This window comes from Bacillus rossius, chromosome 1 (genome assembly GCF_032445375.1).
Source record: "Bacillus rossius redtenbacheri isolate Brsri chromosome 1, Brsri_v3, whole genome shotgun sequence".
Lineage (NCBI taxonomy): Eukaryota > Metazoa > Arthropoda > Insecta > Phasmatodea > Bacillidae > Bacillus > Bacillus rossius.
Window position 1 is genome coordinate 178,605,042 of NC_086330.1, and position 72,089 is coordinate 178,677,130.

The 72,089-nt window shown below is 38.4% G+C and overlaps 2 protein-coding genes across 2 annotated transcripts; one reads left to right on the forward strand and one right to left on the reverse strand.

Moving 5' to 3' along the window:
• Positions 1-17,784: 17,784 nt before the first annotated feature.
• On the reverse strand, positions 17,785-20,990 carry LOC134527128 (tigger transposable element-derived protein 6-like). The gene is made up of 2 exons (XM_063359517.1): positions 20,777-20,990; positions 17,785-20,041 (listed from the first exon to the last, which is right to left on the reverse strand). Exon 2 carries the CDS (start codon positions 19,764-19,766, stop codon positions 18,228-18,230), a length of 1,539 nt encoding a protein of 512 aa, XP_063215587.1. The 5' UTR covers positions 19,767-20,041; positions 20,777-20,990; the 3' UTR covers positions 17,785-18,227.
• A 7,450-nt stretch (positions 20,991-28,440) lies between these two features.
• Positions 28,441-34,735, forward strand: LOC134527129 (keratin, type I cytoskeletal 9-like). The gene is made up of 2 exons (XM_063359518.1): positions 28,441-28,680; positions 32,897-34,735. The coding sequence occupies exons 1-2, from the start codon at positions 28,602-28,604 to the stop codon at positions 34,279-34,281; spliced, it is 1,464 nt and encodes a 487-aa protein (XP_063215588.1). The 5' UTR covers positions 28,441-28,601; the 3' UTR covers positions 34,282-34,735.
• Positions 34,736-72,089: the final 37,354 nt, after the last annotated feature.

Genomic DNA, 72,089 nt, shown 5'->3' on the forward strand with positions numbered 1-72,089 from the left:
ACGATCTCGGGAGGGCCGAGAGAGGCCACCGCGGCCCCCGCAATCCTGAGGGCACGACGGAGAAAACTCGACCACCGGTGGACACGCACTACTACCTGCGACCGCCCAGAGCCCCAACTGCCTGGACATGATGTGAAAACTAGGCCACCACACCACACCACCACACGACCACAACACTGCACACCACCACCTACCTCATCACGCCTTCAAGTGGCCCCACCAGCCGCAGCCACCAGGCCCAGAGCGCCGGCCCCACCAGCCGCAGCCACCCCAGGCGCCAGGATGGGGAGTCAACGACATGCTAGGGGTGCAAACCGCCGCAGAGCCTGATCGCGTGCAAGGCCGGGCTTCTTCGGTGGGGGGCGTTTGACGTCGTACCGACCGAAGGCCATTAGCCCGGCCTCAGCCCGCAGTACTGGCTCCTGCTGGCGGAATGTACCCCTCGCCAAGTCTTCACCCAAATGAGACGAGCGGCGTAACCTTGGTGCATGGAGGGAGTGTCCCCCCCCCCCCCTCCGCACGCCAACCCCTGAGGCAGTTCTGATCAGCTCGCGGCCCGGACCAGACGTGCGCGTACCGTGGGGAGCCTTCAAGTTTTGTCTCTGATCCCTCACGACTGGTAACTATAGTCATCACCGAATACCTTTTACAACGCAACTCCCCACGCGACTCCGGGTCGGTTTTTTTTGTTTCTATGGTGCAGGGATTAACCCGGCCGTCGCTACTTTTCAAGTCAAGCCACCGAGTCTAGGGGACACGCTGGGGCCGATCGACCCACTCACGGTTAGACGACAGAGCTAGCCTGGCGCCCTCCCGGAAAACACCCCAATTTTCACGTACAGCTCCTTAGACTCGCCGCGGGAATCGCACCCGAAACCCCGGCTGATGGCAACTGTTACGTAAAATTAACAGCATCATACCTGGCCAATAGAACATTTAGAGTTACTGCGGATGGCACTAAATCTACACTCAAACACATACATGCCGGCATACCACAAGGCAGCATTTAAGGGCCAGTATTATTTAATGTGTATGTAAGTGACATACCCAACCCAGAACACTGTCTCGTGAAAATAGGCTGCTATGCAGACGACACGGTTCTGTATAGCAGATCACATAATCTACGCCTAGCTACGACTAGACTGCAAACCGCGCTAGATACAATGCAACAGTGGTGCACAAAATGGCGCACTAAACTTAACACCACCAAGTCTGAGGTTGTAATATTTACACGCAAAAACCTACCGCAACCAAATAATAGGCCACAGATTACCTTATTTGGCGAAAATATACCGCACAAGGACGCAGCTAAATACTTAGGAGTCATTATGGACCGCAAACTACTATGGCGAAACCATATAGACACCAAGCGCGGCCAAGCATATGGGAGAATGAGCGCACTCTACCCAGTAATGAGTAGGTGCCTGGGGGGCACTATGTACAATGGCTTGGCCCTGTATACTGCCCTCATCAGACCTATAATTACTTATGCAGTCCCCGTGTGGGCCACAGCAGCCAAAACACATTTACTAAAACTGCAGCGAATACAAAACAGATGCATTCGTATCGCCACAGACGCCCCCAGATACAGCCCAGTAGAGGCACTCCATAGGGAAACGGACATGGAGACATTACATGATTTCTACATTCGAACTACACAAACATTTTACGATAAATGTGCGACAAACCAAAACCCACTTGTTTCATCCCTCGGACAATATGACCCGGATGAAATAATTAAGTTTAAGCGACCGAAAATGGTACTCGCGCACCGACCACCGTAATGACCTGTCATTGGCCGGACCCTGTGGCCATTCACAGCGCGCCTAAGCGGTCACCCGGCCACGCTCGACGCAGCTAAACCGAAAAAGCCCGACCCCGACCAAACGGTTGCGGACTGGCGAGAAAATTCTGCCCTATACTTTAACATAGCGAGGGCAGGTGTGTTTTTAAAATGCACAGTTCTCCTAGTGCACTTCACACAAGTATGCTGGCAGCTCTTACACACATCTACAGTTAATTCTACACGCACACAAAACCATATAAAAATAAGCGTAGAATTTGGGGCTAAAGGGCTCGCGATGAAGGAATTGGATAGTTTCGCGAACCGACCGACTGCCCTTACTGGCGACAGGCAACAAGTGCTGTGTCCTTTTCCTGAGTGATTCCTGACGCGCCAACTCACGGATACACAATTTAAATTAATTATTCGTAGCTTTGAAGCGTAGATGCTGTGATAATGGGTGAAGCAATGACGGACGAACTAATTTCTCTAAGTGCCGACAGCCATTGACAGGCGACAGGCGACCTGAAGCTATAGTTTCTCCGGAGTAAGGCCCTTGTCTCAGCTCGCGGATAGTTAACGTAATTGAACACATTTAATGCCCACACATGCACTACAACACATGTCATTTAGATTTATAATACAAAATAGTCTTAAGTTTCAGCTGGCTGGCAGCTGGGGGGAAACGACTAAGTCGCCCCCCCAAAAAAAACAGTGCCGCTAAACACCACAAGCGGACACAACCGTCCAAGCGCCCAACCCCCGCATGGTAGACTCTTTCTACTCTGACCAACTCTTCTTCCTGAACCATCCTTCTGTTCCTGTAACCAACCTGCTCGTAATTAAGGCATGAAATTTTGTATCCCGCATGAAAGTGCCCAGGGTTTTCCCTCTGTCTATGGAGGTTTTACCTGGGCCCAACTTATCTAGTTATAGTCTAGTATTAAGAAGGGGAGTTAGTCATGGCGCCAATCGCAGCCATGGCTGGCCAATGCCCGAACAAGCACACGATGCATGCTCCCTTGTCTGCATGGCTTAAACCCAGCATGGATAGGCGTAAAGGCTTCGGCCTGGGACGCACCTAGAGTCTTCCCTAACCCAGACCCTCCCAAACAACATACACTTAGTTTTAGTTAGGTTAGGAAAAAATAAAAAAATATATCAGAGTAGTAGCATCATCTTCGGAAAACCCAGCATGACTCATGTGCAGGTCATGTCAAGGCTGTGAGGGGTGGGGGTAGAAATGTAATAATGTAACATGACTAACCACTCGCGAGTCGGGGGTCCGAGTGCAACCACTAATGACCTAGGTGATTAGAGAGATAAGGTCGCGAGGCACTGCCTGCATCGTGACTCATCACTCAAGAATGTCTGAGAGCATGACAACAGCAGGATCGTTAAAGTCACATCAAGAGTCACTAGGGCTGCAACCATAACTGTCTCGCGAGCCAGCTAAAACAGGCTCGCTAATTCCCGACATTGTGGCACCAAGAGGTGCTCAGGGAACATACATCTATGCTGCATGAAACTAATTAACATGGTAAAAGTTATTTGAGAAAATGAATAAAATAAATCGGTTAAATTAAATATATTTATTTAAGTCAGAACACATTACAGACCCAATATAACACTTTACAAACAAAAAAATTATTCTCTATTAATTATGTCCAACATACTTTTTAATTTTTTTGCATTTCATTGCGTACAATCAGATGAACATCCGTAGTATGCAGGGTGGTTGGTTCGAAACCGAAAAAAGTACTTTTAGTTTTGAATTTGTTTTTAGCAGGCTTGCGTTGTTTCTTTTCTATCTGGTATATCTTTCACCTGATGGAAATTTGTTCTTTCGAGGTTCAAATACCCACTTCAGTCGTAGTTATGGAGTTTGTTGCAGGATTGTAGAACTGAATTGTAGCACATTCAGGAGAATGAAGAGGTAGTCTTTCTTTATTCCTGGCGAACTAAACTACTTGATCAATAGAACTCGGTAGCACTGTTTCCCCCCTGATATAATAAACAGGTGACTGTCCATTAACTGGGCAGCTATCAATATTTTGACAATGTTCGAATGAAGTTAGGTCATCGCAACACAAAGAATGAAATAGTCCGTCACAAGTTTCCGTATAGCTTTTACAAATCACCGCGACTCCAATAAGAGTAGCTTACCCTGGATAAAGCTTGTTTCACACTAACGTACGGATTAGCCAGATGAAACGTCTGCATGCTGAGGCTTCCAAACTCAAACTGACCAGCTTTTTACATATACTAATCGATTTTTACATATAACCGGTTAAAACCTGTCTGTATGACTCATCGCTTGAAAAAATAGTCAAGCAGTCGGCGAATACATTCACAGAAACCATTATAGTGGTGATGGCAGTTACAATCACAATTAATAGTGGTAGAACTTGTTTCTGTGTTAGGTTCTCTAGATTTACATTCAATATTTAAAGTATTAATATTGACAGCAGGGCATATTGAAGAATCACAAGTTTCAGTTTCAAATATTTTTATTACTGATTTATCTCCATGCAAATAGCCTATATGGCAACCATCATTAATTACATTGTTCAGACAACATGACATATCCATCCAAACTATAAGTAATGGTTTTACAGCCATTAAATAAAATAACATAATATTTGTCCACACTGTAGCGAAACATTTAAAAATTCACAACATCGTGGACCCAACAGTCATTCAGCACACAGACATTATCTACTCACACAGTTAAACTTATACATGGCAATACTTGACATGGTAAATGTTATAGTTTTTAAAGTAAATAGTTAGAAAATTTTAAATCATACTTTTTTGGATTCAGAACATACACATACATGTGTGAAACTAAGTACAGGACTCGAGCCAAAACATTAGTTGCTCATGAAACATTTTGAGTAAATAACTTAATACCTACAAACCCACATTAAATCCCATTAATCATATTGATAAATTATCAAACCAACCAACACCACCATCAAATTAATCCGCACATTAGTATATTGCTGCCACCCCACCACCCTTTGAATTAAATCTAACATAGAAATCACTCCAACACCACCAATCTAAAAATTACAAGTCGAAAAATATGCATGAATTCAAGAATTGAGGTTATCTCATCCATATTAGTATAGGCTCCTTCACAAAAAGAAACAATTAAATGTACCTATCACCCTAGCCGCCAAATCATTTAGACCATCTCATGACACATAATTATCTCTTATGCCGCCATTATTCTGAAAATCACAATAATCTTTTGTTTTAACACCAGCCGCATAGTCATTATCCTCATCATATTATCAGCTATCATCAAGATCAAGATAATCATCCAGATTACTGTCATATTTCGTAATCTTAGGCATTGAAGCTTTTTCTTTGTTTTATTATTTATTTCTAATGAAGCAAACTTTATATAAAGTACATAATTAAATGTTACCCTTCATATAACTACAAATGTAGTCAGTTCGGCAACAAATACAACCAATTTTCTCCATTTGGCTACAAATGTAACCCTGTAGCCTATGTATTCCGATACTCAACCCTCTTCCTTTAAATAGTATGATGGCTGTATTCATGCTGTTTATAAAGTTATGTTATTATGTAGCATGCAGGATGTATATTTATTGTTCGCAAGGGAAGTAAGGATTCGATAGTTCTCAAGGGGAAAGAAAATCAAATTTGTGTTATCCTCGTAACATGTTACCATTTCTTATATGTAACCGAATAGTGGATTATTACCCCAGAATTCAATGAAAAATGCTCTGTGAAAATGTAATTTATTTCTAAATAATGTCACAGAGAAGATGTTATGTAGGAACTCCAATCTTTGAAATAAAACAGATCCAGATTGGCAGAAAAGATGATAAGAAATGTATTTTAAAGCTTTGATAACTAAGAAAAAGAAACTACAAAATGCACTTGATCTTTCCAAGACACTCATGTACGACTTTCATTATAACACAGTGAAACCACTATACGGAGAATACATCAATCTAGCCTACATGGATACTGATAGTTTTGTATACGAGATACACACCAATGATTTCTACTGAGACCTTAAAGCCGACTCCACATTAATGGCGAAGCTCGATGCCAGCTTCTACCCGCCTGACCACCCCTGCTTCTCCCCTGTTAACAAAAAGGTGGTTGGAAAGTTTATGGACGAGTGTGGGGGGTGAAGAATGCGTGAGTTGGTCTGTCTGCGGTCCAAACGCTACGCCTACAGGTGCGGTGGTGATGTCTAGAAGAAGGCTAAGAGCATACAGCGATCTGTAGTCAAAAATAAAATAACATTCAGTGACTACTCGGATGCCCTGCAGGACCACCGAACAAGGAGGGTCGTGGTTAGGGCCATTTGCTCCAGGCAGCATGTGCTCTATAGTGAGAGCACGAATAAGCTAGCCATTACACGGGAGGACGATAAGCGCCGAATCTGCGAGGATGGAATACATACGGTCCCCCATGGATAAATCGGGATTATTAGTGGAGAATAATATTTTCTAAATAGTTTGGTTGTTGTTTCCATTAATTTTTTATGTATAGTTTATGTATTGTGTTGTATATTTTTTCCAATTTTTGTTGTACATTTTTCATTTTGTTGAAATGTTTCAGTTTTTTTTATAGTTTTCCATTTTTTGTTGTATAGTTTCTGTTTTTGATGTATAGTTTCTGGTTTTGATGTATAGTTTCTGTTTTTTTCTATAGTTTACGTTTTGTTGTACATAGTTTCATTTTTTACACGCTTTATATTAGCTTCACCTGTATGTTTGTTTGTATGTTTGTAACCGACTCCTTTGGGTGCGATTTTGATCCACTTTAAACGGCCAGATTTATTGAAACTTTGTAGATTTATCGAGGACCGATGACAATACACTAAGTTGATAAGATTATTCCATTAATCAATTTGCAAAATAAGATTTTTGTCAATTTATATGATTAGTAAAATGAAACAAATACATATATGTAAATAAAACCATTTCGCTCATGTGCGAACTCTTTTCTTTAAGTTTGTCTTTGGCGCGATATAAACAAAGCCTACTAAATATTGTGACATTTAATTAAATGAAAAGCGAGAGTGGGTTATGATTTTTGTGAACAATATACTTTCTTGAAGAGAATATTATCTATATTTGTAAAAATATTTTAAAAAAGTGAAATAAGGGCTTTAAATGTTGTTTCTTTCGTTAATTAGAGAAACACAATTACGTCTTTGTTTCATTTAACCAATTAACCAAGAGTGAAACATTATTATAAAACAACATTTTATGAAAATATTTCACGAAACATGGAAAAATTGAGGTTTGTTTTTGCTGTGAAACCAACAGCAGATGGGAAATCAAACACTATATGCATAACCTCAATAACTACACCTGATAGGCAGATTTTTGAAATTCCACTGGAACACCAACCTGCAAATCTACACCAAGCAGTTACAAATACGCCAAGCTATGCCAAGGTCAGTAACTCATTAAATAAAAGACATCAAACAAGGCAAATATGGATAAGTTTGACAGATGATATATCAAAAACATATTTGGATAGAGAGAAAAACTTACAGTTTAAGGATTTTTACCTGGAAGAAATTGAGGGGGAAAAAACACTTTTATAAATAAACCAAACTAAAAAGTATAAAATAAATAATAGTTTAAAAAACTAAAAACACGCTTTATATAGAAAACCAAACTAAAAAATAGAAAATATTTTTAATAAATTTAAATTAAGAATAGTGTAAATTTTTTTTATAAATATAAATTAATAATAGTGTAAATAAGAAAATAATGTGCTTTTTAAGATATTATCGAAATGATAAACCTTCTGCTCATATATGTCAGTAAAATATTTATAACTATTGACACCATGCACCCCACGCTTTTTTAAATTAAAATACATTATTTTCTTATTAGTAGTATAGGAAAGTATGTCCGGAAACTGGGTTCTGGGTGTGTTGCCGAGTGCCGAGCCACATCTCTGATGTCACGTCCATCTCTGACGTCACGGCGGCCATCTTGGATGAGCGTAACGGGACACCGCGTAACGGGACATAATGTAACGGGACAAGTATATCACGGCGGTCATTTTGGATCCGCCATTTTGGATGACGTCATTTTGTGTTCTCGAACATTCCGACGTTGTGTTCCGCCATATTGGATGATGACGTCACCATTGCAATTTCTGTTACGGTCGCCATCTTTAAAATCTTTATTTATTATACGATTTTAACGAAATTTTTTTTAAAAATTATAAAAAAATTCAAATAATAAAATTTAATAAAGTTTTAATAAAAAACTAACATTTACGACACGGAGCTCGGAGTCCGCGGTTCGAACCCGGTGAGGGCAAAAAAATAAAAATAACGACCGATCCTTCCCCCGCGGTGGCTGCTGTCATACTGACTCCCACCACTTTTTTTCAAAGCATATATATCGTCACCTAGTATGACATCATGTCCGCCATCTTGTCTTCGATGCTGGAAGCCATCATCATTGTATCGTCGGCGAGAGTGCGCTGATGACATGTTAGTTTAATTCTTATCCGTTAGAGTGCAGTAATCAATTATTGCTGTGACACCCGCCATCTTGAAATTTGGACACCATCTTGAAAATCCGTAATTATTTAACTAGAAATTCGGGAAAAGTTCCAAAATTCATTAAATAAATCACTCATTATTTACATATTGATTTATTCCGCTCCTGTCCTAGGTTCGATACCCGATCGATGCAATAATGTGTAATTTTATGTAAAAAATAATAATTTCAATAAACCATGTTCAACATTCGTAAAGAGACTCTAAATCCTCTACGACCATCATCCTATCAGACATCAAGACCACCATATTGGAAATGCGTAATTTTAATGCTAGAGATTCGGGAAAAAGTTCAAAATTCATTAAATAAATTTGTAATCTATGTACTGATTGATTAGATCGACTTAGGTCCTTGGTTAGATCCCTGGCCGATACAAAACAACTTTAATATTTTAAAAAAGTACCACTAAAGTGGCAGGTTTGAGATAATAAAAACCCCGCAAGTTCTTTTAAAAAATACTTTTATTACATAAATTCTACACAACTACAAGTACAAAAAAATACACAGACTAATTACCAAAGTTTCGTAAATCTCTTGATTCAAACAGTCTTCTTACCATACGGACTAAGTCCTTTACATGACTTTTAATGTCTATTCAGTTTATCAGGTCGACATATTGGTACAACACAATTTTCACACAAAGACGAATTATCAACTTAATTAAAAGGACAGTGATACATTTCGTGTTGTTGTGCATTTTGAATATTTGCTAATGTTTTGTTACAAAATATACAGCATGATTCCGATGAATGTACAGCAGTCTATCACAATTCCTGAGGTGCCGTTTTAATCTTCCATAGAGTATAAACCTGCTTAAACAAATGTTGCACTTATATTCAATGCGTTCAGAGTTATTACTACTATTGTGAATTTCATAATCCCGTAATTTCAAGTTTTTGATCTTCTCACAGTACGTGCAGTCGGGTGATGGAACACCGCTGGATGCTCCTTCCTTCATCAATGCCACTGGAACTGTTGACAACCATTGTAACACTGCTGACATGTTAACTTCTGAAGCCTTTGAGGTCTGCTCTGCGGAATATGTTGCACGCGTCGAATTCTCCTGCTGTGCTGAGAGAGCAGGTGTAGCTGTAGACGTCGTTGTCATCGTGCTTTGCACTGATGATGGTAGACCTTCGATCCAGGTTGGTGTAGATAGTGGTAATGATGCCATCGAGTTCTCAAGAATAGCTAGATAAAGGTCTATTATGTTATACAAGTCTAACTATCCGATCCGTTCATCACCGCAGCCAGAGACGGACTGAAGTCCATATCACCAGGGTCTCACTTATATAGACTCATCAGCCGGTACAACACAAGAGTCAAAACAATAACCATGTTCATTATACTCGCACTTAACTTTCTCGGAGCATTTTTTATAATGAAGATGTAAGCTATCAAGATGTGAAATTAGTTTTTTGCACTTATTGCACTGAAATTGTATTCTTTTAACATTATTAGAACATCTTCTTTCATGTCTGCGAGCATTTGAGGTGATAGTAAATGATGCGTCACAATATTTGCACTGACCCAATGTACGCTCTTCATTAGTGGACGTATCCATTGCTGATGATGAAACTTCGGATGATGGTGGTATCACATCTGTTGAAATCTCCTCCAATGTTAACGTCGTCGTCGTTGCCAACGGGATCTGCACCTTCTCCGTCGTAGCTGTCGTAAAGGTTCCCGTAGACGATGGTAAAACCTCCGAGTTCGACGTTAAAGTCGGTAAAGATGCCATCGAGTTCACAAGAACAGGTAATTACGCGATTTATGCACCAGATTAAACAAACTAGGTGATCCTTACACCGCCGACGTCAGTAACAAACTGAGCGTCCTGCTTTCTAGGACTCGCTTATATACATGCAAGGTATGGAATAATACGCTAGTCAAATCAAGAACCATCTACAATAATACTAGAGTCAAAACAACATTAAAAATAGAAGGACCATCAACGAAAAGGCAGCACATTTGGAAGCACCGACAACGAAAAGGCAGCACATTTGGAAGCACCGATAACGAAAAGGCAGCACATTTGGAAGCACCGACAACGAAAAGGCAGTACATTTGGAAGCACCGACAACGAAAAGGCAGTACATTTGGAAGCATCGACAACGAAAAGGCAGCACATTTGGAAGCACCGACAACGAAAAGGCAGCACATTTGGAAGCACAGACAACGAAAAGGCAGCACATTTGGAAGCACCGACTGCGAAAAGGCAGCACATTTGGAAGCACTGACAACGAAAAGGCAGCACATTTAGAAGCACCATCATCGAAAAGGCAGCACATTTGGAAGCTCCATCAACAAAAAAAAAAAGGCAAAAAGGAAGCACAAGTTACGAGATCTAAGTCTTAGTTAGAAATCAGAATACAAGAAATAAAAACATTAAATTCTTATAATTTAAATAATTTATTTTATTTCTTTACATTACACAAATGCAAGTAAAACAAGCAATTATTGTATGTAGCCAGCTTTCCTCAGTTCCTTGTATGAAGGATATTTCTTTGATGCACGAATAGTTTCCTGCACAAAGCGAACCATGTAGAAGTCTAAGCCGGTCAACCAATATTCTTGGATCTTTCCATGATGTGTAATCATTCTCTTCTACCACCATCTTCCTTTCACGTTTATAATAAATATTATGATCTCTGGTGTCTTTCGTTTTACCACCAACCTCAGGGTATCTTTCATTTTTGAGACGGTGATCATCACAAGCTTGATCAGATTTATTTAATAAATCACGTCGTTTCCATCTTTTCGGTCTCAGGACACCGCCACATTCTTCGATCTTGTCAGCTTTAGGTGCTTCATAATAGTCTATGTCTTTGTCAACAGCCACAGAGTCACTGTAACAATCACCGTAGAAGGAATCGTCTTCACCCAATTTACCGTAATAATTCGATGTTGATGATGTTGAAGTGTCTTCATCGTCTTCATGCTTCCTTTTTAGGAGTCCATCATTTTTACAAAGTAGGAAAGATCTACTTGAATTCGACTGGAATATATTCTCACTTTTCACGTTAAGGATTCTTCCATTGTCTTCATTCTTCCGTAAATCATCAACCTCGTTCAATTTAAGTTCTTTGTCGAGATCGGAAGAGCCAAGAAAATTATTGTCGTAATGCAGATCACTCTTCCTTAGTCTAGTAGATTCATCGTTGTCCTCTAGCTTGTACGCAGGCTTGGCGTTACAAGTTCTGCCATGTCTTTTTAGGCTCTCTCCGCGTAAACGACTTGCTACATCGAACACAACTTATCATATTGCGCAGTGGATTTTTAACACAGTCATTCTTCTCGTGTTGTCTTTTATTCTTTCTCAAGATAAACTCTTTGCTGCAAAACTTACACCTATGTTCTTTCGATACAGCGCCAGATCCCAAATCGGAATTCATATTAGTTACTGAGACTAATGCCAGATACCAATTGAGTGTTTTAAATTAGATCCATTACTTAAATAGATTTTTTTTTTCATATTTCATCAGCGAGAATTAATATATCTCATGCAAAAGTACTTTATGCACGTAGTTCTGCTTTTCAACAACAGATGTCGCCACATGTTGCTTGCAGGTAAATAATATTTAGTTCTTTTATGCGGGATGCAGGATGCTCACTAACGATCGCAAAAGAAGGATGGCTTCGCTAGACTCCAAGGAGAAGGAAGTCCGTCCTTCCTGTTAGTGCGTCTTAGATTTCTCAGAGATTATTATTATTTGACTGAGAAATGATAATTTTTTTAATTTACACCTGATAAAAATATTACAAGTGTTGTTTAAGTAGCAGAAATTCACTAATTAAATATAACCTTAAATAAATTAACATGACTCATTAAACAAAAAAAATCCTTCATGAAGAGATCAATTGCTCATATGTAACCAGAAGCACTTGCAGAAAACCATCAAAATCTTGTCAAGTATAATAAGGAGCACACAGAGAAAACCATCAAAATATTGACAAGAATTTTCAGGAGCACACGGAGAAAACCACCATAATATTGCCAAGAATAATCAGGAGCACACGGAGAAAACCACCATAATATTGACAAGAATAATCGGAAGCACACGGAGAAAACCGCCACAAGTTTTCTTTGTTATCATAAAATTACAGAAAAAAAAAATTAATAAAAAAATTAATAACAAAAAACACAACAAATTCAAAAACTGATTCTGGCTTGGACTAGAACTCTATCTTTGCTCAACAATGAGAAACAGTGAGAATATAATAATCAACACTGGCCAAGATGCATCACAGACATGCAATCACCCTTAAACATTGGAAGAAATGAAAGCAGGTAACATTTCAGCCCCGAAAAATACCATCCCCTTTGTATCAATCGAGGCGATCCATGCATGCTAGCATCTGAAAAAGTTCATAAGAATTCATTCTGGATTTGTCGGCATCTAGAACAATGCCAATGCTCGACATCGACAGGCCACAGGGCCTCTACATACGCACTCGCGATGAAGACCCTTCTCAACCTCAAAATGGCGTCTAACGCACCTGCCGAATTCGGTCGCCATTTTGAATTTAGACTACCACTGACCCCCCTGAAGGGTGGTGAAATAATATTTTGGCCTAGAATTTTTGCAGGGTTAAATGCTAACCCGTCTGGGCTACAATGTATCTCTGGTTTACTGAAGCCGTTCCAACAGACATCCGGTGCTGGCAACCCCTGGTGTCTAGCTTTCAGCGCTCGGAAGCACGGAGGTCTCTGAGACCCCCTACCTCCAAGTGGTAAACAACTGCACAATCCAAGGCAAAACAAAATTGGTCACTAAGATACTGATCGTTAAACAACACTCCGGGTACTGCAGTTCGACCAACTGTGTAAGCTCTTCTACCGTTTCTACTGGCGTAGCGTAGATAAGCCCTTTTACGTAACCCCACAGAAAGAAATCTAACGGGGTTAGGTTCGGTGACCTTGGAGGCCATGCGACAGGGCCCGCTCGTCCAATCCATCGGTTTGGAAATGTTTGGTTTAAATACTCTCGCACTTGCAGGGAAAAATGAGGTGGTGCCCCGTCATGTTGGTACCACATCACACGTCGGACATGCAATGGAACCTCTTCAAGAAGACCTGGTAGTTCGTTCTGAAGGAAGTGGAGGTATCCGGCACCGGTAAGTCGTGGCGGAAGAAAAAAAGGCCCGATGAGTACGCCGTCAACAATATCGGCCCACACATTAACTGAAAAACGTTGCATGCGGATTGACATCATTCCAAACATGACTGTTGTGCGAATTGAGAATAGCGTCTTGAGTGAACTTGGCTTCATCGCTGAATAAAACCGCTAACTCGGGGTTCCTCACTACTCTTAGAATGTACCAACGAGAAAAGGTCATGCGAAGAGGATAGTCCGCCGGACCCATGTTTTGCACGTTTTGAAGGTGGTACGGGTACAAGAGTTGCTCATGAAGAACTCGCCAAACAGCCATTTTTTCAGCGTCCATATCGGAACCTTCTGCCCTTGTGCTTGAATCCGGACTCTCCTCAAATCTCTGAAGTACATCTTCTTCAAAACTGGGAGTACGAACCTTGCGTGGAGCACCAGTATTTGGTCTTGTGACGGCACATGTACCAGTATCACGCATTCGCTGAGTAAGTCTTGCAAACATGGTGTGAGCTGGAATCCTACGACCCGGATATCGTTCTTCGTACAGACGACGGGTGGCTCGTCCATTTTGTCTAGCTTCCCCGTAAACAAGCAGCATGTCCGTGTACTCACTGAACGTGTACTCCATTGAGCTCCACTAAAACGTCACCCTTTTCAGAACCACAGCGAAAGAAATGACACCACGAGATTGCTTGTACGACAGAACAGTCAACGACAGACCACCAGTGATATCAAAACACACTGCGACACTGCGATGTCACGCTGCGCAGGGCTATGGCACAGCACTAACAGAAGAAACGAGGTGAGGCTGCCACCAACGGAAGTAAAAAGGGGCGGGGGTCAGCATTCGACATTGTATAGTCCTTTCGAGCGCTGCCCGGCGTCGTAAACACGTAATTCACCACAGCATCGTCTGTCTCGCACAAAGCCCAACGGGTTGCCTACGCTGACTCTTTCTGGGGCTACAGGGGCTTAACTACGCGTTTCCGGCAACATGTTTATTGGCAAAAATGGTTGCAAATAATAAGAGCTTTCTACCCTCAAGTGTTGTAACATGAATTTTGATACACCATGTATTGACACTTTTAAACGAAATATGTTAATATTCACTGGCTTAATAGTGATTATTTTCACAGATTCAAATTGTTGAAACTGCTTCATCCATCTTTGTGAATTAGTGAATATTCACTAATTCCGATTTAGAGTGTATGCTGTCAAAATATTATTGGCGCTAAATTAGAACTGTCAAAAATTAGGTTTTTTATTTAAACTGATACAGAGGTAATACATATCCATTTGAATGTCTGTGTTCTGCCCGTCACATCTATATCCATGCTGACAAATTGAAACTGAGATAGACACATGTGGATATTTAGGTATGTTGACTTATACTATTAGATCACGATAAGAAAAAAAACGGATATAGAACAAATGTTACACTAATGTTACAGAATGATAGTAGTGAAATGAAGGCCTATATTTACTTAGCTACCTATTGAAAGTGAAGGAGGGTAAAAATGTCACAGTGAAAGTATGGAACATTCTCAAGAGGAAAGGCAAACAAAAAAGGAAGCAAGTTAATAATATTTTCTGTGCCCCTGCGATATTCATTACCAGAAGTTAATTTTGACTGTGCATACTCAGTCAAGTAAGGTATATAAAGTTTAATTTGTATATGTAATTTAGTAAATCAGGAACATTTTTTAAATTTTATTAAAATAGTTTCAGATATCCTAAGTCTTTTTCCAACTAACCAAGATAAAAAAGTATTGATTCATGATGAATAAATAAATCGTATTTTTGTACATTTCTGATTTTTCTGCAATTACGTATGCAGCAGAAACTAGAAAATTTATGTTTCAAGTAGGCCTATCATGATTACATGGCTTATTTTAAGCTCGTATTATTATTAGTATTATTGCATCTTTATATATGAAGCTGATGACTAATAACCGGAGCCTTTACTTACTTCTAATAATATTTCTGCTATAGTTCTCTAACCAATTTAATATAATCACTATTAACTCATGCGTTTATTTACTTTATATTCACTTTATGTTGGATGGCAATTTAGTGGAATACTAGACAAACATTACATAATTATTTAGGAGTGTTTTACTCTACAAACAACTTCCACATTCTCGTGTGCGGAATGGTTTGAGGTATCTCAAACATCAAAGTACAGGATACAACGGCAGGAAACACAAGTTGCTGCTGCGAGCAGGGAAGAATCAGCTTACAGTTATATCTCTCGGGGCAATGTACAATGTCAGAACTACCCCTCCAGCGCTGCCAGGCCCTGAAGACCATGCCATCTAGTCCTCGCCTCGAGCTTGACGTGTCTCTCCCGCCAGGCAGCATGAGTCAGACACAAAGAACACCAAAATATACAATTTTCGTGAACGAATATTTTGAAATTCAAAGCGGTGACCCTACAATTTTATACTATCATTTTGATCATAACAATGTCGTCTTTAGTTGTATTGTTTCACATTTCACAAATTTTAGATAAGTAACCGGGAATTCAGGCATCAAACTGCTTGTTTCGAGCAATTAATTTTAGTAAATTACATCACGAAATTAGAAAATGTAAAAATATGCTTCCAGAAAGACTTCAATTTACTTGTCGGATAAACAATTTAAGAGCTGTTGCTCTAATAGTTTTATTGGAAAGTGCATAAAACTATGTACATGTTTTTGAAACCTCAAATGCAGGCAGATAGGAACCTTAAACATTTGTGGCTATAGTAATAAATCATATTGGAACTCCACTTTACGGAAACTTGTTTAGATGCGAAATTGTAAATTTGAATTGTTATTTATCATAAGCAAATTCTAATGAAGATACGAGGGAAAGTCTTTAAGTAAGTTACAAATTGATATGGTTTATCTTATAGTAATAACAAGTGATTTCCAAGAATGTTAACAAAGGGCGGCATCGTCCAGCATTTTGATATTAATTTAATATTGACTAGGTAGCATCCGCACACGTGTTTCATTCAGTTTCAAAATGGCGATGTTGCTCGATGATTGTACGATGGAACAGCAGCGAGTCCTAAAAGACTTAGAAAGCAACCAAAATAATTCTATTCAGCTGGAACGTGAGGAACTGATAAAACGGTTGGATGTGTGCCTATATATTGAAATTTAAAAAAACTTTTTAAAGTGAAATTTTTTTTAAATTATATATATATTTTTTTGATTTCGTAACTTTTCTTCGTATTTTTATACAAAATCAAAACCATAACACGACAACACGGTCACAGAGATTAACTGTAATGGCTAATAATTCTTCTAAATCATTATACTGATATGACAACACACTGATGTGGCTACGATTAAGAATGATGCTTAAGTGTCGTCCGTACCACTTCCTCACCCTCCTCCAATTCTCCACTCTCCTCTGTATTCAAACCCTCTATTCTCTTCCACGTTCTTTCCCAACCTGGTTGCGCAGCCTCTCTCTTGTCGGCTCGGACAGAGCGCGCCCTCAAGGCAGTGCCAGAGAAACCCCGCGAGCCTTCACGACACCACAGTTCCTCGAAAGGTGTTTCCCGAATAAGCGTTTCTTCGCAGACGTTTGGCGCGGGCGAACAGCCTTTCTCCCGGCAGAGCTGTGGGCGTCTGACTCACCGCCGGCAAGGTCGAGGTTAACGTTACGCTGCAGGAAGTCCAGCTGACGGCGGGGGATTCTGGAGGCCGCGACGGGGTCTCGGACGCAGGCATTGGCGCGCTTAAACCCTGGCTGATATATCTACTTGGTTAACCATTTTACGAAATCAACATATTATTAGCTGTTCTGACTATGTCACCAAACGGCAAGCAGAGCTCCGGGTGTTGACCGCTCAAATTTTTATTAAATTTCTCTGATTACGAATATCATTATATAGAAAGCGTTATATAATTTGTACTTTTTTGGAAAATATAAAAAAGGCTTAAACAGGTTTTTCCACGGTTTCACGGACGATTGTAGGTATGAATATTTCTACTCGCAGCATTGTAAATGGTATAGCGAAGCGTAAGCAGCCTTTGTCTCCAATATTCCACCATAAAAGTATCGGGTCACCGCTTAAAGTCTCGTAGAGGCGCGCTACCAACACGAAGACTGCACGGTGCCTAGCACGTAGAGGCTGTGAGGCGTGCGGTACGCGAGCCAGTGTCGCCCTTACCGGCCGCGCGCCTTTAGAGCCCGTGCGTACAGCCCGGCGGTTCCATTACGGTTATTTCGTTTTCACGTCATCACTTTCACGAAAGCTGTCCCGAAATTTACGTTTCATCACAACTTCTTTCGCCAAGTAAGGTCACTGATGGTAATATGGCCATGTTAAGCTTTGTTTAATTTTATTTTATCTAGTTTTCGGGAAATCCCCATAAGTGTTTGATGGACATAATATCTACAGTTTTTCTTGTCAAAAACCATTAACAAAACATTTTTTAATACATGTCATTATAAAATAACTGAAAAATAATAAATACATGTATTTGGGCCATATTAAAAGCATGTGATGTTAATATGGCCAATGATTTATAGGAAGCTAAAAATAAGGTTTATTAGCACAAATCATAAATGAATTGTATTTCTGATGAATATTAAATAATATTTACTTATACATACATAAGAATAAACAGCAAATATATTTTTTAAAACATATAAAATACAGTTTTATTATTTTTTGATAATGAAAGTCAGATTGTAGATAAAATATTAAATTAACAAGGAACATATTGGTCTCTTTCAAAATATTCACACTATAATAAACATTTCGGGCAAATAAAAAACTCTTTGTGATCTTTGGTGAGGCCAACACATTCTTCATGGACATATATTTCACAAACTCCGCACAGTCTCATATCCTTCACTTCATCATTGCAACAAATTGCACAGTACCAACTCTCAGACTTCTTTGAAGCAGTCATCTGGCGAACAGACTTTGTATTATATTTTTTGCTGTTTCCACTGTTCTTGCTGCTATCTAACTTTACATCCTTGTTATCTTCAAATAAAGATTTATTCAGTACAACACCCCTGTTGTTTATAGCAGGTTTCATAACCCGTGTGGTTTTCCGTTTTTTCTTTGGTGTAGGTAGCATTTCTCCAATGGAACCACGCCTGGACAGATTTGCAGTACTTTCGGGAATATGCAAACTATCAGAGTAATCTGAAGAACTTAAAGGTTGTGCCAAGTCTCCTGTGATATCTGAATCAGATGATGAACTGGTGCTGTGTCTAGAACCAAGCTGGCTAACATTTGTCTGTAGACCAGACGGACCTGCCAATGAATGGTCGTCATTGGCATTATGTTGTTCCTGCAACGCATAAGCGGTTACAGTTTCGTCTGCCATTTTTGTGTTAGGTGGCGGAAGCTCAGTAGCTATGCTGGGTGCAAAGGCCTCTTCTGGAATCACGAACGGATTGAAGGGGAAAATGCCAGTAGCCTTAAATCCACTTTTCATGTTTGCTTGTGTCATTAACTTTTCCCATGTTGGTGTAAAAACATCAGCAAAGTTCAATTTGGAAATGTCTTGCTGTTCTTTGTGCATATTAAAATAAAGGAGTGTGTGCTGATCCCAAAAAATCTCAAAACTTTGGAAACAACCTTTGTCTAAAGGCTGTAACTCATGAGTCGTGTTTGACGGAAGACAGTACAAAATAATTTCATTCTGTTCTGCAACTTCACATATGCTGTAGTCTAAATGTGACTTAGCCCCATCAAAAATCAGAAGACAAGGCCCACTTGGCTTGAACCTAGAGAAGTGATTCAGGAAGGACACAAAAGATTCGGTTGTCATGCTACCTTTTCGAGTCATTATTGTTGTTGAACCTGTAGGTAAATTTTTTTCCCAAGCTGGATTTTTTCTTAATCCAGGGAATAGGATCATTGGGGGAATGACATTTCCAGTAGCATTTCCACAGGCTACAACAGTAACACTCTCGCCACGTTCCTTTGCAACAATATGGACGCGCTTTGACCCCTTTTTCGCCAAAACCTCTGGATCTTTGTGCAGTTGTAACCTACAACCCTTCTCATCCATGTTGAATATTTTTTCAGGGAAGTTTAAAAACTTGTTCTCAGCAAGGACATTCTGCAATTTTTCAAAATGGTCTCCAACTATGAATTTGTTAAGCTTTTGAGCTCGGGCAGGATTTAGCCTTTGAGCTTTTCGTTTGCTAATTTCAGGATTTCTGGCCAAAAAGCCATTCAACCAGTAGCGACCTGCAGTTTCTTTAGTGAACCGGTGAGTTATCCCATTTTCACGGCAGTATTTAAAAACATTTAACTTGAGCATCTTTGATGTGAGTGGATAACCAACATCTGCTAGACGAATTATTCTCCTGCTAAGTTCCCTCTCTTCCTCAGTTTTGAGTGTTGCCTTACAACCCAATTTTTATTTAACATCTTGGTTATTGGAAAGATAACGGCGAAGGGTTCGCCTAGGCACGACATACCTTTTACTTGCTGCATTAACAGATAGGTTGCCAAGTCTTACAGCATCTACTGCCTTGCTGAGTCCATCTTGTGTCCAACTACCCCGCTTCTTTTGTGGATTGAAGGGATTCATTTCTGAAACAAAAAACAAATAATTAACATTAGTTACAATTTAATTATAAGTTATTATTTTTGGCGCTATAATTAATGTATCGTGATATTTTTTATGTAATTTAATTAATTTTTATATAGAATTATTGAAAATATAATATCCAGTGTGCTCTTTCAATAAATATTTTCCTGCAAAACAAGTTTCATGATATTTTCACTTCATTACATTTTTACATATTATTCTTAAAAATATATTTTCCATTGTGCACTTTAATAAATATTTTCCGGCAAAAATGCACCAGACAAAAACAATTTAAATATACCCAGTGATGGCATCTGAGGAGTTTTTTTTAAGTTGTCATTTTAGGTAGGTATCCTGTGTGAGGTACACATTTTTCTGTAATTTTTATTACTTGTCTCTGTAAAGGTATATATTAATTACAGTAATAAATAAACTCGTAATAAATAATAAAATCACATACACTAATAACAATTTACCTACGAGGGGACATACAGTATGTATAAACCATTTCATTCACAAAAGGTTGCTAATATGGCCAACTGCAGCTAATATGGCCACATGGTTGGCCATATCAACAACCTGGGTGACATTTCAAAAAGTCGATTATAGTTTTTAAATGGTTGAAGGTAATAAATCTTTTTAAAATACATTTAAATAAGCATAGAAATCTACGCACTGAGACATCAAATTTCTGACAATATCTAGTAGTACACTATTAAAACAAAATATAAACTTACCGGAGTAAAATAAGAAGAGTTCTCTGCTCGCAGCAAAAACCCATGAAAATGGCGCCTCCCTGGTGGTGTGCGTGCTGCCCGGACCCGGCAAATCTGTGAGCTCTCGACAATGGTGTTCCGAAGAACATGCCAGCACATTCTATCGGTATCCGCACGAACTACGTCAATGGCAGCCAAATGGCCATATTACCAACATGGCCATATTACCATCAGGGACCTTATTTTCTAAGTGTTAAAATGTCACGCAAATGTTTATAACAATGATCAATTGAGTGAAATTTCACAGCTCGCAAATAACGTTTCTTACATTTACGGTCCCAAAAATTGTGTCCAAACAGAAAATGCATAATAGCTCTTAATTAAGAGTCATTAATTTTTCTTAAATTAGTTTTGTTCGATGTTTTTGTTTTTTAACATTGAATTACGCTTAAACTGATGTTTTCACGGACGTTTTTTAATATTGAAATTTTGGAACACTTTATTATTAAGTGGAATAGGTACGTACATTGATGTTCCAAGACAAATTTATACATTGACAGCGCCAAATTCCCATACAGGCGCGTTATCAACGCGAAGACTTTACGGTACCTGACGCATAGAGGTGAAGAGGCGTGTGATGTGTGAGCTAGGATGGCCCTTAGCGCCTCCGCGCTTATAGAGCTCGTGCGCCCGGCCAGGCGGCCTTCTTAACATATCAGAAACTAGAAGAGTTGAACCATTTAAAAAAATATATATATTGTTATTCATTAATTACGAAATTAACCAATCAGGAGCCTTGGGCGTATTCCATTCCAAAAAAAAAATGAATGGTGCCTCTAATGATTCGGAAAATGTGCTGAAGTATATAGAACACTATTGTGATAGCATGGTCAGAATCTCGATTTTCCGAAATATAGCTATCTTTCCTGCGCGTTTACGTCAGAGCTACGTCGCATAGAACGCTCTCTGGTTTGTCTAGATGTCTCAGTTTTATAGCGTGATAACTTGAACGCGAGAGAATGCGAAACCTATGTTAGATGTGCTCTCTCAAGTTCTCTGACTTCTGCCATGTTTCTTAAAACTGCAAGTTGAGAATTTTGCTGATTGAAGATAAGATGTATGAATCTCAATATGTAGCAATGTAGTTTAGCCAAGCAGTAATACTCCAATCCAGGCACTAATTCGTTTTAACTGTAATTTATTTTAAATGAGGATTATGTTATTATTGGCCGTAGAGTAATTTTAAACTCTAAGACTGCTTAAAAATTTTAACTCGACCTCGTGGAGGGTAATGTTATATATTATTTTTAATTTCACGCATGCGTAAGCAAATATCATATCCTTATTTTTATTTGTTATATCTTAGCTCTGGGTATACGGCATTTGGTGGCAGTAATTTCGCGAATTTAACGGAAGTCAAGGAACGGAAATGTGTAATACCGACGGTGCTGCCATCTGTTGGCGCAAATCAAAGTCTACAAAGCCAAAGGGAAACCTCATAGTATTAACTGTGAAATGATTTTTAACAAGATGTGTAGTATTTTAATAAAATCCCTTATTGAAAATTAGGTCCAAAGCCGGGGTTTATTATTTTTTAAAGGTCTTTTCCGCTTTTATCGGAGCCTTTTTATTATATAGTTTCAAATTTCGGACTGCAAATCTTATGATTTAATAGTCGACGTAGCTGCTCCAGCAACGAATTCTAGCGGCGAGTGCGGAAACTACGTGTGATTCGCGTCCACGTACCGAAGTTCACAAATACAAAGGAAATGTGTCAAGAATTTTTTTACAAGATAAGCAGTAGGTACTTTGATAAAATTCCTAATCGAAAATCAGGTCCAAAGCCAGGGTTAGTACTTTTTCATGTCTTTCGCTTTTATTGGAACCGTTTAATTATATAATTTAAAATTTTTCTCTGCTAACCAAATGATTCGATAGTCAACACAGCTGCTCCGCAGATGCTGAAACTACGTGTGATTCGCGTCCAGAAATGTAGTTGAAAACACAGTGGGTGTGTATTTATCACGCTCGGCTTTATATTAAAGATTTCAACGCTAAATTGTGTGCCTTGGTGTCGTATTGTAAGTGTATTTGCAACATGAGAACACACGACTTTCCTTGTTACCGTGGTTATATGTTACACGTGATTGGCAAGGACTGAGGGACTCGCTCACGTTTTTTTTTTTTTTTTTTTTTTTAAATTTTGCACCTGAAACAAATTTTTCTGAACACACAAAAGTTATCTCGTGGAGTGATGAAAAATAGCAATATTTCTTTCTCTTTCTCTCTCCCAAAGATATTAATTTGAAAGTAATACTGGTCAGGCATTTAATATTATTTTTCTATTGTTCTGCTGGTCCCTTCAGGTGTTATGAAAATTAAGTGATGTAGGAGGCAAGAAGTCATAGAATGACGTTAGCTATGCCCAGTCTTCTGACGACATTGACTTCAAGAAAAAAACCTTGAGTTAACCTGCTCTGATTTGGCTTTAACAATGCCCAAACCAAGGCTTCCTTTAACCAGCTTAAGAATGGGTCTGGAAACACATCCAACCGCAATCTCTCTCACTTGTCTGCATTACTAATCAGTTATTTACGTGCTAATATTTTTGTATTGTATGCAGGGAAGTAGAATGTTTTATCACTAATAAGGTAAATGTTGGCAAAAATTTGAAAAACACTTTCCAAGTGACTAATCGAGTGAAGTTAAGAACATGCTTCTCTCGAAGGTATTACGTGTCACTATTATAGAAGGTCTATACGTTTTTGGCCCTAAATTGCAATTTACAGTCCGTTAGTTATTATATTCATTGTTGTTGGCTTGGATTTCAACTTCGTGACGTAGCTTTCTAATGACATCAGTCACATTGGATTTATTTCTCGTTAACGGTCTCCCAGGTTTTCTTCATTAAACTCAACAGCACCAGGAACAATAATTAAATGTGAGTAATTAAATGCTCAACCAAGTATTGCGCTAACTGAAGAGAGAGAATATGGTCGAGAAAAAAAAATGTCTACAGGGGTTACGGAAAGAGCTGTGTTATCTCAGTTGTTCAAATGACATAGGATACTTACAGACATACGAATACACAAAAAATGTTATCTGCGTTACAATTTCACTCTTTGGTTTCATTAAAACAACTATCTGCAAAGGATTTAATGAAGGTTTCTGGACAAACGCCATTGCAGTTTTGCACTGCTTGTCATGGAAAATCCCGAAAAAATGAAGATAAAAAATTTCCAGAAAACAAGACTGAATCAGCTGATGTCGGACAAATGGAACCAATGATGAAATAAATCAAGCATTATAGACAACACAAAGGCAACTACATTAAATCAAAATTCCCCATTGAATGAATAATTTAAAGAACGTAGTTTTTTGATTCACTAGATTTCCCCCGCGACTTCGTTCGCGTGATAGACATAATTAAAATTCGTATCTTTGACCGCGTGGATTGGTGCGGAGTTGATGAATTTACTGAAATACATATCTATACACTTTACTAAACTATATATATATACGTATATATGTGTGTGTGTGTGTGTGTGAAGGATTAATAGATTCACCTGCTACAAGGCCTTGTCTCTATCTTTATTTTCAATACTTGTTACCAGGAGCGCTAGTTAACACACATCGTCAGATAGAGGGCGCTACAACCATATTGTTTTGAGTAGGTAATCGATACAAGGAGCATTAGTCTCATGTAGTATAAATGCTATTTTCTAGATTGCGCTGCAGTCATTAGTTTTACCTGCTAGAGTGCCAATCACCAGAAAGTCATGTCATACGCCATATTGTCTATCGTCTTGACGCCATATTGTCTATCGTCTTGACCACCATCTTGAAATTTTTTATTATCAATGTAGAAATTTGGTAAAAATACCAAATTTTATCAAAAAAAGTAAGTTATTAAAATAATGATTGATTCGTTTGACTCTTCCTTAGTTCGATCCTTGTTTGATGCAGAAAAAAGTATAATTTTAGGTAAAAAATTTTAAATTAAATAAAACTACAACAAAAGTAACAAATTTAAGAAATACAGCAACAAAAATTCAAATTTAAAATTATTACCTAAATCCTACAAGTACAAATAAATGACTAGCATTTTAAGATTTATACAGTCTTCTTAGAAGGCGAAGAGTCCTTTGCATGATATGACAGTTTTCAGGCCAGTTATACATAACAAACGATTAACCAGGCATTTATATTCAGTAGCCAGGCACGTATTCGGCGGCCAGATACGTTCAGGTTGTGGCTTACATGTCCAGTTGTCAGCTAGGCATGTCAAGTCATCGATAGAGAATGAACAGGTTCTTGCCTAGACACATCAAGGTGGTAGCAAGGTACGTCCAGTCAGTGGCCAGGTACGTATTTAGTGGTCAGGCACATTCATTTTGTTGGCTAGACACGTCCATTTTGTGGTTAGGTACTTCCAATCTGTGGTCAGGCTAATATGATATGTATGAGGCCAGGCAGGTCTATTCAGTGGCCAGGCACATCCAGTAGTCGTTGGTTAAATACCTCCAGTCTGTGACCAGACACGTCAGATAGGTTGGACAGGCATGTCAATTTGGTTGTCAGGCACATAAAGTCAGACATATCCAAAAGTTTTAATATTTTGGTACTTGATATACCTTTCAAACAATTCATGTACAATGGCAGACATGTAGACCAAGTATTTCCAAAACTAGATGTATTTTTCTTCGATGCTGTGCGAACGTGTTAAACAGATCATGTACAATGTCAGACGTGTAGAATAAGCATCTCCAAACCAAGAGGTATTTTTCGTCGATACTCGGCGAACATTTTAAGTAGGTCATGTTCAATGTCAGGCTTATAAACTAGGTATCTCTGAACCATGAGGCGAATGATCTCCTGACTACAGACTTAATGATGCACATTCGTAAAAAAAGCATATTCAACGAAAAGGACGGACATTTGGACTAAAATTCAACTTGGTAAAATACGACCTCATCAGAGGGATACGATTTATTCAAAAGGATTACGATCTCAACAAAAGTATCCTATCCTTCTTTTGAGATAGTATCCCTCTGTCGATAAGGGTAAAAATTGGTAGGTAATGGATCATAGACTTTATGTGCATGAGATGGAGCAATGCTGGCGCTCTCTAGGAAAAACAGCAGATACAAAATCGGCGGTATCCAAGATGGCGGCTTCCAGCAGAAGACAAAAATTGTAGGAGATGACATAAACGAAATTTTCAGGGGAAATGTTTTCCTAAAAACTGGAAATTTTTGGCGAATTTCGGCGAATTTGTGGCAAATTTTGAAGGTAACGGTCAAAGGTCAAGTTCATCTAAGATGGTCACTGTGATGTCATCGAGGACGTAGGTTCCAAGTCAACTGATACCACCACCAACACCATGCTCCGGCTCCAGGGCTCAGAAATATTTTACTATGCTACTAGTATCATTAAATATAGCATGGTAAGATAAGAATAATTTTCTTAAACATTTTTTTTATTTTTAGACACTGTAAAACTTAAGTTTGAATTTAATTAATTTATTGCAGATCACGTCTTTTTAACTTCTTATATAATAACAATATATTAATTGAACTCACAAAATATTATGTGCATGTTCCTCTATCGCTGTCATAGCTTTTGATAGTCGTAGGCATGAAATGTCCAAATTTTAATACAGAGACAAAATGTTCATACGTAGGAAATATTTGTGGGCCGATAAGAACAGAAAGTACCATTACACAACCCTTTAACCAGGGACATTACAGCACTATTTTGCTAACAAGAATTTTGCATATCACTACATAGTATAAAATAAAGTTGCTTCCCACTGTCCGTCTGTCCCTATGTATGCTTAGATCTTTAAAACTACGCAACGGATTTTGATGCAGTTTTTTTTAATAGATAGTGTGATTCAAGAGAAAAGTTCAAATGTATAATACATGCATAATATAGTAGAGAAACACTGATAATTTTAGAGGTTTCTAATGTGATGTCGTAAATAAACACATTTTCTTGCGCTTAGATTGCAAACGCTGGCTGAACCCTACGAGATAGATAAAAATAATGTACTACAGTATTGTACACCTTAAAAAGGTCTAAAAAAAATCCGCGATGGTATATGGTATGCTCACCGGATGTGGTACCGGAGAAAATGTATTGATTCCCCGAATTCCTCTGATACCATCGGATTTACCGTTCCAATTTAAACACCTACAATTTCCGGTAAAGATATATTTTGCAATGACCATTAATAAATCGCAGGGTCAAACTTTCAACGTTGCAGGCTTAGATTTTAACGTTCAGTGTTTTTCACATGGCCAATTATATATCGCTCTTTCAAGAGTAACCTCTACAGAAAACATGTTTTTATTGTCTAATGACAAGAAAAAATGTGAACGTTGTATATAAAGACATGCTGTAATATATTTAGTATCAGCATTGCACCAGTGCGAAGCTGGGGGGGGGGGGGGGGTCGCTAGTCAATTTATATGACAATAAAGATAAAATAAATTATTGAGTAAGATAAAACGAACAATGTTTTGTAGTAATTACACTCAATATACATTTCCAGTACTTTTTATAGGCTGAACCTTTTTATTTGAAATTTATTGGTCTTGGTGGCGAAAGTTTTGGGGTCTGTTATGTACCTATACCTTATTCCTATAAATCATTTTTCTTCGGTTCCTTTGCAATTAATAGGCTAGTAAATTATATAAATAAATTTTTGTTTTAAATTTTAGTAAAGAAATAAAATTATTAAATAATTTCTCTGAACATTAAAATTATAATTTTTTTACTGTGAACTGAATGTTTTCACATACACATAGTAAAAGTTTTATAGCAAAATAATTAAAGTTTGAACATATTTCTCCAAAATTAATTAATTTATGCTTTTGTAAAGTAATAGTGTAAAATCGTAATAATTTTAACTAAAATTTCTCTTACACTGCGAATTTCATGTACATTTCATTTGACTATTAAAACTTCTATTAATGTCAATAATGCCAATTTCATTAATAAAAGCTGCAGAACAAGGTTTTATTATTTAATATTTAAGAAATAAAATTTTTATCAAACACGTAATTTTGGTACCATATTGAATAATAAGAATATAAAATCTCAAGCAAAAAAATTTTAAATTAGCAGAACTTAGAAAGATTGTAGAGTTGCTTGATGTTCAATCCTTACGTCAGGCAAATAGCGTTGTAGTTATTTAATAAATTATACTTATCAATTTATGTCCTGAAAATTAAATTATTTATTGGCATTAAACATTTCATCGTTATTACTATTGATGCAGTGTTATTATCAACCTCAAGTTATTTAAAATTCTTGCCAAATTTATGTATGCACTTTTGGGATCAGCAACCACGATAAAATATTTTCACGTCCTGAAACTACCAGGCCTTGACATTTCAGAGATGCTGTACAGAACGAGCACACTGTCAGCAACGCGCGTCCGACTGGCACTCGGGGATTTCAGCTAAGTAGGGTCCTTGCTAACACGAGCGTCAACAGTCCTCCCTTCCCCTTCCCACTGGAGATTTCCCCGGTGAGGGGAAAAACCCACTCTCCACCGCTGCAAGTCGCTCAGCCTTCCAGCGACGTCTCGGAATATGTTAACCTTTGAAGAATGTTCAAAGAGTAGGTTTTTTCTTCCCCTTCCCCTCCCCTCTCTGCCCCTTCTCTACACTCTACCGGGAAGATGAGCGACTAGGGGAATGCGTATATAGACACAACATCTGTAGTGTAGTTCAGTTCTCGAGCCGGTCCGGCAGCAGTCTAACGGGAGACCTCGACTTACGAATAGAACACGAGCTCGGGAGTTTGTCGTCAGCTGAGACACTGGTTTCCAGCCGCGATGAGGGATCTTACCCTGCTCCTTCTTCTGAGCCTGGGGACTCTTCTCTCCATGGAGGCTGGCACCACTGCTTTGCCAGGTCAGTACTTTTCCGGTTAAAGAATTATTTTTGATTCATCTCATCATTGTATCTGCAAGGAAACAAATGGTACAGACAATCGTAATTTTATTTCTGTACATTTAAATACTTAAATACTATTCAAAGAACGTCATTTTTGTAATGGATGGTTTCTTTAAGGTTCGGTTTCAATCGCTATATTAGTATCTTCGTTTTCTTACCATTACTATTAGTTATAAAGGATTATTACTGTTTGTCACAAAGTATTTGCTTACACTAATTAAAAAATATATATTTCACCCAAACGATCTTTTTTTTTAAAAAAGAAATATGTGATTATTTATGACATTACAAAGCACATTTACAATATTTAATGAAACATAAAATGCAGGAAAGTTATCAGGGTTAATTTACAAAAAAAAATTTGTAAATTTAATAATATCACGCAAACAAAACAATCAACATGGTGAGTGAGTTCGAACCTTAAGCAACGAATGATGACAATACACAAATATTTTAAATTTAAAATTGGAAGTAGAAATAATAAGGTTTAAATTTTTCTAAATTTCTACTAATTGCTTCAAAACTTTACAATTTTTCTCTACATAGTAAGGAACATTTTTTATGCACAACGCATAAACAATGATGTATTAGGAAATATTTAACATTTTACTCTTCCGTTGACATCATGTATCTTGCGTCAAAAGTGTATGTACGAAAAACTAGCAAGACCATGCCAAAATTCAGAATGTTAATTTACGCAAAGAAAATATACAATAAATGCATTGAAAATATACGTTCACGTGGGAAAGTGGTTAAGATGAAGGGTGGATTTTACATGTTACACATATATGCACCATATATCGTAAGCTTCAATATTATGACGGCCTCTGACTGCATGCTTATTAATCAGGGTACTCCTTGGTGCTCATAAATTAATGAGTGATCAAACCATCGACCCTACTTCGTCATCGAAATGTGACAGTGGTCACAGTAGTATATAAATAGATACATCATGGAAACTAATAGTCCCATAGTTTCATGTAGCATAACCTTTGTTCGGTTAAGAAAACCTCTACGAAATAGTCTTTGCACACGAGTAACTGTTAACCTTTACGTAATTTATAGAACGCTATATAATTATTTATTGCTATTTTCTGGTTGTTTACATTTTTATTTTTTTAGGAAATAAATTTCAACAAAGTACATTATAATTTATAACTCTTAGTTTTTAGTTTACATATTAGCGTATTTTTGTACATTTTAATTATTTTGCAATTACATATAACTACACTAAATTAATTTTTTGTTTTAAAAAATTAAAAAAAATTTATATTGTGTTAACTAAAAAAGTTTGTTTCTGAATAAAGTATGTCCATCCGCATTGTGAGTTACTTAACTACTAAACTTATTTATGTGAAATTCTTTAGTTCTTTGTGTGAAATTATTTTACATAAAATTCTTTATAACATATATTTGTAAGAAACAATTCTTTATGTGAAATTAATTAAATGATATTTTAAAATTAACTTTATTTTAATATTGTTTATTTTATGAAATTAGCATATTTTAAAAATATAATTTTTATATGACCAAATTTATGTTATTTATCATAACACCATCAGAAAATTGTTGACTGAAATTAAAACATTTTGAATTTCTGTCATATACAACCCAATTTAAAAATAAAAAAATAAAAAAAACATTTTCAAACTAAATTGTTCTGTAACTTAAGTCTCGTTTCTTACTTCACGGCAAATTCTTCATACAAGATTTTATAATTTTTATTATCATTTACCTACGATTTTTAGTATATCGTTGATAATAATACAACACAAGATGCCTAAAAAAACACATCTCCAATATGCTAAAATCCAGGGGGTGGTCATGCACTCATGGATACTGCCTGAAGCTAGTTTATGTCCACGCCAAGCTGGCGGGAAATCCGAAAAATTGATTAAAGTGTAGTGTTTTCACAGTAGCACCAGTTTTAAAGGTCCGTATTTTATTGAAGTGACCGAATAAAAACAGTAATTTTAACAAACACTTATTACCTATCATCAAACATGATTAAGCACCAAATCGGCAATGTTTTGGGTGTTGTAATTTGGCGCTCGTGAGCTGAAAAAAGTACTTCAACGGTACGTCATAGCATGTCATCTGAAAATCCATAACTCCATGGTACAAGCAAGAAATAAACCACCAGGGTTTAGACCTCTCATACATCTGGTCGATAGCTGCGTCACGTCCAACACGGGATGAAAAACAAAAAAAAAAGAAGCAGTTTCGCCGGCGGACTTCGCAGCTCTGCTCTCTGTTGTTACGCAACAATGTGATGGTCTTTTGAAACGCAGTGTTGTGAGTTACGGGCTGGGAACTGGCCTTGAAGGTTCTGGAGGTCACAATCGTTAACTGGCGCAAAAAAAATGTTGTTTGCAGCGTGATAATTATTGCTACGCTTGTTATCTTTGCCTGTGATTTTATCAGCCGAGGAGTTGGGAAACAAACACACTTCACTTGTAAAATATTCTGTAGTAACTTAATGAAATGTTTCTGTGGTGCTGTAGTGCACATTTTTTATAGCATATTATCTAAGACTGCTTAAACGCAAACCTCACAAGTCAATTATAGGATACAGCAGAGGTTGACAACACTCGTACATATTACGAGTACGTTGGTTTAGGTATAATACAATGAGAAAAAATTATATTACTGAAATTAAAATAACATCTTTATTTGCTCTGTCACGCGAAGTTTTTTAATATTCTCCCCAATTATTCAAGACTTTTTCTGTTCATCCATAGCTAACAGATTGAATGTCGATTTATACCTTGCATTGGGTTTATACGTAGTTAATAGTTTTAATGCACTTCAGCTGCATAATGTGAAATTATTTTAGTATCTTTAAAGTTACGAAAAGTAACCGATAGATACCAGTGTTTTTTTTACATTATTTTTAGTAGGCGATGGTGTTCAAAATATTTTCATTTAAATGATTTTTTGACAGTGTCGTTTCGTATTTAAATTTAAGATAATTTTAAACCACTTTTGATTTCACTATTGTTAATTTTTTGTAGTCTAAGGTCTACCTTAGACCATTTTTCTGGTTTGTAATATTGTCCTTTGTTTACAACTTTAAAAGTAAATACTGCTATTAATTCATTGTGTTACAAATATATCCTTTAAGCCACATATAACAGTTAAAACATTTTAGTATTTTTAAATTATACCTTATAAAAAACTTTTCCTTTAATTTAAACATTTCATGTTAATATATATGATTAAATGACTTTCAGTAAGCAACTAACATGAAATGTAAACCTATACCTTAACTAATGTGGCTCCGTATTCTTTGAAATAATTAATTAAATGTTTAGTTTAAATAGTTGCTGTAGCTTTTGGGTTACCTAATACTCTGCATTATCACTTGTTAACACGTGAGTCCAAATTGAATATTTTACACTAAGAGGGTAGTTTCCAAAATTATAATCATTATCTATTTTGAAATACTGGCCGAAATACGAATTTATAGAATCTAAAACTTTAGGATACCATTCCCTTAAATGCTCAAGGGACGACCTCACTTACTTTATCAGCTCGTAATTTTGCTCTAAACATAGTAAAATGCAGTTTGCGGTATCAGTACTAATTATTTCAGCACGAAATTAATAATCAGATCAACCTAGAGAAAGGAAATGACTTAGGCACTTTTTACTCAATTGAAAACATTCTAAAATAATGAAAACAAAACAATATTCTCAACACAGTTATTTTCGTGTATACAACAAGTAAATCATTTTAAGTGAATGTTATTTTCGATCTTGGGCATTGCGATGAAGGCATAGTCGATTTCTGCAAAATGGAAAACATAACATAGACAGTCTTTGACTGTTCACGGTTAGTCTTCAAAAGTAGGGATTTATAATATATAATACATTTTGAATATTTCGTTTTTAAGTTTTTTTTTTAATATCTGCAGTGCAAACACAATAAGTATTTACTAAAACTTAAAAATAATTCAACTTGATCCTTAAGTTATAAATAATTATTTCAATTTAAAACTATAGTGATGTACACGTTCCCCTGGATACAATGTTTCAAATAACTGCACAGTAATTTAGTAGACATATTTAAGTTTTACCTGTTATCTTACATTTTTTCCTAAGTGCTGTGTATAAGTACATGTATGTTCTGCATTGCGCCCAAGCACTGCTAAGAGCTCTCCTGTGGTCTGCAGCGGACCGAGCGAGGCGGGGCCTCATCGGGAACCTGCTACACGGCAACGCTGCCTCGCTGCTCGACCCTCTGGGTCTGCTGCACAACTCGCAATCCGGCGCCAAGTCGGAGAGCGACAGCTTCAGCCTGGGTGGCAGCCTCGGCCTGCTGGGCATCTCCGGGGGGCTGTCGCACTCGTCATCCAGCGCGCAGGCCGGCAGCTCGGCGGGCGGTGGCGCCGGTAGCTCCAGCGGCAGCCAGGCCTCGTCCTCGGCCGGCTCGCAAGGCTTCGGTGGTGCCTCGTCACAGGCGCAGTCGCAGGCAGAGAGTGGAGCCGGTGGCCAGTTACGCCCGCCACACGGTGGTCAATTCGGTGGATTTGAGAGTGGCTTCAACAGTGGTTCTTCGGCACAGTCGCAAGCCAGTGGTGCCGGTGGCATCCAGTTCGGTCAACACGGTGGTCAATTCGGTGGACTTGAGAGTGGCTCCAACAGTGGTTCTTCGGCACAGTCGCAAGCCAGTGGTGCCAGTGGTGTCCAGTTTGGTCAAAATGGTGGTCAATTCGGTGGACCTGAGAGTGGCTCCAATAGCGGTTCTTCAGCCCAGTCACAAGCCGGTGCCGGTGGCACTCAGTTCGGCCAACATGGTGGCCAGTTCGGGCGGCTAGAAAGTGGTTCTAACAGTGGTTCCTCGGCACATTCACAAGCTGGTGGTTCCGGTGGTATTCATTTCGGTGGGCCTGGTCCCGTAGCGCTTGGTCATCTGGATGGTCCAGCAGACGTCATAGTCTTTGAAGTACCTCATCAACCGCCACCACCACCACCGCGACCAGCGTACGATGGCCCCATTTTCGAAGGACCTCTACCTCCTCCTCCTCCGCCACCACAGCCTGCGTATGGTAGTCCGAGCTTCGGGAGGCCACAACCTCCATCGTTCGGCGGCAGTGGGCAGTTCGGGAGCAACTCGCAGAGCGAGTCCTCTTCAGGTTCCCAGTCGGGTGGCAGCTGGGGTGGCGGCTCACAGAGTGGCTCCAAGAGCGAGTCCTCTTCAGGTTCCCAGTCGGGTGGCGGCTGGGGTGGAGGCTCACAAAGTGGCTCCAAGAGCGAGTCCTCTTCAGGTTCCCAGTCGGGTGGTGGCTGGGGTGGCGGCTCACAGAGTGGCTCCAAGAGCGAGTCCTCTTCAGGTTCCCAGTCGGGTGGCGGCTGGGGTGGCGGATCACAGAGTGGGTCCCAGAGCGAGTCCTCTTCAGGTTCTCAGTCGGGCGGCGGCTGGGATGGCGGCTCACAGAGTGGGTCCCAGAGCCAGTCTTTATCCCATTCTGAGGGTCGGGGCTTTGGTGGGTCATCGAGCAACTCGCAGAGTGGGTCGTCTTCTTCCTCATTCGGCGGAGAAGGTTTCGGGAAGTAGGGCTCGTCCAGCGAGTCTCAGAGTCAGTCCTCTTCGTCATCGTTCGGGGGGTTCGGCCAGTCGGGGGCGAAGAGCCAGTCTAGCTCGAAGTCCGACAGTCACAGCCTGGTGATCGGGAAGTGACATGTGTAAAGACATTACTCAAACACTTAGAATACCTACGTGATGTTTACAGTGCAGGAATGTGTGTCGTATAGTCCAGTGAGCTTATGGGCTTTCAATTCACTTTTATAATATTTATAAAAGTCTTAATTTACAATCTTTTAGACAATTTATTTAAGTTAAAATTTGTATTAAAATTACTTAATTTGTAAACAAGTATTATTAAATATTTTATATAATGGTTGCACTCGGGAGCTTTCATGTACTCTGTTTTTTTATTTGTTTGTGCTGTTATTTTTCATACTCTTGTATTTTTTTTTAAAAATTATTTAATTATAGTAGTTCAATTTAACTTTGCATTTTTCATTTATTGACACCCATCTCACAAAATAGTTTAATGTGCTCCAAATATATTTTTTAATGCTCTCAAACAAATACATAGATTACATATGTATTATCGAAATTGCTGTTATGGTTATTATTGATTTTATTGTTTTACAAAGTGCTCTATCTAATAATTTGAAGCATATTTATTTTATTAGGGGCAATAAGTTTTCTTGTAAAAATTATGCTATGTTGTTTATATATACATACACATATAATAAGCCCATTAACATTTAGTCATCAGTCATTACTAAGTCTCCAAAATATTAAGGCCTATTTACTTTAAATATTTTGTGAATGCTTCTTAGTAGGGGGAGCGAGCTGGTTCTGGGGCACAGTAAACAATCATACAGGTGGGTGTGGCACTCCAACAGGTAGGCGTGGCACCATGTGTCCGGGTGGGCATGGCAGCAGGTGGGCGTGGCACCACATGGCTGGGTGGGGCATGGCCAGGAGCCACGTGGAGGGAATCTCAGGTGGTTGTTGACGTCACGTGGAGTTTCATCTGCTCGGGCAACGGCATCTTGATTCTAATTGTAGAAGCTAAGGAACGCAAGTGTCGCATGACAAAATTATTTTTTAAATTACAAAAATGCAAGGTATCGCGGTGGCGGGGATTAGATCCGTCAACCTTTGGATTGGTAGTCAGTAATGCAAACCACACGGCTACGAGGACAGTTGGAAATACAAATTTAAGATGTATATATGCTGATATTTTTTTTTTGTTTTGTAGAAGATTTAAAAAAAAGTATCTAGGCCACAATGTTATTTTTTTTACAGCACTAGGTGGGAAATTTAAACATGCCGCATCGGCTGCTAGGCGGCCGCCATGTTAATTTTTTTATAGTACTAGGCGGCAAATTTAAACAAGCCACATCGGCTGCTAGTCGGCACCATGTTTATTTTTTTTAAATTACTAGGCAGGAAATTTAAAAAAACCACATCAGCTGCTAGGTGGCCGCCATATTTATTTTTTATAGTACTAGGAGGGAGATTCAAACAAGTCGCATCGGGTGCTAGTCGGCCGCCATTTAAATTTTTTTAAAGTACTAGGCGGGAAATTTAAACAAGCCGCATTGGCTGCTAGGCGGCCTCCATGTTTATTTTTTTAAAGTACTAGGCGGGAAATTTTAAATATAGTGTCTGCTGCTAGGCGGCCGGCATCTTTTTTTCGTCAACATTGAAAAATAATTAGGCCACTATAAAGTATCCAAAACAGCCAATTTTGAAAATAAATTAATTTTATATATGACAATCGATTGCTGTAAGCCGCCATTTTGTAGCACAGCATAACAGGCCACCATATTGTAGCAGAGCTTACCAGGCCACCATATTTTTTCCTATTATAGTGATTGGTTTTCAATTATGAATATAAAAAAAATATTTTGTCAGACACTACTCTATGACTATAGTAGTAGGCGCCAAAATCAAAACACACACTAGAGGGCAGCCATGTTTATTTTTATAGTACTAGGTGCCAAATTCAAAACACACACTAGAGGGCAGCCATGATTATTTTTATAGAACTAGACCGGTATTGTCATATTATGATTAATTTGTTATGTAGATGGTGTGCCATCTTGGATACCACTATAAAGCTATAGGCATTACCTATGCTTACAGCAATACTTATGTGTTTATAAAATACTTTAGGTATATGTAGTACTAGTCGGCGAATTCAAACACCGTTTTTTAAGTGTTAAAGACATATGTTCTCTTTCTATTATTTTTCCAGTTATTAAATATACAGTGGCAATTACTAAAAAGAGTAACATTATTTTTAATATATCACCCATTTTATTAGAAGTATTCTTATTATGTCACACACAGTTGTCATTATACATAACTAAAATAATATTTTTAAAGGATAGTCTTGTGCATATACAGAGAGTATTCTCTCTTATAGTCATAATTTTAAATTTTTATATTGCCAATGCTGTGTATGTTATCCACGCGAGCTCTCGCTGTGTCGCGAGCCTTGCAGACACGTGGCGATGGTGGCCCCTCCTGTTTTAATAATAACCCAGACGGCCTCTCGTGTAGGGACCACCAGCCAGCAGCGCTTGGAGCCCGTTAGCAAAGCCTTCAATTAATATTATTTAGATTTACCTCAAGTTAAAATACTTTATCCATTCTTAAAATATTACGTGTACCTTTATACAAATGTAATTTCTCTCAAGTTAAAATATTTATTCACCCATTTAAATATTGTGTGTATATGCATTATTTTAGTTAATTATAAAATAGTATTTCAATTTTAAAATAAAATATTATGTATAACAAATTTTTTTTTTACTCCAGTTAAGTGTCAGGAATTTGTATGTGTGTTATTAACAGAGTTACCTGTTCCTGCCATTTGATTATTACCAGGCAAAAGTAACTTGTAATAATATTTTCTTCTTTTGCGATAGTCTCGTTTACATAACATTTATTTTAAAAATAACAAAAATAATGTATGTTTATTTCTCACATCAGTTTTAATATCTCTTAGGAGTAGAGCATTGCTAAAAATTAGTTTAAGTATTATGTTGGTTTTCCAGACAAACATAACTTACACCAGATTTGGATCATCAAATAATGTAGTCAACACATCGATATAATTTAAAAAAAAAGATATTCATATTGTACAAAAATTAACCCCACCCCGCTGGGCGTCCATTGCCATCAGCAGGGCCACAACCTTGCCGCTAGGCAGAGCCGGCACCTTCGCTCAGTGCCGCGGATAGCAGAGAGCTGTACAGTCTTTCAATTAATATTATTTAGAAGTAAACATTTATCTCAAGTTAAATATTTATTCCCCCATTTAAATATTAAGTGTGCCTGTATATACTTTTTGGTATACAATTGTAATTTCTCCCAACTTAAAATATTTATTTCCCCCATTTAAATATTATGTGTGTCTTCCAGACAAAAGTAACATCCTACATATTACAACAGTCAAAGAGTTTTAAAAACTTTTAATCAGACATGTATTCCCAATCACAGAAGGGGAGGCAGGCTAGAAATACAACGCAGGCGACACCAGCCCGCCAACACAACCACGTAGCTCTTTACACTTATTAAAAATTACTTGTGCCTGTATATTATTTGCTATACAAAAGTAATTTCTCGCAAGTTAAAATATTTATTATCACATTTAAATATTACATGTGTCTTCCAGATAAAAGTAACATAGAAGTGTACTTTGATAAGACGTTTGCCGAGAAATCTGTTTACAATGCCGTGCCATGTGCTATTTTACATAAGAGTCACGGAACTCGCCTAAGTGTGGAACACATTAAAAAAAAAGTACAACACAGTGATACATGAAGTTAATAATCGCCGAATGTATGAGATCAGTGTGTTCATTCTATATATAAACCTACAATATGGCCGTTAAAAAAAAAGCACTATTATAACGCCCTTCGTGACCCAAAATTAGATTATTTTAATTTAATAAAAAAAATCCTAGGAAACAGCTGAGCAAAAATATAAAGAAAAGGACAAGTATTACCAGTGGTGGCATGAGGTGGTGAACAATACAATTTGATACTCCCTGCACACAAGCAACTTGGGAGCTAGAGGATCGTTTAAATAGATATGGGTAAATAAGAAATAAATAAATCACTATATAAGTAGATTGGTATATAGGTTTCCTGATTTATTTAAAAATAATTAAATTAAATCTGTTTGCCATTTGTTTTGGATTCTTTAAGTTTCACAATGAAGGGTATTAACAAGATATAAAAGTTATTAAAAGGGTGCCGGCCCGATATTATTAAAACAAGTCATACTATTCTTTTAACAACAGATCAATCACAGAAACAAAAATTGAAGTATCCTTCCTGACGTATTATAGCATGTTAGATTTGTCCACTCGTTACAATTTCACATATTCTTATTTGTTAAGTTCCTTAAGCCACTGCTCGCTGGTATTCATTAAGATAAGTTCGTTCGTTGGTTGTAGGGAGAAGTTATATTTTTAAATATCACCCAGGGCTTCAAAGTTGGACATCTGGCTCGAAGCTCGAGTTCCTGGACAACATGATGGGTACAATTTCGGCGCCCAAATGTTGGACCTTGTCTGAAACACAAGTCAAATTCAGACGAATTAGACCTGCTTCCAGACAGTCAAACACAGTTGGCGCGAAAAGGCCAACAAACGGGAATTTGGGGAGGAAAAGAGACCGAAGTACTCACCAAACAGGGTGTAGCTCCTGGACTCACGAATGGTCTCGCGCAGAACTAAAAAAGGCGCGGACCGAGAACAGCACGGAGTATGCGGATGAAAACAATAATTTAGAAGAAAAAAAAATACAAAAGTTTAAACTAAGACATAACTTGTTGCCTAATGACAACGACTGACTGGCTACTGCTACATTTTTAACTGGGATCACATCCCTTAACACTGCTGACTACATTCCTTATTCGAAAGAGTTTGACGTTGCCACGAATAAGCCTCTCAACAGAGGGTACGCCGAGATGACGCGGTAAGTAGCCAAAGTCTTAGTGTCGCAATGGCGGACAATGCTCCTAATTAAAGCGGGTGCTCGGCCCTAGGGAAAAGAGGGGGAAGGTTCGGCTCTGGACCAAGAACTTCCAGAGGTGACCGAGGTGGGCGTAACAACAAAACATCAGTTGATGCGCCGAAGGACGACCACCACGCTCTCTACAGGCGGGCACAGAAAGCTACATACAATCGACTTTTACTGGACGCGAGTGGAAAGCATAGGGCCTTATGGTGCATCCGGTGCTGCTCTCTGGAGGAAAGAAGGAGGTTAGCAATGTCGCCACCAGGTGTCGCGGGCGTTAGTTCCACTCGCTGGCGACATGTGCAGAAGTCACTGTTTCTGCCACTAGATGTCGTGGGTGGTCTATATCTGCTCATATTTGTTCTGTGGCAAATTGTCCTTGAAGTAGGCCACTGCCTGGCGAGTTCACGTCAGGGCAATGATCCTGGGCTAAATTCTGAGAAACAAAGGGGGTGGGGGAACTCAAGGGTGAGGGTGGACAGAAAATGCAACGAGGCTGGAAAGAGAGTCCTAATGTAACACTCGGTCGTGCCAAGACTCACTGGTCTCAAAGAAATAGAGCTTGCAAGCCAGAAGCTGCTCTATGCAAATTTATTCAAGTAGGGAATTAATATTACAAACCCCTGACATGACGGCAAGCGGGAGAAATGTCATCCTGCCTGCTAACGTCTTCATTAGACTAGCAAAAGAACAGATTGGTCCCTGAGAAAAGGGGCCTCGGGCCACTGCCGCAAAGTTTAACTAAGTAGAGTACACCAGCCAAACAAAGTGTAAATCACCCTTTTGTAGCCAATAAAAGTGAAAAATAAAATTTCGAAAAATAATTTCAAATTATAATAAAAATTAAAAATACGTGCCGAAGTTCCTAATTTCCGGCAAACTATGCTTTAATACCAAAAATTACATGTTAATGTCATTTGCAAGCTGTAAAAGGTCACGCAAGTGATTGTAATCATAAATACCTGGCGTGTTGTTTTTACGCTATCAGTAAACACCTAGTAATCATCCGGGAAAGGAATTTGAGACAGAATGCAATAGATCTATCGTAAAATTTATAGGGATAGTCCTGATGTGATGTTTATGACAAGCAACTGAAATAACGAACAGGGTGAGTTAGAACGAGTTTTTAAGGGGACAGTCTACTAAGAGAAGTACACATGAGTAAGGAAAAATGACAAGTGACACAGTGGTTGGTAAATAAAGAATGTCCATAAATTAATGCCCAGTTTCAGAGGTATATTACAACAGTTTAGTTAAGACTATTTTCAACAAATAATACATCAAATTCAAGGTAAACAGTACATAGATTTTCTTTAAAATGTACAATATGTGCACATTAAGTAATACAGCACACATAAAACCTAAAGTCCAATTCTTCCTATACTTTGATTAACACATCCGTTGTAATGGAAGCAATAGCCTCGTCAATTCTGTGTATAAACTCTGGCAAATCATTAGGTCGCGGAGGAACGTAAATAGGATATTTTATAAAGCCCCAAAGGAAAAAGAATCGGTTGGCGTTATATTTGGTGAATGTGGAGGCCAGCAAAAAAGAGCTCTGTCGTCTCGACCATTACGACCAATCCAACGATCAGGGACTTCGAGGGTCGACCGGACTTCGAAGTTCAACCACTTTCGTACAGTTTTATACTGAAATAGGGATTTCTCCCCTTTTGGGGGCCTCCACGGGCGTATATACGGATACGCCGTATACGCGAAACAGGAGAGGTATTAATGTGGCTGTACACTCTCGGTCGAGTGCTTTCGCTAAGTCTCACCGAGACATCTCGGCCTCTCGCACTCCCAGCGAGTGCGACCCTGTATACTATCATCCGAGTGCTCTCGCTGAGTCTCGTCTTCTTGCATTCATAGACTTTTTTCTTAAAACACATCCATAAGGTCGAATGTGAACCACATAGGTTTATAAACTTCCCCTGATACTGCGCCAGATTTTAGAGAATTATTCACTCTCCTTTAATGTCCTCGATAAGTCACCATGAGTGAATACTTTTTCTTTTTTCATTTCAGGAACAGAAATTCCTACTTGCTCACTGATGCGAACCCATGTATCATATAATTTATTTTTTTCCTTATGGAATCTGTGGCTAGGATCCCATAATACGAGTTCCGATGATAGATTTCAAGGAAATTTAATTTCGCCTTTTTGACCACGACTTTATCACTGGGTATAACAGAACACAAAAACAAATCACTAAACAAAGACGGGAGCACGACTAGGAATGGAGAGTGTACTGAGGAGCTCTCGGTCACCTCGCGAGACCCTTTGACTCAGGCTCCAAAAACCGACTCGGGTCGGAGAGGGTGCGAGGGCGAGGCGAGAGAGGGTGATACAGGACGAGACAGGTCGAGACAGTCGAGACAGGACGAGACAGGACGAGTGCTACCATGTTCTACCGCTCTACCTTGCCCCTTAGTTTAGGTAAGCCTTTGGTGAAAGGTGAGCAGAGGAAGCCCAAGGAACATGTGCTCAACAATGTGCCATCCTACAAGGGAAAGTTTAAGCTTAAAGGGGGCCGACAGAATGCTGCCTAAGAACAATAGCTGCTTAATTATGTATATATGTATATATATATTAATGTCAAACAAAATTTTGTGCTGTAAGAATTCTAAGTTTTAAAAAGGTATGAATAAAAAAAAAATAATTGGACCTTTTTCAGAGGGCAGCCATATTACACTTTACTTTCGTTATTTTATAGTATGTATAAATTACAAAACAAAATACAGTAATAAATATAAACTCTTAACACATGTGACATGAGTATTAGTAAATCTCGTAATTGATCATAATTTTATCTCTGGGACCCCAACTAGTTTAAATCAAGAAAAGAATTAATTATTAAACAAGACAATTAAACATTTATGTTATGTCCGGATTTGATTTTTGGCAGGTTAATGGATCAAAAAAGAAATGGAATTGTCCGAAGAATGCATGCTGCATGCGGAGAACACGAGAGTAAATCATATCTGGTGCACATCCTGAGGCAGTAGGAGAGAAGAGGGAAATCCACTCCTAGTAGATAATCAAGTATTCATTTTAGACATGGCTCGGTCAGACCAAACGCCCACCGACCTTCAGGCGGTTAGATACACTTGAATTACTTCATAATTTTGTGATAGAGGAGAAGCTACAACTAGAAAATGTTCATTATGGCTGCCAAGACATGAAGAAGAATGCAGAGAAAGAAAATTTCTCGTAATTTAGAGGTGACCAAAGAGTCACCACTGTATAGAACAGTGCAAACAAAAGTTGTGTTCCTAATACCTATGGCATAATGCCTTACAAAGAAATACATTAAATAATTACCTTTTGATATTTCGTTAGTTCATACAATATTGTAAGTTCAGAAATACATCACAAATTTCAGATATTATAAAGCAAAAGATTACAAACAATCCACCATAACAATTATACAGGATGTCCATAAAGTCTTTCCCTCATCACAAACATTAATAACATGAAAACTACAAATGCTAGCAAACTGCGGTTTGGACGCACCTTTTGTTTAACTCATAAAGTTTATTTGCCAGACTAGACTAGACAACTTCTACATGTGCACCGTTGGTGGCCCGCAGAACATCAAGGCGATATTCGATTTGTTACCACATTTTCTTCAACATTTCGTCTGAAACAGAAGCGACTGCCTCTGTTATCCATTGAACCAGTGTTCTAACATCAGGCACACGTGTTGCATACACTTTATCTTTGACAAATCCCCAAAGAAAAAAGTCAAAGGGCGTACATCGGGTGATCTCGGTGGCCAGGATGTTGGTCCATCACATCCAATCCAACGGTCTGGGAATTTTTCATTAAGGAATTCATGGACATTCAGTCCCCAATGTGGTGGTTCACCATCCTGTTGGAACACAACCCATTGCTGAAACTCTTGTAGCTGAGGTGCTGCATAGAGATCCAACATGTCTAGGTAGATGTGCGCTGTTATTGAGCTCTCTGCAAAAAAAACGGCCCAATGACTTTGTTACGCAGAAGGGCGCACCAAACATTGACTTTTGGGCTATCCCTCTCATGTTCCACAATTGAATAAGGATGTTTGGACCCCCATATACGCATGTTATGCCTATTCACTGTACCAGACGTATAAAATTTTGCTTCATAGGAGAAACACACACGCTGTAGATATGCATTATCATCGTCAATACGATGCATAATTTCTGTCGCAAATTCAGCTCGACGTTTGTGGTCATTTCGTTGAAAGGCTTGAACAATTTGAACTTTGTACGCATACAAATGAAGTCTTTTGTGTAATATTTTGTGCACTGTTGAACGTGGAATACCAAGTTGGAAAGCCTGACGTGTCGATTTGGAGGGGCTTCGTTGGAATGCTTCTTGAACAGCGTGGACAGTGTCATCTGTTACAGGACGACCTGTTCGCGAATGGTGGCCCACACTACCAGTCTCTTTAAATGTCTCATACCAAGCTTTTATGCTCTTGTGAACATTTTGTCTACCGTAACTAATATATTAGTAAATATAAATTATAAAAAAAATGAAGCAGCTCTTCGGTTTGCCTTTAAAAACAAAAACACAATATGATATTGAGTATATACCCAGCAAATGCTGAATAGTGGCACACACTCCACCCCTCAAAGCACGCCATAGCTGGAAGGTGGCAAGCGTGCCCTCAACACAAAAAACTACACATAAAATTCCAACATATACACAAACCACAATAATACTAACAAGTTACCTAGAATTACTGAAATAACAATTATAAAATTAACATTATTCCACAGTGGAAGAGGAGGCTAAAGGGATAAGAACAGTACCTGCAGGTATAGGAGGTGAAGGACGGGTAGAAGGGGTTCTCAGGGACCACAACTTCCACCAAAGGAACAGACCAAAAACTAGGATACCAAAGTAAGTGAAGAATGATAAAGATACGGCAACAAGATTGAACTGAGAGGGTGATTTGATATGTTGGCGTGGACGCAAAGGTTTTACTACATCATGGAAAGGAGCACCATTAGGTTGAGATATTAACAAGTTATCGATATCTTGAATAATAGAAGTATTAAGAGACAGATTAGCAATTTTTGAGGTCATTAGGTGGATATAGTTAAAATTAACCTTTGGGAGGTGTATGGTGGGTAAAGATAAGTTTGACATAAGGGTTAAACTTACAGAACCGAATGTCTTAAAGAAAGGACCAACAATATCACAATGGGTGGTATTGCTAATAATTACAATACCACTTAACGAGATTGTGTATGGAGCAAAATTTTCTGCAGTGGATCGGCATAGGAAGGTGATGTCAATAGAATAGTTGCTGGTAAAAATCCACAGTGAATTAGTTTTCTGAACAAAAGGGAGATGTAGAGAAATTACAGATGTGTCACAAAACTCAAAGTAGGGTTTCCCCAGGAAAAGATTGCATTTGCAGTTGTTGATATGAGAATAAAAGAATGGGAAAACAGCGGGACACAGGGTGATGCCGTGTTTCCTACAACCTATCAATTGACTGGATGTAATAGGTGCAATAAGTTTTCTATCTGGGCTGACTAACAATATATTGTGAACCTTTAATAACAGATACTAATTTAATTTAGGGAATAAGAAGGGGAAAGCAAAAAAATTATTTAAATCAAAGTTGCTATCCTTATTGGCCAAGGGTACATTAGCAATCACATTAAGAGAATAATTTAATATTACTGATTGAACAGTACTAAGGCCATAATATATGTATAGATTTTCAGAAGAAACTGGAGTTATCATGTGCAAAGGTAAAGATATCAAGTGTTGAACATTACTTAACAAATTAATAAAGAAATTAGGCTGTAATAAGGTAGAACTTAATTTTCCATGTACACTACTCTCTATAGCTTGTCTCAAATCAGAGAGTTCCAAACGTGCACTAGAGAGAGCTTCACTTATCCGAAACAAGAGTGTGTTCAAATCCACTCGCCAACTCACTAACACAATTTTGTCCCAAATTTCATGTAGAGAGGTATTCAATAGCTTATAGAAGGCATTATGACATGTTTAGCAAGATTTGTTATTAGTATAGTATTGTTAAGCACTCTGTCTTCTAAATTTTTTACAATGATCATATGATTTAAGACACTAGCCGAAATTGCATCCTGACTTTCTGAGACATGTCTTAAGCGTTGTTCCAAACCGGCAAGATCTTCACTGTCTAGAGTTCCAAATACCATTTTCAGAATTTTTCCACCAAAATCAAATAAACCACGTTTTATTCTTCGTGAGTGTTTATGTGGTAAAAGAGAAGTTATAGTTAAAGTTTCCGACTTGTAAGCCATAAAGTTTTCATGGAGTTGCTATACTGCAAAGCCGAAGTTCTGATTCCAAGTAGCATTTTCCTTCTGTTGAATTTTATTAACTGAGATCACACCACTCAAAGTATCTTCTAAAAGTTTGCACTCACTTTCCAGATTCAATAGATCAAAACTTAAGACCAGAGTGTAGAAATTGTCCGAAAAAAGTAGGCCTTTTCAAAAAGGACTCCCGAATTGAGAGGTGTTACCATGATGTTGCCGTAAACCCAGGAGAAGACCCCAACAAGAAGAAACCACGTTCCGAGCATGATGTGGACAAGGAACTGGAGCAAGATGTTAGAAAACACAGGTCCACTAAAACATACAAAATTCAAACAAAACCAGAGGTAAATAATAAGTGTTAAAAAAATTTCTAACCCTAAACCATTAAGATCCTACTACGAAATAATAAAAGTATTACATTATTAAATGGAGCTAAGCAATGAAATCAATCTAGTTTCCAAAATTTTCTCAAAAATATAAAGAAACACAAACAAGTAAATAAACATAAAATCATGAGCTCCAACATGTTGCAACAGACTTAATATTACTACCATGGATTTTTGCAGATATGTATAAGACTTGTTGACAGAACACATCATAAAGTGAGAATGTAACATAATAAGGTACATTATAATTTCATATATTAGACGTCATAGATTGTATTTCATAGGCCTATGAAAATCATAAATAGTGTTAAGAATTGCTCAGGACTCCAAGACTAGGATTAGTGGGTGATCAGGCCTCGATCAACTAAGCCAAAGACCGAAGAAACTCAAAAGCCAACAGTTGTCTCAGGGTTGCCGAGGACTCAAACTGAAGGCGGAGATCAATATTTCTTTAAGTGAGAAATGTGAGCTCTTGTAACATTAGCTCCAGTATCAGGGTTAGCCAGGCTAGCCGTGACAGGTGTCAGAAAACGTACTTGATAAGGCCCTGACTAGCGAAAAAATAATTTGGCCATTCTTTTGTCGACTGCTTTGCTGGCAGGGTGTGCTTTGCACAAGACAAGGTCACCTCGTCTAAAATGATTGTCAATCCGATTTTTGTTGTATTTTACTCTACTTCTATGATGAGATTTTTTTTAGATTTTAAAAAGCAGCTGCCCAAACTTCTTTTACGTTTTTAGAATCATCTGGCAGAAGATCATTTAGACACCAAAGATTTGACAAAGGATTGTTTGGAGTGAAGATAAATATCAAATTGTATGGTGTAGATTTGTGAGATTCATGTCGAGCATAATTAAAAGCCATTTGGAGCCAAACTAAATTCTTGTCCCAACTACACTGGTCTTGCGCATGGAAAGCGATTAACGCTGATAGGAGATTATTGTTGAACCTTTCTGCATGCGAAGGCGGGGGATAGTACGAAGACAAAGTTATGTGCTGAATACCAAGGTTGAAACACATATTTTTCAACAATTTAGAAGTAAACTGCGATCCATTGTCAGAAACGATGGATGAGGGAATCCCAAAATTTTGAAAATGTTTTTGTTGAAGAGCTTGACTTGTGGAATGCGCACAGCTTTTCTCAATGGAATAAGCCACACAAATTTGGAAAATGCATCAATACAAACTAGTAACATGTTGTGTCCTGATTTACTCCATGATAATGGGCCTACAAAGTCTATGAACAACTATTGCATTGGTTTTTCTGCTACTTCTGATGACAGAAAACCGAGTTGAGTATGCTGTGCGGGTTTACTAAGGGCACACAAATAACACTGTTTTACTTTCTCAGAAATTTCGCTATGCATACCTTTCCAAACGAAATGTTTCGGATGGCTTCTATCGTTTTGTAGATACTAAGGTGTGCACCTATAGGTTAAGAATGGAAATACTCGAAGACAAGGGATTTCAAAACTTTAGGTAATACAATTCCTTTTTTGTTATTTCAAATTCTTGGATACAAACCACCTTTAGACAAGAAATAGGGTTTCTCAGGAATGCCTGCTTTCAGGTTCTGGATAATTTGATGCAATTCATCGTCTGTTTCCTGATGTGATTGTATAGTTTTAAATGCCAAGGGAAAGTCAGATACAACATTACAAGTGGTGTTACCTGAAGAATTTTTAGAGTGGGTATTATCAAACATGCGAGAGAGAGTGTCTGCAATGACATTTTGAGCACCTATAATGCGCTTAACCTTAAATTTTAGCGATGAAATCCTCATCACCCAACAACCTATCTTTCCCAGCTGCCGAGGGTGGGCCAAAAACCAGGATAAAGCCTGATTGTCTTTTTCCAGTAAGAATTCTGAGTGTTCCAAATAGGATCCAAATTTATCAATGCCAAACACAACTGCCAAACATTCAAGTTCATATATACTAGCTTTCTTTTCTTGTTGAGTAAGGGTTATAGATACAAAGGCGATAGGATGTCGTTCACCATCAAATTCCTGAATTAAAACTGCTCCAATAGCTGAACCAGGTGCATCAGTCTGCAATATGATTGTTTCGGAAAAGTCAGCCATACGAAGAACTGGAGGACTAAATATATCCTTTTTTAATGTGTTAAAGGCCTTTTTTTGCTCTTCTCCCTATTTAAACTTAACATTCTTCTTGCGTAAGTAATTTAGAGGAACTGCTTTTTCGGCCAAATTGGGGATAAATTTACCAAAGAACTGAATCATGCCAAAAAAAAAAAAAACGAGCTACACCTTTAATGTCTCGTGGGGTAGGGAATTTCCTAATGGCTTTAGTACACTCAGGATCAATATGAATGCCTTGCGAAGAAATTTTGTGTCCTAAAAATGAAATTTCCTGAACAGCGAACTTGACTTTCTGTGGATTCACAGTTAAACCAGATTTTTCCAAGCGGTAGAAAACTTCCTTCAAATGTTTCACATGTTCATCAAAACTTTCAGAGTAGACTTCTAAATCATCCAAATAATTGTAGACGAATCTAAACTTTAAAACATGAAAAATTTGATCCAATAATCTGGTAAGTACTTGTGCACCAGTGGCCAATCCAAAAGGCACACATGTAAATTGATATAAATTCCAAGGAACTCATAAGCTAGTGATGGGTTTTGACTTCCTTTTCAAGGATATCTGATGATATGCTGAGTTTAGATCAATTGTCGTAAAGAATTTGGCTTTTGAAAACCAGTGGAAGGATGAATATAAATCGGGCAATGGGAGGGATTCAATTTCAATATTTTGGTTTACACGACGAAAATCCACAACCATTCGTTGTTTTCCATTATGTTTGGGGACCAAAAATGCCGAACTGGCATACTGCTATGTCGACTGCTCTATAACACCTTTATCCAATAACTGTTGTACTTCATTTCATAACAGACTCATCTGAGGTGGTGCTAAACTATATGGTTGACTCTTAACATAACCATTATCGTGCAGTTTAATTTCGAACTTCAAAAGATTAGTGAGTCCTAATTCAGAAGTTAAACTTTAGGGAATTGATTACACAAAGTTTCAATAGCATGGTGCTGATCACCTACTAAATGACCCAAACGATCACATGCATTATTATAATTTTTGTCCATGCTGATTTCCGCGATATTATTTTGACAGTGATCATTTCCTGCACAATTCACCTTAAGAGAGGGTTGAGATTTAAAGAGTATGCATTTTTCTTGCATGTCCAACATGAGTCCAGACTTGGTCATGAAATCAGCACCCAGAATGAAATCTTAACCTAAGCCTTTCGATACTAAACATGTAAAATGTGCTATCTTCAACTTGATTGTTGCACAACATTCAATAGGCAAGACATCAATGGATGCGGTGTAACATTTAAAATCACCTTTCCTTATTGATTTTACAAGATGTGCGTTCTTTAGTTTATCAAATAACTCATACGAAATGATAGAACGTGTGGATCCTAAATCTACCAAAGTTTGTACATCAAATGTACCAAAAGAAACATTAATACGTGAGATATGTACTGAATGTAATCCCATTAAATTAGGTGAACTAACATTACAAATTTGGTTCTGGAATGTGACGATAAGAAGTATTGACCCCAAAATTCTTTTGAAAACAAAGTGCGGCATTAATTTGCTTAAATATGTGAGCATTGTACATAGAATTACTTGTTGAAGGAGGTTGGCAGGGTAAGCCGCTCACTTTGCATCCCTGCTCTGAGCGTTTTTATGTTGCAGAACTCTGCAATCCTTGATAACATGGTTGGTTTGTTTACAGAATTTACAAAATTGGCCCTGCTGTACACTGCTTTGGTTTGTTGGCTGGCCTGATGGTGGCTGCCCCCAAAATTTATTTTGAGCATAATTATGTTTGTTTTGTGTTATATTACATGTTTTAGAAATAGGTCGATGTTGTCTGTAACCTACAGGTTGAGATAATTGAATATTTCTATGGTGATCTGCAAACCTAACATTTTGTGAATGAATGCACATACTGTCTAGCTCTGTGAAAGAGGTCGGTCTGTTTGAGAATACTAGCCTGGATCTCCCTTCGGGAGATAGGCCATCCAGGATGGTATTTACCACCTCTAGTTCAGTTACCCGCAAACGAAAAATAACTGCGGCTTCCTTTACCTCATTTACAAAAACTGACAGATTCTCACCCGGCTTCTGTACTCGATTAAAATAATCCAACTGTAATTGGGCAAGTAATCTGGAAGGTATAAAAAAATTGAGGATATTCTCATGATGACTATAAAATGATAACTGTTGGTTAAGAGCATGTTGTGTGCTTTCAGCCAAATGTTCAAATGTAAAGGGTAAATCACCTCTAACAACTGAGACTCATGTATAGTGTTGCTCTGCCGCAATCTAACAATAAATTTCAAAAATTCTAGAAGTATCGGTACATGCAAACCATCAGTATTGCGAAATTCCTTGAGCATTTTCTCAAGAGGATGCGTGAATTTGCCAAACACATTAGGCAGAGAAAAGGTTGACTGTGGTGCTGCTACTTGTGGCATACTTGCTGATGTGCTAAAAACAACACGGGGATTTACATTTGTAGTTTGTGCCAAAGTGTGTGTTGCATTGGTTAGGTTATATATGGGAACACAGCATTGCAACTCAGGGACAGTGTCAAGAATTACCTTAGAAGGATCTGGAATGGGTGCAGGATTTGGAGATTGGGCATAGGATGTTGGCAACGAAAGTGCCGCAAACTGATCACAAACTTGGGGCATGGATGAGGCAGGTGTTATACCGTGCGTAAGCGAGAACTAAGTCACAAAACTATGAATTATCTCAAACAACTTCTTTATCTCGGTAGATATATTCTGTAATGTGGCCTCCTGAACCTCTGACAACATAGTGGAATGTACTGCTAATAAACATTGGACACATCTGTTCAAATGGTGCAAACGGTTTTTACACCTGGGCAATGTACTGTGAATAATAACATCATCAACAAGATTAGAAATCATCTCTTGTAAAACAAGAACTTTGCTCGCACATAAATTGTATTCATCATTAGGGTTTAGACGTTTAATGTTATCATTGACTACCACGACATTATTATGTACGGCCGTGCGCAGCATTTTGCGCAACATGGCCACCGTGGCTCATCTTTAACTAAAAACTCGGGTACAATAACACTAGACATATTTACTTACGACTAGAGAAAATAAATTAACAAAACTCCCAGATGCTTGCCACCCACACAGCCATGCACAAATTCAGCAGTGGCACATGCAAGACCAAATCTACGCATGCGCACAAAGGATTACAAGACGACACATTGGAACCACCAGCTCTGCTACCACTTTCTACCACTCTACCTTGCCCCTTAGTTTAGGTAAGCCTTTGGTGAAAGGTGAGCAGAGGAAGCCCAAGGAACATGTGCTCAACAATGTGCCATCCTACAAGGGAATGTTTAAGCTTAAAGGGGGCCGACAGAATGCTGCCTAAGAACAATAGCTGCTTAATTATGTATATATGTATATATATATTAATGTCAAACAAAATTTTGTGCTGTAAGAATTCTAAGTTTTAAAAAGGTATGAATAAATAAAAAAAAATAATTGGACCTTTTTCAGAGGGCAGCCATATTACACTTTACTTTCGTTATTTTATAAATATGTATAAATTACAAAACAAAATTACAGTAATAAATATAAACTCTTAACACATGTGACATGAGTATTAGTAAATCTCGTAATTGGATCATAATTTTATCTCTGGGACCCCAACTAGTTTAAATCAAGAAAAGAATTAATTATTATACAAGACAATTAAACATTTATGTTATGTCCGGATTTGATTTTTGGCAGGTTAATGGATCAAAAAAGAAATGGAATTGTACGAAGAATGCATGCTGCATGCGGAGAACACAAGAGTAAATCTTATCTGGTGCACATCCTGAGGCCGTAGGAGAGAGGAGGGAAATCCACTCCAAGTAGATATTTCAGACACGGCTCGGTCACACCAGAACGCCCACCACCCTTCAGGCGGTTAGATGCACTTGAATTACTTCATAATTTTGTGATAGAGCAGAAGCTACAACTAGAAAATGTTCATTATGGCTGCCAAGACATGAAGAAGAAGGCAGAGAAATGAAATTTCTCGGAATTTAGAGGTGACCAAAGAGTCACCACTTTATAAAACAGTACAAAACAAAAGTTTTGTTCCTACATACCTATGGCATAATGCCTTACAAAGAAATACATTAAATAATTACCTTTTGATATTTCGTTAGTTCATACAATATTGTAAGTTCAGAAATACATCACAAATTTCAGATATGATAAAGCAAAAGATTACAAACAAGCCACCGTAATAGTTATATTATTTTTTCTACCGTAACAAATATATTAGTAAATATAAATAATATAAAAAGTCATGCAGCTCTTCAGTTTGTCTTTAAAAACAAAAACACAATATGATATTGAGCATAACCCAGAAAATACTGAATAGTGGCACAATGTACACTCTCGCCCTCGCCCTGCCTTGACCTGTCTCACCGAGAGTGTACACCGACTTGAATTACAGATCACTCTTAACAAATTGCAGACACATAAAAGGCTTTACGCTCAAGAGTCGCCATTTTGCGTAGGTGGTGCTGCAAGCGAGAAAATTACAAAGCAGTACTCGCGCATGCGCTTATCTAAAACTGATTGAGTTCCTTTTTACATGCTTTATATTAGCTTCACCTGTATGTTTGTCTGTCCGTCTGTAACTTTGTCTGTCCGTCTGTAACTCTTTCGACTAAGAGTGAGTGACTCATCACTGTAAAATGTCCCACCCATTTCATTACGTTCGTTAGCCGAGCGGTCTAAGGCGCGCGACTTCTGTGACGTCAGCTTACGGTTTCAGCGAACGTGGGTTCCACTCCCGGCCACGCCGAAAAAAAAATGTTTTTTTTTTTTTCCCCCGGTAAATTCTAATATTATATCCATACATCTAACTGCAAATGATTCGTAGAGACTTTACCATTTCTTTGTGACGTTGCAACTCCAAATAGTTATCTCAGATGGTAATAGGTAGTGTCGGTAACTCATTTCCCTATGATAATTATACATAAATATAGTTTAAAAAACTAAAAAAACATGCTTTTAAAGAATATCAAACTAAAAAGTTAAAAATAAATATAGTTTAAAAAACTAAAAAACATGCTTTTAAAGAATATCAAACTAAAAAGTTAAAAATAAATATTGTTTAAAAAACTAAAGAAACATGCTTTTAAAGATTATCAAACTAAAAAGTAAAAAATAATTTTAAAATTAAATTTATGACAATAGTATATAAGCAATACTAGTATAAATGAGAAAAAAGCATGGGGCGCTTAATATACAAAAAATATGGCACAAAGCGCCTCAAGCTTTTTTCTCATTTATACTAGTATTGCTTATATACTATTGTCATAAATTTAATTTTAAAATTATTTTTTACTTTTTAGTTTGATAATCTTTAAAAGCATGTTTCTTTAGTTTTTTAAACTATATTTATTAATTGTGACCTTGAATCAAAACTCTACAACGCTAACAGTTGATACTATTAAAATTTATAAAATGAGACATTCTTTTATGGACACTATGTACATTGCGGTGTGGCTTTCAAGCTCAAAGATTTGAACAGTCTTGCCGTCGTGTATACTGTACAACTTAGCCTCTTTGAGTAGTAGCACTTACATTTAATTTTATGGTGTATAAATAAAGTTAAGAGTGTTTTTAAGTTCGTATGATTTTTTTTTTTACTTTGGTACAGTAATTTTTTAACCATTTTTATTAATTTCTGTTTTAGCAGATATATATATTTATATATACAGTAATCCAATGAGCAGCTACGCCTAGCTACCCACTTCTCCTTTCACCGCTTTTTTCCATTGACCTGAAAATTCTCTGATTATCTCGAGGGTTAACACTGAAAATCCATAGGGGGTGAGGTGCTGATGAAAATTATTATAAAAAACAAATATACATGTTTTACAGTGAACGGTTATGGGCTCACCAGTTAGCGAGAGTCCCGCATGCATGACTTTGTCCATAGGAGGATGATTATAAAGTCGACCTGCACACTTTCACTACGCGCATCATAACCCTTGAGACGTATACGTGACGATGCGGGTTGAAGCGCGCATCATTAAAACAGAATACAGAAAAATCGAGTAGATTAAAAGTTAAAAGTTACTGTTTTTTTTAGTTAGGCTATACTTATTTATGCGCGTCATGAAAAAATGATGAGAGTAAAATTTTAAGTTGCGCGTGCATCACTGTAACACAAAATGAACAGGTTGAAGCTGTGCGCGCACCATGTGACGATATTTTCACAGGAAGATGGCAGACCCACGAGTATGAACACAAACCCACATTAGGGGACATACCAAACGTATTGGTGTGCCAAATGAAACTTTATGATAGTGAAATTACCATGGAATTTATTTTGGTAAACTAAAATAGTCATAGTAAAGAGTAAATTAAAAGGTTTAAAAAAACCACATTATTTTGGTATTACATCAAATATAATACAAAATTCCTTGTAATCTTCTGTAAGAGCAGTGGTTATACTGCGCGGTCAATATGCTGAAGGGCCGTGGTTCATAACTCGAAGGTAGGTATTTTTTTTTAAGTTATACTTCTTTAACCGCGTTATGAAAAAATGATGAGAGTGAAATTTAAGATGCGCGCGCATCACTGTAACACAAAATTAGCAGGTTGAAGCTGCCCGCTAAACCGCTCATTAAGTCTCAAAAAAAGCTACCGACTAAATAGAAATAGAACCTCTATTAGTCGCGCATGTTGGCACGCTCGTCGCCTCCGATCACTGTTTTCATATCTATACTAATATTATAAAGCTGAAGAGTTTGTTTGTTTGAACGCGCTAATCTCAGGAACCACTGGTCCGATTTGAAAAATTCTTTCACTGTTGGATAGGAAATTTATCGAGGAAGGCTATAGGCTATATTATATTATCAATAACAGGGATCCTTACTAAAAGTCTAATTTAGAATCAAATGCGTTGGAGGGGGTTAGATACAACATGCAGTACACGTACGAAGTGTGTGTTGACAATGCTGCAGGCGCTAGAAGTTTATTTCCTATTGCCTATTAACATTGTTGCCACGCACTAGATGCCTTATCATTCTTAATTTTCCCATACAAGTAAAAAACACCCGTATGATATTAACAACGAAGCAATCAGTACCCTCATAAGAGTTCAATTAGTATTTAAATACTTTTTATCACTTTAAATCGCAAACCTAAACTATTGTTTTTTTCCCTCTCACTGTATTTAATTTGTTTTTTTTTCTTTTACTAGAATTATTTTTATTATTTTTAATTAATTTTCATTTTTCGGAGCATGAATAATTTTCCTCTCCCGTTACAATTCTGACAAGGACTTGTATATATAAATAAGCGAAATATCACTCACTGACTCACTCATCACGAGATCTCTAAAACTATACACCCGATTGACTTGAAATTTAGCATAGTTACTCATTTAGTGATGTAGACGCTCACTAAGAACGAATTCTGCGGAAATCAGATCCCAAGGGGAGTTTCGGGGGCGTAATATATTAAAATTTCCAGTTTTTGGTTAGAAATCACCATGGCAACGGCTGTTGCTTTGTTGATGCTTCAATCGTCTCTATGGCAACGACTAGTTCATTGTTAGTGCAGTCGTCATCACCGCTGAAATTTTGCGGGTACTTTAAATATCAAAAATTGCCCTTTTTTCAAGTATATATATTTTACAGACTTGAAACTTCACAGTATTGTTCCTTATGTTACGCAGGATGACATTTTCCGAAAATTAGATAACATGGGTGGTTAAAACCAGGCAACAGTGGGTACTTTGTCTGCATGAGAACAGGATTTTGCATTGTTCATGCCTTCTGCGTCTCCATGGCAACGGGCATCGCCCGGCAGTGGCGTACCCACAAGGAGGGGCATGTATAATGAGCGGCGCAAGAGTGATCTGCTTGTAGACTGCCGTAGCGAAGTACGGGTACATCAGTTGTACGTTGCGTGCACGAATCGGGAAACCATCGGTGCTATTCATTTTCTCTCCGGTACATTACAAAGCATTGTAATAAATTTTCACTGAATTTTTTTATTTACCATTACTGTAAATGGGAGATGTGCCTTAATTTTTTTCCATTAGTATAGCCATGCGAAGCCGGGTCGGGCAGCTAGTTTATAATATTTATCCACATGTTTCTAGTTTCTACATTCACAACACGTGTTTTAGTTTCATACAAGTGCTAATTATACATGTGCTAATAAATTATATTCAGTAGTGATTTAAATTGATTATTTTGTTTAATATTATTTACTATTCGTAAATATTAGTATAAAAAATTGTGCCTTTATACGTTTTTCAAGTGCTCCAATATAATTGAGAGTAGGTATATGAAGTATGTATGAGGACAGGGGCTGGGGGCTGGGGATTCGGGGATTATGTCACTTCCTTCGACCATGCACGCACGAAAAAGTGTCCCGTGACGTTCATCAGCCGTGTACGCACGAAAAAATGTCCCGTTATGAGTAGTTGGAAATAGGGGGTTCAAGCACAGGCGGAGGATCGAGGATCCGGCGGCCATCTTGGATGACGTCATCTAATACGTATGCTAATCCATGCTAATCCGTATGCTAATCTATGCTAATCCATGCCAATCTATGCTAATCCATGCCAATCTATGCCTAACCTAATCCATATGCTAATCTATGCTAACATAACCTAACCTAACCTAACCTAACCTAACCTAACCTAATCCATATGCTAATCTATGCTAACCTAACCTAACCTAATCCATATGCTAATCTATGCTAACCTAACCTAACCTAACCTAACCTAATCTATATGCTAATCTATGCTAACCTAACCTAACCTAACCTAAACTAACCTAATCCATATGCTAATCTATGCTAACCTAACCTAACCAAACCTAACCTAATCCATATGATAATCTATGCTAACCTAACCTAACCTAACCTAACCTAATCCATATGCTAATCTATGATAACCTAACCTAACCTAACCTAACCTAATCCATATGCTAATCTATGCTAACCTAACCTAACCTAACCTAACCTAATCCATATGCTAATCTATGCTAACCTAACCTAACCTAACCTAACCTAACCTAATCCATATGCTAATCTATGCTAACCTAACCTATCATAACCTAACCTAACCTAAACTAACCTAACCTAACCTAACCTAACCTAACCTAACCTAACCTAACCTAACCTAATCCATATGCAAATCTATGCTAACCTTACCTAACATAACCTAACCTAATCCTATTACTGTTGCATGTTTCGTTATGGCAGCCATCTTGAATCGTGTAATTATTTAGCTAGAAATTCGGGAAAAAATCCATAATTCATTAAATAAATCACTCATTAATTTACATATTGATTCGATCAGTTCCTGGCCTTGGTTCGATACTCGACCGGTGCAATAATGTTTAATTTTATGTAAAATTAATAATTTCAATAAACCATGTTCAAAAATTCTTATGAGGCTTAAAATCCTCTACTACCATCATCCTATAAGCCATCATGTCCGCCATCTTGGAAATTCATAATTTCAATGCTAGAAATTCAGGAAAAAGTTCAAAATTCATTAAATAAATTTTGTAACCAATAAAATGATTAATTAGATCGACTTAGGTTCTTGGTACGATTCTGGATGCTGAAGAAAAAATAAATATAACAACAATTTAACATAATAGTGACAGGTTCGTAAATAAAACATCGCAAATTCTTTTACAAAATAAATTTTATTACAAAATCTATATTTTACTACAGGATCACTTGCGAAAGCCCTGCATAGGCGTGAAATGACTAATTCTTAGCTCCAATCGGTTTATACTGGACAGAGACCAACCAGAACCTTTACAGACATAGTCCTCCTCTTCTTGACAGAGTTTCTGGATACCGTTTTTAACAGTTTGCTTCACATCGTCAGAACTGTAAATTACTGCAGCCGATGTCTTGAATGCACACTTCCTCACTTCGTCTTCGAATGGATACGGCTTTCCATATATACAGTCCAACCACAAGTTCTATTTTGATGGACCGTTTGTTGCTACATCATCAGTAAGCTGATTGATTATGTCCTCTCTGATATCATCAAGAAAATTACAAATGTCTTTTGACTCACCTAACGTATTTAGATAATAGTAATCTTTCAATTTTCCACGAAATGCAGACTGCGCCAAGTAGAACCCATTATCATTCACTTGTAATGCACCGAGCACAGTATTAGGTTTATTTTCATGTCCAGACGTTGTAGCAATCGGTTGCTGCACATTGGTTTTCTTGCTTGTACGCTTACGAGTCTCCAATCTAAAGCGAGGAGTCGAAATTTCTACAGGTAGTTCTTCAGTAGACACACGAACTTTACCGTTGCATTTTTTCACATGCCGTCGCAAACTATCAATACGTGTAAACCATTCATGACACTCATCACAGCGGAACTTTATGCGAGATGGATTCTTCTTGCATTTACTCCTCTCATGTCTTCGTGCTACATGAGAAAAAGTGAACGACATATCGCAGTAGCTGCAAGGATACCTTGCTGATGAAGACAAGCCTTTCAGACCCGATACAGATACTGACGTTGTCGCAGTTGCGCCATCTCCAGGCATACTCTTATGAACATCAATGCATCGTTGTTGAATAGAAACCTTTACTTTCTACCGAATAGCAGGACCTTTGCATGTCTTCATGTGCGTTTTCATATTATCTTTTCTGGCAAACTGCTTATGGCATTTCTCACAAACAATCATTTTACGATAAAGGTTCTTGACACATTCTCTCTTTTCGTGTCGTCGAGCATTGCTGTTGTTTGTGAAAATCTTGTCACAGTAACAACACCGATGTCCGTTAGTTGTTGAATCACCAGCCATTGAAGTCTCCATAGAGGCTGAAACGAAGTTCGTCATGTTTTCCTGTGAAGCCAGCACCATCGGCATTAAATTCTCTTCTGCTGGTGGTATCACATCTGTTGAAATCTCCTCCAATGTTGACGTCGTCGTTGCCAACGGGATCTGCACCTTCTCCATCGTAGCTGTCGTAAGGTTCCCGTAGACGATGGTACAACCTCCGAGTTCGACGTTTAAGACGGTAAAGATGCCATCGAGGTCTCAAGAACAGCTAATTGACACGACTTATGCACCAGAAACAAACTAGGTGATCCTTACACCGCCGACGTCAGTAACAAACTGAGCGTCCTGCTGTCTAGGACTCGCTTATATACATGCACCGTATGGAATAATACGCTAGTCAAATCAAGAACCATTTACAATAATACTAGAGTCAAATCTACAAATTAAAAAAGAGGATCATTAGATCGAAAAAAAAAAATTCGATCTCTCCAATATACGCCAGGCTCCAAGAGCTACAATTAACGTCATCAGATCAATCTACATTTTGCTCCTATGCTTCAATTGACCATAAGCTGCAAGTGCATCAACAGATCCATCAGCTCCAACACATAATGTACGCAATGTATGCACAATACATGCAATTTACATGCAATAAATGTAATGATCACACAGTACACACAGGAAACGGAACGTACACACAGTACACACAGGAAACGGAACGTACACACAGTACACACAGGAAACGAAACGTACACACAGTACACACAGGAAACGAAATGTACACACAGTACACACAGGAAACGGAACGTATACACACAGTTCACACACAGGAAACGGAACGTACACACAGTACACACAGGAAACGGAACGTACACACAGTACACACAGGAAACGGAACGTACACATAGTACACACAGGAAACGAAACGTACACACAGTACACACAGGAAACGAAACGTACACACAGTACACACAGGAAACGGAACGTATACACACAGTACACACAGGAAACGGAAATTACACACAGTACACACAGGAAAAGGAATGTACACACAGTACACACAGGAAACGGAACGTACACACAGTACACACAGGAAACGGAATGTACACACAGTACACACAGGAAAAGGAACGTACACACAGGAAACGGAACGTACACACAGTACACACACAGGAAACGGAACGTATACACACAGTACACACAGGAAACAGAACGTACACACAGGAAACGGAACGTACACACAGTACACACAGGAAACAGAACGTACACACAGGAAACGAAACGTACACACAGTACACACAGGAAAGGAAACTTATACACACAGTACACACAGGAACCGGAATGATCACACATACATTAGCGGAAACACACAGGCTTAGTTGGAAATCAAAATACAAGAAATAAAAACATTAAATTTTTACTTTCAATATTTAATTACTTCTCAACATTACACAAATACAAGTAAAAGAAGCCATTATTGTATGTAGCCAGCTTTCCTCAGTTCTTTGAGTATGAAGGATATTTCTTTGATGCACGAATAGTTTCCTGCACAAAGCGAGCCATGTAGAAGTCTTAGCCGGTCAACCAATATGTTTGGATCTTTCCATGATGTTTAATCAATCTCTTCTACCACCATCTAACTTGGTTGTTTATTATAAATACTGTTAATATCACAATCGTCCCAGTGATCATAATAAGCATTATCAGATTTTTTTATTATAACACGACGTTTCCATCGTTTCGGTCTCAGGACATCGCCACATTCTTCGATCTTGTCAGCTCTAGGTGCTTCATCACAGTCTATGCCTTTGTCATCAGCCTCAGATTCACTGTAACAATCACTGTAGAAGACATCCTCTTCACCCAGATTACCGTATGAATTCGCTATCGATGATGTCGAAGTGTCTTCATCATCTTCATGCTTCCTTTTTAGGAGTCCATCATTTTTACAAAGAATGGAGGATCTACTGAATATAGGCTTGAATGTATTCTCACTTTTCACGGTGTTGTTACTGCGATTAGTTTCAGTCTTCCCGAAGCCATTAGCATCCTTCAATTTATGTTCTTCCTCACGATCGGGTGAGCTAATACCATCACGCTCAGGACAAAGAAAATTATTGTCGTAATGCAGATCACTCTTCTTTAGTCTAGTGGATCCATCGGTGTTCTCTATGCCGTAAGTAGTCTTGACTTTACATGTTCTACCATGTCTTTTTAAGCTGTCAATTCGTGTTAACAACCTGCTACAACGATTACAGCTTAACATGTTGCGTAGTGGGTTTCTAGCACAATCATTCTCCTCATGACGTCTAGCATTCCTCCTCATGGCAAAATCCTTGCCACAGTATCTACAGCGGCTTCCTTCCGATTCAGCTGAAGATAACAAACCACGATCCATTGTAGCTTCTGTGACTAATGTTAGATACAAACTGTAAGTTTTCTCCAATTGGAACCATTTCTTAAATAGAGTTTTTGAAATATTTCATCAGCGAGAGTTAAGTTATCTAATGCAAAGCAAATTGATGCAAGTAGTTCTGGCTGTCGTAAACAGATGCCGCCACGTGTTGCTTGCAGGTAAATAATATCTATTTCATTAATGTGGGATGCGGAACGCTCACTATCGATCGCAAAGGGAGGTTGGCTTCGATAGTATCCAAGGAGAAAAAAGTTCGTCCTTCCTGCTAGTGCTTCTCAGATTTCTCACGGTCCGCCATCTTGGATTGCCACGTCACGGCGGCCATCTTGGATGGGTGTGACGACCTTTGACCGAAACCGCAGGAATGATCGCAAGCACACGGATTAACCATCAAAATATTGGTAAGATTAATCAGGAGCACACGGAGAAAACCATCATAATATTGGCAAGAATAATCAGGAGCACACGGAGAAAACCGCCACAAGTTTTCTTTGATATCATAAAAATACAAAAAAATAAAAAAAATTAATAAAAAATTAAAAATAAAAACAAAAAAAAACCAAACATTCTGGCTTGTACTAGAACTCTATATTTGCTCAACAATGAGAAGTTCACAAGCTAGCAGAATGTTTGATTTTTTTTCGCTTTTATTTTTAATTTTTTATTAATTTTTTTTTTTTGTATTTTTATGATATCAAAGAAAACTTGTGGTGGTTTTCTCCGTGTGCTCCTGATTAAACTTATCAATATTTTGATGGTTAATCCGTGTGCTTGCGATCATTCCTGCGGTTTCGGTCAAAGGTCAAGGTCACACCCATCCAAGATGGCCGCCGTGACGTGGCAATCCAAGATGGCGGACCGTGAGAAATCTGAGAAGCACTAGCAGGAAGGACGAACTTTTTTCTCCTTGGATACTATCGAAGCCAACCTCCCTTTGCGATCGATAGTGAGCGTTCCGCATCCCACATTAATGAAATAGATATTATTTACCTGCAAGCAACACGTGGCGACATCTGTTTACGACAGCCAGAACTACTTGCATCAATTTGCTTTGCATTAGATAACTTAACTCTCGCTGATGAAATATTTCATAAACTCTATTTAAGAAATGGTTCCAATTGGAGAAAACTTACAGTTTGTATCTAACATTAGTCACAGAAGCTACCATGGATCGTGGTTTGTTATCTTCAGCTGAATCGGAAGGAAGCCGCTGTAGATACTGTGGCAAGGATTTTGACATGAGGAGGAATGCTAGACGTCATGAGGAGAATGATTGTGCTAGAAACCCACTACGCAACATGTTAAGCTGTAATCGTTGTAGCAGGTTGTTAACACGAATTGACAGCTTAAAAAGACATGGTAGAACATGTAAAGTCAAGACTACTTACGGCATAGAGGACACCGATGGATCTACTAGACTAAAGAAGAGTGATCTGCATTACGACAATAATTTTCCTTGTCCTGAGCGTGATGGTATTAGCTCACCCGATCGTGAGGAAGAACATAAATTGAAGGATGCTAATGGCTTCGGGAAGACTGAAACTAATGGCAGTAACAACACCGTGAAAAGTGAGAATACATTCAAGCCTATATTCAGTAGATCCTCCATTCTTTGTAAAAATGATGGACTCCTAAAAAGGAAGCATGAAGACGATGAAGACACTTCGACATCATCGATAGCGAATTCATACGGTAATCTGGGTGAAGAGGATGTCTTCTACAGTGATTGTTACAGTGACTCTGAGGCTGATGACAAAGGCATAGACTGTGATGAAGCACCTAGAGCTGACAAGATCGAAGAATGTGGCGATGTCCTGACCGAAACGATGGAAACGTCGTGTTATAATAAATAAATCTGATAATGCTTATTATGATCACTGGGACGATTGTGATATTAACAGTATTTATAATAAACAACCAAGTAAGATGGTGGTAGAAGAGATTGATTACACATCATGGAAAGGTCCAAACATATTGGTTGACCGGCTAAGACTTCTACATGGCTCGCTTTGTGCAGGAAACTATTCGTGCATCAAAGAAATATCCTTCATACTCAAAGAACTGAGGAAAGCTGGCTACATACAATAATGGCTTCTTTTACTTGTATTTGTGTAATGTTGAGAAGTAATTAAATATTGAAATTAAAAATTTAATGTTTTTATTTCTTGTATTTTGATTTCCAACTAAGCCTGTGTGTTTCCGCTAATGTATGTGTGATCATTCCGTTTCCTGTGTGTACTGTGTGTATAAGTTTCCTTTCCTGTGTGTACTGTGTGTACGTTTCGTTTCCTGTGTGTACGTTCTGTTTCCTGTGTGTACTGTGTGTACGTTCCGTTTCCTGTGTGTACGTTTTGTTTCCTGTGTGTACTGTGTGTATACGTTCCGTTTCCTGTGTGTGTACTGTGTGTACGTTCCGTTTCCTGTGTGTACTGTGTGTACGTTCCTTTTCCTGTGTGTACTGTGTGTACATTCCGTTTCCTGTGTGTACTGTGTGTATACGTTCCGTTTCCTGTGTGTACTGTGTGTACGTTTCGTTTCCTGTGTGTACTGTGTGTACGTTTCGTTTCCTGTGTGTACTATGTCTACATTCTGTTTCCTGTGTGTACTGTGTGTACGTTCGGTTTCCTGTGTGTACTGTGTGTACGTTCCGTTTCCTGTGTGTGTACTGTGTGTATACGTTCCGTTTCCTGTGTGTACTGTGTGTACGTTCTGTTTCCTGTGTGTACTGTGTGTATACGTTCCGTTTCCTGTGTGTGTACTGTGTGTACGTTCCGTTTCCTGTGTGTACTGTGTGTATACGTTCCGTTTCCTGTGTGTGTACTGTGTGTACGTTCCGTTTCCTGTGTGTACTGTGTGTATACGTTCCGTTTCCTGTGTGTACTGTGTGTACGTTTCGTTTCCTGTGTGTACTGTGTGTACGTTTCGTTTCCTGTGTGTACTATGTGTACGTTCCGTTTCCTGTGTGTACTGTGTGTACGTTCCGTTTCCTGTGTGTACTGTGTGTACGTTCCGTTTCCTGTGTGTGTACTGTGTGTATACGTTCCGTTTCCTGTGTGTACTGTGTGAACATTTCGTTTCCTGTGTGTACTGTGTGTACGTTTCGTTTCCTGTGTGTACTGTGTGTACGTTCCGTTTCCTGTGTGTACTATGTGTACGTTCCGTTTCCTGTGTGTACTGTGTGTACGTTCCGTTTCCTGTGTGTACTGTGTGTAAATTCCGTTTCCTGTGTGTACTGTGTGTATACGTTCCGTTTCCTGTGTGTACTGTGTGTACGTTCCGTTTCCTGTGTGTACTGTGTGTACGTTCCGTTTCCTGTGTGTGTACTGTGTGTATACGTTCCGTTTCCTGTGTGTACTGTGTGTACATTTCGTTTCCTGTGTGTACTGTGTGTACGTTCCGTTTCCTGAGTGTACTGTGTGTACGTTCCGTTTCCTGTGTGTGTACTGTGTGTATACGTTCCGTTTCCTGTGTGTACTGTGGGTACATTTCGTTTCCTGTGTGTACTGTGTGTACGTTCTGTTTCCTGTGTGTACTGTGTGTATATGTTGTTTTTCCTGTGTGTACTGTGTGTACGTTCCGTTTCCTGTGTGTACGTTCTGTTTCCTGTGTGTACTGTGTGTACATTCCTATTCCTGTGTGTACTGTGTGTACATTCCGTTTCCTGTGTGTACTGTGTGTATACGTTCCGTTTCCTGTGTGTACTGTGTGTACGTTTCGTTTCCTGTGTGTACTGTGTGTACGTTTCGTTTCCTTTGTGTACTATATGTACGTTCCGTTTCCTGTGTGTACTGTGTGTACGTTCCGTTTCCTGTGTGTGTACTGTGTGTATACGTTCCGTTTTATGTGTGTACTGTGTGTACATTTCGTTTCCTGTGTGTACTGTGTGTAAGTAGTATAGGATAGGGCATCCGGGCGCACGGGTTCTGGGTGTGGAGCCGAGAGCCGAGCCACACCCATGACATCATGACTATCTGTGACGTCACGGCGGCCATCTTGGATGAGTGTAACGGGACATAGCGTAACGGGACAAGTTTGACCTTGACCTTTGACCCTCAAAATTCGCCAAAATTGGGCAAAAATTGCCCAAAATTCCTCAAAATTCGCCAAAATGTACATTCCTGTGGAAAAAAATTCCTCCAAAAAATCTCAAAAAATTCCACAATTCAAAAATTCCCGTTTTCGAGAGAAAAATTCCCGTTTCGAGGGAAAATTTCCCGTTTTTAGTCCTTAAAAATCCCAGCGGCTAGAAATGTCCATATGTAGGCTTAAGCATCCATGTCTACAGCCTACGATAAGCCTCCGACAGCATCATGGATTATGACGTCACCGTTGCAATTTTCGTTACGGCCGCCATCTTTAACTTTTTTATTTACTATCCGATTTTAATAAAAAAAAATTTAAATTAATAAAAAAATAACTTAATAAATTTTTAATAAAAAATATTTAAAAAAACAAACATTTACGACACGGAGTTCGAAGTCCTCGGTTCGAACCCGACGAGTGCAAAAAAAAATTAAAAATGGCGACCGATCCTTCCCCCGTGGTGGGTGCTAGCAGACTGACTCCCACCACTTTTTTTCAAAGCATATATATCGTCACCTAGTATGACGTCATGTCCGCCATCTTGTCTTCGATGCTGGAAGCCATCATCATTGTATCGTCGGCGAGAGTGCGCTGACGTCATGTTAGTTTAGTTCTTATCCGCTAGAGTACAGTAATCATTTATTACTATGACACTCGCCATCTTGAAATTCGGCCGTTATCTTGAAAATCCGTAATTATTTAGCTAGAAATTCGGGAAAAGTTCCAAAATTCATTAAATAAATCACTCATTAACTTACATATCGATTCGACCCGCTCCTGTCCTTGGTTCGAGACCCGGTCGATACAAAACAACTTTAATTAAAAAAATACTAAAAAAAGTGTTAGGTTTGAGAAACTAAAAACACCACAAGTTCTTTTAAAAAAAATTTTATTACATAAATTCAATACACTACTACAATTACAAAAAAACACTGACAAATTACCAAAGCCTTTTGGATACCTCGATTCAAACAGTCTTCTTGTTGTATGGTACTAATATTGTGTATTACATAATCCCGTAATTTCAAGTTTTTGATCTTCTCACAGTACGTGCAGTCGGGTGATGGAACACCGCTGGATGCTCCTTCCTTCATCAATGCCACTGGAACTGTTGACAACCATTGTAACACTGCTGACATGCTAACTTCTGAAGCCTTTGAGGTCTGCTCTGCAGAAGATGTTGCACACGTCGAAATCTCCTACTGTGCTGAGAGAGCAGGTGTAGCTGTAGACACCGTTGTCATCGTGCTCTGCACTGATGATGGTAGACCTTCGATCCAGGTTGGTATATATAGTGGTAATGATGCCATCGAGTTCTCAAGAATAGCTAGATACCGGTCTATTATGTTATACAAGTCTAACTATCCAATCCGTTCATTACCGCAGCCAGAGACGGACTGAAGTCCATATCACCAGGGTCTCACTTATATAGACTCATCAGTCGGTACAACACATGAGTCAAAACAAGATCCATGTTCATTATACTCACACTTAACTTTCTCGAAGCATTTTTTATAATGAAGATGTAAGCTATCAAGACGTGAAATTAGTTTTTTGCACTTATTGCACTCAAATTGTATTCTTTTAACATTATTAGAACAACTGCTTCTTTCATGTCTGCGAGCATTTGAGGTGATAGTAAATGATGCGTCACAGTATTTGCACTGACGCAATGTATGCTCTTCATTAGTTGAAGAATCCATTGCCGACGATGAAACTTCGGATGATGGTGGTATCACATCTGTTGAAATCTCTTCCAATGTTGACGCCGTCGTTGCCAACGGGATCTGCACCTTCTCCATCGTAGCTGTCGTCAAGGTTCCCGTAGACGATGGTACAACCTCCGAGTTCGACGTTAAAGACGGTAAAGATGCCATCGAGGTCTCAAGAACAGCTAATTGACACGACTTATGCACCAGAAGAAACAAACTAGGTGATCCTTACACCGCCGACGTCAGTAACAAACTGAGCGTCCTGCTGTCTAGGACTCGCTTATATACATGCACCGTATGGAATAATACGCTAGTCAAATCAAGAACCATTTACAATAATACTAAAGTCAAATCTACAAATTAAAAAAGAGGATCATTTGATCGAAAAAAATATCGATCTCTCCAATATACGCCAGGCTCCAAGAGCTACAATTCACGTCATCAGATCCATCTACATTTTGCTCGTATGCTTCAATTGACCATTAGCTGCAAGTGCTCCAACAGCTCCATCAGCTTCAACACGTAATGTACGCAATGTACGCGCAATACATGCAATTTACACGCAATAAATGTAATGATTACACAGTACACACAGGAAACGGAACGTACACACAGTACACACAGGAAACGGAACGTACACACAGTACACACACAGGAAACGGAACGTACACACAGTACACACAGGAAACGGAACGTACACACAGTACACACACAGGAAACGGAACGTACACACAGTACACACAGGAAACGGAACGTACACACAGTACACACAGGAAACTGAACGTACACACAGGAAACGGAACGTACACACAGTACACACAGGAAACTGAACGTACACACAGGAAACTAAACGTACACACAGTACACACAGGAAACTAAACGTACACACAGTACACACAGGAAACGGAACGTACACACAGTACACACAGTAAACGGAACGTACACACAGTACACACAGAAAACGGAACGTACACACAGTGCACACAGAAAACGGAACGTACACACAGTGCACACAGGAAACTGAACGTACACACAGTACACACAGGAAACGGAACGTACACACAGTACACACAGGAAACGGAACGTACACACAGTACACACAGGAAACTGAACGTACACACAGGAAACGGAACGTACACACAGTACACACAGGAAACGTAATGATCACACATACAGTAGCGGAAACACACACAGGCTTAGTTGGAAATCAGAATACAAGAAATAAAAACATAAAATTTTTACTTTCAATATTTTATTACTTCTCAACATTACACAAATACAAGTAAAAGAAGCCATTATTGTATGTAGCCAGCTTTCCTCAGTTCTTTGAGTATGAAGGATATTTCTTTGATGCACGGATAGTTTCCTGCACAAAGCGAGCCATGTAGAAGTCTTAGCCGGTCAACCAATATGTTTGGATCTTTCCATGATGTGTAATCAATCTCTTCTACCACCATCTTACTTGCTTGTTTATTATAAATACTTTTAATATCACAATCATCCCAGTGATCATAATAAGCATTATCAGATTTATTTATTATAACACGACGTTTCCATCGTTTAGGTCTCAGGACATCGACACATCCTTCGATCTTGTCAGCTCTAGGTGCTTCATCACAGTCTATGCCTTTGTCAACAGCCTCAGAGTCACTGTAACAATCACTGTAGAAGACATCCTCTTCACCCAGATTACCGTATGAATTCGCTATCGATGATGTCGAAGTGTCTTCATCGTCTTTATGCTTCCTTTTTAGGAGTCCATCATTTTTACAAAGAATGGAGGATCTACTGAATATAGGCTCGAATGTATTCTCACTTTTCACGGTGTTGATACTTCCATTAGTTTCAGTCTTCCCGAAGCCATTAGCATCCTTCAATTTATGTTCTTCCTCACGATCGGGTGAGCTAATACCATCACGCTCAGTACAAGGAAAATTATTGTCGTAATGCAGATCACTCTTCTTTAGTCTAGTGGATCCATCGGTGTCCTCTATGCCGTAAGTAGTCTTGACTTTACATGTTCTACCATGTCTTTTTAAGCTGTCAATTCGTGTTAACAACCTGCTACAACGATTACAGCTTAACATGTTGCGTAGTGGGTTTCTAGCACAATCATTCTTCTCATGACGTCTAGCATTCCTTCTCATGACAAAATCCTTGCCACAGTATCTACAGCGGCTTCCTTCCGATTCAGCTATAGATAACAAACCACGATCCATGGTAGCTTCTGTGACTAATGTTAGATACAAACTGTCAGTTTTCTCCAATTGGAACCATTTCTTAAATAGAGTTTTTGAAATATTTCATCAGCGAGAGTTAAGTTATCTAATGCAAAGAAAAATTGATGCAAGTAGTTCCGGCTGTCGTCAACAGATGGCGCCACGTGTTGCTTGCAGGTAAATAATATATATATTTCATTAATGTGGGATGCGGAACGCTCACTATCGATCGCAAAGGAAGGTTGGCTTCGATAGTATCCAAGGAGAAAAAAGTTCGTCCTTCCTGCTAGTGCTTCTCAGATTTCTCACGGTCCGCCATCTTGGATTGCCACGTCACGGCGGCCATCTTGGATGGGTGTGACCTTGACCTTTGACCGAAACCGCAGGAATGATCGCAAGCACACGGATTAACCATCAAAATATTGATAAGATTAATCAGGAGCACACGGAGAAAACCGCCACAAGTTTTCTTTGATATCATTAAAATACAAAAAAATAAAAATTAATAAAAAATAAAAAAAACGAAAAAAATTCAAACATTCTGCTAGCTTGTGAACTTCTCATTGTTGAGCAAAGATAGAGTTCTGGTACAAGCCAGAATGTTTGAATTTTTTTCGTTTTTTTTTATTTTTTATTAATTTTTATTTTTTTGTATTTTAATGATATCAAAGAAAACTTGTGGCGGTTTTCTCCGTGTGCTCCTGATTATTCTTATCAATATTTTGATGGTTTTCTCTGTGTGCTCCTGATTATTCTTATCAATATTTTAATGGTTAATCCGTGTGCTTGCGATCATTCCTGCGGTTTCGGTCAAAGGTCAAGGTCAAAGGTCAAGGTCACAACCATCCAAGATGGCCGCCGTGACGTCACAATCCAAGATTGCAGACCGTGAGAAATCTGAGAAGCACTAGCAGGAAGGACGAACTTTTTTCTCCTTGGATACTATCGAAGCCAACCTTCCTTTGCGATCGATAGTGAGCGTTCCGCATCCCACATTAATGAAATATATATATTATTTACCTGCAAGCAACACGTGGCGCCATCTGTTGACGACAGCCGGAACTACTTGCATCAATTTGCTTTGCATTAGATAACTTAACTCTCGCTGATGAAATATTTCAAAAACTCTATTTAAGAAATGGTTCCAATTGGAGAAAACTGACAGTTTGTATCTAACATTAGTCACAGAAGCTACCATGGATCGTGGTTTGTTATCTATAGCTGAATCGGAAGGAAGCCGCTGTAGATACTGTGGCAAGGATTTTGTCATGAGAAGGAATGCTAGACGTCATGAGAAGAATGATTGTGCTAGAAACCCACTACGCAACATGTTAAGCTGTAATCGTTGTAGCAGGTTGTTAACACGAATTGACAGCTTAAAAAGACATGGTAGAACATGTAAAGTCAAGACTACTTACGGCATAGAGGACACCGATGGATCCACTAGACTAAAGAAGAGTGATCTGCATTACGACAATAATTTTCCTTGTCCTGAGCGTGATGGTATTAGCTCACCCGACCGTGAGGAAGAACATAAATTGAAGGATGCTAATGGCTTCGGGAAGACTGAAACTAATGGAAGTATCAACACCGTGAAAAGTGAGAATACATTCAAGCCTATATTCAGTAGATCCTCCATTCTTTGTAAAAATGATGGACTCCTAAAAAGGAAGCATAAAGACGATGAAGACACTTCGACATCATCGATAGCGAATTCATACGGTAATCTGGGTGAAGAGGATGTCTTCTACAGTGATTGTTACAGTGACTCTGAGGCTGTTGACAAAGGCATAGACTGTGATGAAGCACCTAGAGCTGACAAGATCGAAGGATGTGTCGATGTCCTGAGACCTAAACGATGGAAACGTCGTGTTATAATAAATAAATCTGATAATGCTTATTATGATCACTGGGATGATTGTGATATTAAAAGTATTTATAATAAACAAGCAAGTAAGATGGTGGTAGAAGAGATTGATTACACATCATGGAAAGATCCAAACATATTGGTTGACCGGCTAAGACTTCTACATGGCTCGCTTTGTGCAGGAAACTATCCGTGCATCAAAGAAATATCCTTCATACTCAAAGAACTGAGGAAAGCTGGCTACATACAATAATGGCTTCTTTTACTTGTATTTGTGTAATGTTGAGAAGTAATAAAATATTGAAAGTAAAAATTTAATGTTTTTATTTCTTGTATTCTGATTTCCAACTAAGCCTGTGTGTGTTTCCGCTACTGTATGTGTTATCATTACGTTTCCTGTGTGTACTGTGTGTACGTTCCGTTTCCTGTGTGTACTGTGTGTACGTTCCGTTTCCTGTGTGTACGTTCAGTTTCCTGTGTGTACTGTGTGTACGTTCCGTTTCCTGTGTGTACTGTGTGTACGTTCCGTTTCCTGTGTGTGTACTGTGTGTACGTTCCGTTTCCTGTGTGTACTGTGTGTACGTTCCGTTTCCTGTGTGTGTACTGTGTGTACGTTCCGTTTCCTGTGTGTACTGTGTGTACGTTCCGTTTCCTGTGTGTACTGTGTGTACGTTCCGTTTCCTGTGTGTACTGTGTGTACGTTCCGTTTCCTGTGTGTACTGTGTAATCATTACATTTATTGCGTGTAAATTGCATGTATTGCGCGTACATTGCGTACATTACGTGTTGAAGCTGATGGAGCTGTTGGAGCACTTGCAGCTAATGGTCAATTGAAGCATACGAGCAAAATGTAGATGGATCTGATGACGTGAATTGTAGCTCTTGGAGCCTGGCGTATATTGGAGAGATCGATATTTTTTTCG

What these genes read in the sequence shown, in the direction of transcription:
- LOC134527128 (XM_063359517.1), bottom strand. Translation starts at nt 19,766, where the DNA reads ATGCTCAAGTTAAATGTTTTTAAATACTGCCGTGAAAATGGGATAACT.
- LOC134527129 (XM_063359518.1), top strand. Translation starts at nt 28,602, where the DNA reads ATGAGGGATCTTACCCTGCTCCTTCTTCTGAGCCTGGGGACTCTTCTC. An exon ending in TGGCACCACTGCTTTGCCAG is followed by an intron (nt 28,681 to 32,896) that starts GTCAGTACTTTT and finishes TGTGGTCTGCAG; the next exon opens with CGGACCGAGCGAGGCGGGGC.